At 46.5% G+C, this 71,133-nt stretch overlaps 2 protein-coding genes across 2 annotated transcripts; both read left to right on the top strand.

The window, feature by feature from the left end:
• Positions 1-10,309: 10,309 nt before the first annotated feature.
• LOC308693524 (uncharacterized protein) lies at positions 10,310-11,645 on the top strand. The gene is made up of 5 exons (XM_081370447.1): positions 10,310-10,423; positions 10,589-10,650; positions 10,759-10,850; positions 10,939-11,054; positions 11,159-11,645. Exons 1-5 carry the CDS (start codon positions 10,358-10,360, stop codon positions 11,240-11,242), a joined length of 420 nt encoding a protein of 139 aa, XP_081226573.1. The 5' UTR covers positions 10,310-10,357; the 3' UTR covers positions 11,243-11,645.
• Positions 11,646-36,805: 25,160 nt separating this feature from the next.
• Positions 36,806-38,410, top strand: LOC308693162 (uncharacterized protein). Its single transcript, XM_081369950.1, has 6 exons — positions 36,806-36,824; positions 37,071-37,188; positions 37,354-37,415; positions 37,524-37,615; positions 37,704-37,819; positions 37,924-38,410. Exons 2-6 carry the CDS (start codon positions 37,123-37,125, stop codon positions 38,005-38,007), a joined length of 420 nt encoding a protein of 139 aa, XP_081226076.1. The 5' UTR covers positions 36,806-36,824; positions 37,071-37,122; the 3' UTR covers positions 38,008-38,410.
• Positions 38,411-71,133: the final 32,723 nt, after the last annotated feature.

The following is a 71,133-nucleotide window of genomic DNA, read 5'->3' as shown; positions in this document are numbered from 1 at the left end:
AAACCTTCGTTTATCAGGCTCGTTGGTCTAGGGGTATGATTCTCGCTTCGGGTGCGAGAGGTCCCGGGTTCAAATCCCGGACGAGCCCTCTCACCTTTAGTATGAGTTCAAGGGTTCTCTGACTCTGTTTGCTTCTGCTGCTTTTCTTTATCAACCACTTCATATCTGGCCATTTACTGCAACCCACATAGTACTTGACGTCACATTCTGCAGCATCAGAGGCTGATGCTTCGGCCAAACTGAACTTTTTGCAGGCCTGTAGATGCCGTAGTGCAGGGGTGCCCAACCCTGCTCCTGCCGATCGACTGTCCTGCACAGTTCATCTCCAACCCTAATCAAACACACCTGCCTTTAATTTTCAAGCGATCCTGAAGACGTTAATTGGTTGCTTCAGGTGTGTTTGATTAGGGTTGGAGATAAACTGTGCAGGACAGTCGATCGGCAGGAGCAGGGTTGGGCACCCCTGCCGTAGTGGGATTCAAACCATTTTATATCGCTCTTAATTGAATCACCGTGGCTCTTTTGCAGAAACGCTTAAGCACAGGTATACTTGTTGTTCTGTGGAGTTTCTTTGAACAAATTATCATTGACTTTTTGCAGCATCGGCTTAGAGCTAGCTCAACAAGCACGCCCTAGGTGGGGGGCTGATGTCCTATGGTTCAAAGTCAAGCCTACGACATAGCCTCTATGAGGCTGTTTACATTTAGAGCCCGCCATTTTGGTTCTATGGTCAAAACAAACGTATCAATGATGTTTTTGTATGTCTAGATTCATTTATAGTTCATGACTCTTTCCCACCTGTTTTGTGTGTAATCTGCCTCTCTGCTTTCGTACGCAAAGCCTCCGTCGTAGGTCCGGTGCAAAAGCAAAAAGTGGCCTTTTCCCCTTAAGCCACTGGGCCTCTTGCGCAGGGTGCTTTGTGTAATTTCAGCCTGATAGGGCACATGCACAGGCAGGACAGAATGATGCACACAAACACCCAGCACAGCTATCAGAAGTTTGTGGGTTCTATGCTAATTCAGATCTTGCGCTCATCATGGCTACAGCGTTGCTTTGAACAAACCATCCTTGAATTCGCCCAACGGCCAACTTAAACAAAGCCCATCAAAGACGACCCAGGTGGGACTTGAACCCACAATCTCCAGCTCCGGAGGCTGATGCCTTATCCATTAGGCCACTAGGCCTTGTCTGGCAAGCTCTGCCTTTGATCTGTAATATGACTTCAAGTGGTTTCTGACGCTCAAACAACTACACTTTAGTATCTCGACGCCAGGTCGGGTTCCGTCTTTGAGGTGAACTTCACAGAATTTGTCGCGCCCTCCCGAAAGCCTTCCTTCCGACAGGGCTCGTTGGTCTAGGGGTATGATTCTCGCTTTGGGTGCGAGAGGTCCCGGGTTCAAATCCCGGACGAGCCCAGCAGTTTCAGAACTAGCAGCCAGTTGGCTCCGTCCTTTTGCAGCACTGAGCCAAACTCAAAACTGTCGTGGTTTTGAAATCCTTACTGCTGCTTGTGTTCATTTGTACTATAACTTAGCCAAGATTTTATTTATTTAGAAAAGGGACATTGTATATCAATCGACATTCATGAATGTAAATGTACCCAAATTAGCCCGAAGGCTAGTTTTCATCGGTATTGAAAACTAGCAGCCAGTTGGCTCCATCCTTTTGCAGCACTGAGCCAAACTCAAAACTGTTGTGGTTTTGAAATCCTTACTGCTGCTTGAGTTCATCTGTACTACAACAGAGCCGAGATTCAGCCAGATGACAAGCGATTATTTCCTTGCACAGAACGTACTCAGAATCGCTGTCTGCCAGGGAGTGCGGCTCCCTAACGACAAACGCTTTCTATTAAAACTAGTGCCCGCCCATTCTGCTAGAGGCCAGCGTTCGGTGACTGTACAAGTGTACGCAAGTAACCCGATCCTTCATCAGCCAGGCTCGTTGGTCTAGGGGTATGATTCTCGCTTTGGGTGCGAGAGGTCCCGGGTTCAAATTCCGGACGAGCCCAGCAGTTTCAGAACAAGCAGCCAGTTGGCTCCCTCCTTTGGAGCGCTGAGCCAAACTCAAAACTGCTGTGAAAAGGCTGTTTGTCTTCATCTGTACTAAAATTCAGCCAGATGACAAGTGTTTATTTCCTTCACAGAACATACTCAAAACCGTTGCCCGCCAGGGAGTACGGCTCCCTAACGACAAACGTGTTGTATTAAAACTGGTGCCTGCCCATTCTGTTAAAGGCCAGCGTTCAGTGACTGTACGCAAGTAGCCCAAACCTTCGTTTATCAGGCTCGTTGGTCTAGGGGTATGATTCTCGCTTCGGGTGCGAGAGGTCCCGGGTTCAAATCCCGGACGAGCCCTCTCACCTTTAGTATGAGTTCAAGGGTTCTCTGACTCTGTTTGCTTCTGCTGCTTTTCTTTATCAACCACTTCATATCTGGCCATTTACTGCAACCCACATAGTACTTGACGTCACATTCTGCAGCATCAGAGGCTGATGCTTCGGCCAAACTGAACTTTTTGCAGGCCTGTAGATGCCGTAGTGCAGGGGTGCCCAACCCTGCTCCTGCCGATCGACTGTCCTGCACAGTTCATCTCCAACCCTAATCAAACACACCTGCCTTTAATTTTCAAGCGATCCTGAAGACGTTAATTGGTTGCTTCAGGTGTGTTTGATTAGGGTTGGAGATAAACTGTGCAGGACAGTCGATCGGCAGGAGCAGGGTTGGGCACCCCTGCCGTAGTGGGATTCAAACCATTTTATATCGCTCTTAATTGAATCACCGTGGCTCTTTTGCAGAAACGCTTAAGCACAGGTATACTTGTTGTTCTGTGGAGTTTCTTTGAACAAATTATCATTGACTTTTTGCAGCATCGGCTTAGAGCTAGCTCAACAAGCACGCCCTAGGTGGGGGGCTGATGTCCTATGGTTCAAAGTCAAGCCTACGACATAGCCTCTATGAGGCTGTTAAACATTTAGAGCCCGCCATTTTGGTTCTATGGTCAAAACAAACGTATCAATGATGTTTTTGTATGTCTAGATTCATTTATAGTTCATGACTCTTTCCCACCTGTTTTGTGTGTAATCTGCCTCTCTGCTTTCGTACGCAAAGCCTCCGTCGTAGGTCCGGTGCAAAAGCAAAAAGTGGCCTTTTCCCCTTAAGCCACTGGGCCTCTTGCGCAGGGTGCTTTGTGTAATTTCAGCCTGATAGGGCACATGCACAGGCAGGACAGAATGATGCACACAAACACCCAGCACAGCTATCAGAAGTTTGTGGGTTCTATGCTAATTCAGATCTTGCGCTCATCATGGCTACAGCGTTGCTTTGAACAAACCATCCTTGAATTCGCCCAACGGCCAACTTAAACAAAGCCCATCAAAGACGACCCAGGTGGGACTTGAACCCACAATCTCCAGCTCCGGAGGCTGATGCCTTATCCATTAGGCCACTAGGCCTTGTCTGGCAAGCTCTGCCTTTGATCTGTAATATGACTTCAAGTGGTTTCTGACGCTCAAACAACTACACTTTAGTATCTCGACGCCAGGTCGGGTTCCGTCTTTGAGGTGAACTTCACAGAATTTGTGGCGCCCTCCCGAAAGGCTTCCTTCCGACAGGGCTCGTTGGTCTAGGGGTATGATTCTCGCTTTGGGTGCGAGAGGTCCCGGGTTCAAATCCCGGACGAGCCCAGCAGTTTCAGAACTAGCAGCCAGTTGGCTCCGTCCTTTTGCAGCACTGAGCCAAACTCAAAACTGTCGTGGTTTTGAAATCCTTACTGCTGCTTGTGTTCATTTGTACTATAACTTAGCCAAGATTTTATTTATTTAGAAAAGGGACATTGTATATCAATCGACATTCATGAATGTAAATGTACCCAAATTAGCCCGAAGGCTAGTTTTCATCGGTATTGAAAACTAGCAGCCAGTTGGCTCCATCCTTTTGCAGCACTGAGCCAAACTCAAAACTGTCGTGGTTTTGAAATCCTTACTGCTGCTTGAGTTCATCTGTACTACAACAGAGCCGAGATTCAGCCAGATGACAAGCGATTATTTCCTTGCACAGAACGTACTCAGAATCGCTGTCTGCCAGGGAGTGCGGCTCCCTAACGACAAACGCTTTCTATTAAAACTAGTGCCCGCCCATTCTGCTAGAGGCCAGCGTTCGGTGACTGTACAAGTGTACGCAAGTAACCCGATCCTTCATCAGCCAGGCTCGTTGGTCTAGGGGTATGATTCTCGCTTTGGGTGTGAGAGGTCCCGGGTTCAAATTCCGGACGAGCCCAGCAGTTTCAGAACAAGCAGCCAGTTGGCTCCCTCCTTTGGAGCGCTGAGCCAAACTCAAAACTGCTGTGAAAAGGCTGTTTGTCTTCATCTGTACTAAAATTCAGCCAGATGACAAGTGTTTATTTCCTTCACAGAACATACTCAAAACCGTTGCCCGCCAGGGAGTACGGCTCCCTAACGACAAACGTGTTGTATTAAAACTGGTGCCTGCCCATTCTGTTAAAGGCCAGCGTTCAGTGACTGTACGCAAGTAGCCCAAACCTTCGTTTATCAGGCTCGTTGGTCTAGGGGTATGATTCTCGCTTCGGGTGCGAGAGGTCCCGGGTTCAAATCCCGGACGAGCCCTCTCACCTTTAGTATGAGTTCAAGGGTTCTCTGACTCTGTTTGCTTCTGCTGCTTTTCTTTATCAACCACTTCATATCTGGCCATTTACTGCAACCCACATAGTACTTGACGTCACATTCTGCAGCATCAGAGGCTGATGCTTCGGCCAAACTGAACTTTTTGCAGGCCTGTAGATGCCGTAGTGCAGGGGTGCCCAACCCTGCTCCTGCCGATCGACTGTCCTGCACAGTTCATCTCCAACCCTAATCAAACACACCTGCCTTTAATTTTCAAGCGATCCTGAAGACGTTAATTGGTTGCTTCAGGTGTGTTTGATTAGGGTTGGAGATAAACTGTGCAGGACAGTCGATCGGCAGGAGCAGGGTTGGGCACCCCTGCCGTAGTGGGATTCAAACCATTTTATATCGCTCTTAATTGAATCACCGTGGCTCTTTTGCAGAAACGCTTAAGCACAGGTATACTTGTTGTTCTGTGGAGTTTCTTTGAACAAATTATCATTGACTTTTTGCAGCATCGGCTTAGAGCTAGCTCAACAAGCACGCCCTAGGTGGGGGGCTGATGTCCTATGGTTCAAAGTCAAGCCTACGACATAGCCTCTATGAGGCTGTTTACATTTAGAGCCCGCCATTTTGGTTCTATGGTCAAAACAAACGTTTCAATGATGTTTTTGTATGTCTAGATTCATTTATAGTTCATGACTCTTTCCCACCTGTTTTGTGTGTAATCTGCCTCTCTGCTTTCGTACGCAAAGCCTCCGTCGTAGGTCCGGTGCAAAAGCAAAAAGTGGCCTTTTCCCCTTAAGCCACTGGGCCTCTTGCGCAGGGTGCTTTGTGTAATTTCAGCCTGATAGGGCACATGCACAGGCAGGACAGAATGATGCACACAAACACCCAGCACAGCTATCAGAAGTTTGTGGGTTCTATGCTAATTCAGATCTTGCGCTCATCATGGCTACAGCGTTGCTTTGAACAAACCATCCTTGAATTCGCCCAACGGCCAACTTAAACAAAGCCCATCAAAGACGACCCAGGTGGGACTTGAACCCACAATCTCCAGCTCCGGAGGCTGATGCCTTATCCATTAGGCCACTAGGCCTTGTCTGGCAAGCTCTGCCTTTGATCTGTAATATGACTTCAAGTGGTTTCTGACGCTCAAACAACTACACTTTAGTATCTCGACGCCAGGTCGGGTTCCGTCTTTGAGGTGAACTTCACAGAATTTGTGGCGCCCTCCCGAAAGGCTTCCTTCCGACAGGGCTCGTTGGTCTAGGGGTATGATTCTCGCTTTGGGTGCGAGAGGTCCCGGGTTCAAATCCCGGACGAGCCCAGCAGTTTCAGAACTAGCAGCCAGTTGGCTCCGTCCTTTTGCAGCACTGAGCCAAACTCAAAACTGTCGTGGTTTTGAAATCCTTACTGCTGCTTGTGTTCATTTGTACTATAACTTAGCCAAGATTTTATTTATTTAGAAAAGGGACATTGTATATCAATCGACATTCATGAATGTAAATGTACCCAAATTAGCCCGAAGGCTAGTTTTCATCGGTATTGAAAACTAGCAGCCAGTTGGCTCCATCCTTTTGCAGCACTGAGCCAAACTCAAAACTGTCGTGGTTTTGAAATCCTTACTGCTGCTTGAGTTCATCTGTACTACAACAGAGCCGAGATTCAGCCAGATGACAAGCGATTATTTCCTTGCACAGAACGTACTCAGAATCGCTGTCTGCCAGGGAGTGCGGCTCCCTAACGACAAACGCTTTCTATTAAAACTAGTGCCCGCCCATTCTGCTAGAGGCCAGCGTTCGGTGACTGTACAAGTGTACGCAAGTAACCCGATCCTTCATCAGCCAGGCTCGTTGGTCTAGGGGTATGATTCTCGCTTTGGGTGCGAGAGGTCCCGGGTTCAAATCCCGGACGAGCCCAGCAGTTTCAGAACAAGCAGCCAGTTGGCTCCCTCCTTTGGAGCGCTGAGCCAAACTCAAAACTGCTGTGAAAAGGCTGTTTGTCTTCATCTGTACTAAAATTCAGCCAGATGACAAGTGTTTATTTCCTTCACAGAACATACTCAAAACCGTTGCCCGCCAGGGAGTACGGCTCCCTAACGACAAACGTGTTGTATTAAAACTGGTGCCTGCCCATTCTGTTAAAGGCCAGCGTTCAGTGACTGTACGCAAGTAGCCCAAACCTTCGTTTATCAGGCTCGTTGGTCTAGGGATATGATTCTCGCTTCGGGTGCGAGAGGTCCCGGGTTCAAATCCCGGACGAGCCCTCTCACCTTTAGTATGAGTTCAAGGGTTCTCTGACTCTGTTTGCTTCTGCTGCTTTTCTTTATCAACCACTTCATATCTGGCCATTTACTGCAACCCACATAGTACTTGACGTCACATTCTGCAGCATCAGAGGCTGATGCTTCGGCCAAACTGAACTTTTTGCAGGCCTGTAGATGCCGTAGTGCAGGGGTGCCCAACCCTGCTCCTGCCGATGGACTGTCCTGCACAGTTCATCTCCAACCCTAATCAAACACACCTGCCTTTAATTTTCAAGCGATCCTGAAGACGTTAATTGGTTGCTTCAGGTGTGTTTGATTAGGGTTGGAGATAAACTGTGCAGGACAGTCGATCGGCAGGAGCAGGGTTGGGCACCCCTGCCGTAGTGGGATTCAAACCATTTTATATCGCTCTTAATTGAATCACCGTGGCTCTTTTGCAGAAACGCTTAAGCACAGGTATACTTGTTGTTCTGTGGAGTTTCTTTGAACAAATTATCATTGACTTTTTGCAGCATCGGCTTAGAGCTAGCTCAACAAGCACGCCCTAGGTGGGGGGCTGATGTCCTATGGTTCAAAGTCAAGCCTACGACATAGCCTCTATGAGGCTGTTTACATTTAGAGCCCGCCATTTTGGTTCTATGGTCAAAACAAACGTATCAATCACTGCATGAAAAGACTCAAATCCGGCAAAATACGGGCATGGTAAACTCCTGTGTAATTTGATGTTTGCCGGATGTATGCGGGAAAAAGCGGATCAGAGTAACATGGAACAGTATATTTCAAGATAAACCCGGAAACCTCACATATGCGGACATATACAGGAATCCGTGAAATTTCACGGACATATACAGCTGAAACACTGCTGGGTGTGAGAGGACTGACAACTGTTAGGTGTGAAGACCTTTCATATGTTAATGACTGACACTAAAGGTGCTGGCTGTTCTCAGAGGGAGGGGTGGCCAGGGAGGACTTCAGGGTTGAGAATTATCTCTGGATTACTATAGGCTAAAGCAAACAAGCTTTTTGTACAGAAAAATAAATAAATTCTTAAGGACCTGAAACACAAAACCGACGTCAAAGAACTAGCAATGACTAAAGCCGACTCTAGGGTTGGCTCACGTCGCCTGTGTCAGGGCCTTAAAACCACTGCATGAAAAAAAGTCTCTTAATCAAATATTTTTTATAAAAACAGGACAAAATAAACACCCAGTCTGAACATATACGTTCACAAAAACATCTGAATATTTAATGAAATAAACAAAGGAATTTAATTAGTGCTGGGAAAAAATTAATCGCATCCAAAATAAAAGTTTGTGTTTGCATAATATATGTGTGTGTACTGTGTATAATTATTCTGTAAATACACACATATGCATGTATTTATTTAAGAAATATCTGCATGTATATACTGTATATATATTTATACACAATTTATATTATATATAAATATAAATAATTTAATAAAATAAAAAAAATAAAAATCTTAAATATATACATGCATATGTGTGTATTTATATATACAAAATAATTATATACAGTACACGCACATATATTATGCAAACACAAACTTTTATTTTGGATGTGATTAATTTTTTTCCCAGCAATAAATTTAATGGAACAAATAAAGAAAAATGAACCAAACATTTCAGAATATCTCAAATTTTATTGTGAAGTTTTACAAATTGCAGACAACAACAATTGTCACCTTTTTTACAATTGGCTTTTAGCTTGCTTAGTTGGGGAAATTTAATTTAATATTCAACAATATTATTGATCTGCCTGCGTTGACACTATTATATGAGATCTGAGCTGAGCTGGACGATGACATCACGGTTTTCTCCAAAGTGGCTATATATATCCACAGTTAAATTTATTTATTTATTTATACAACAAAATGAATCACCACTGAACTGACTTAAGCTGGACTGTGAAGCTATTTTCTTCTGGAAACAAACTGTCTTGCATTACTTTCCTGTTATCTCTGTAAAGCTACTTTGAAACAATCTGTAGGCCTATTGTAAAAAGCACTGTATAAATAAAGGTGACTTGATATTTATTAAAAAGGTAGAAGGAACCTGAGCTTTTCTACTCCACTGAATTGAAGACCGAGGTCACTACAGTTAAAATCTCTTGCTGATTTAATCCACCTTTAAACTATTAATGTCTGTGAACAAATAGCCTATGTATTTTTATGTTTGTGTGCCTCAGCGTTTCTGAGTGAACACCGCTGGTTTACTCACTATTGTTTACTGTACTGTCGATCACGTGATATGACGTCATGACGTGCAGCTGACGTTACCTGAAAAATCTGTCCAAGATGGCTACCCTCTTGAGCGACGTGTATCAAGAATGAAACAACTTGTAAGTAAACCAAAACACTTCAAAACTACTTTGCTTGTTGTAATATTGTAAGAATATCATATTACACGTGATATTTGACTTAGACGAGGCTATTTTTAAGTTGCAAGCGCGGTGCCGCGGGCGCGATTGCCGTCAGTCCGCCTGCTAGTTACAGATAATATCCTGTGTACTGTTAATGTCGTGGCAGGGCAATAATGTTAACGTTAGTCAATAACTCTTTTCAGCAAGCGATAGTCCTTCTGTTTTTGAGTGTGTTGCTGCTGTTTGTGTTAAGCGCCCTGCTCTGGCAAGTTCAATGTGATGTTATCTACATGCTGATGCACCCAAATGAGCTAGTGGCTAACGTTAGCAGTTACGTTAACTTTTACTCAAACAAAGTTAAGGTTATGGACATAATAGTTACCGAATGAACTATGCAAGTTTTTATTAAACCCTTTACAAACGTCTTTTCATTATAGGTTTAAGTGGAAGGAGTGCAGTGAGCATCCCCAAAATCAAGGTGACTCAAATGTTAATTTAGTCTGTAACTATTTTTCACCATTTCTTTTATTTGGAGCCTAATTCATTAGCATCAATCAAACGTCTCTTAAAAATTAAATCTCTTGCTGTCTGTTTTTGTGTGCATGTGCAGACCTACATTGTCACCAGAGAGCAACTTTATCGGTAAGTTACATTCACTTGAAATTCTGTATCATTAATTTGTCATTAAAGAGGTTGATTGCATAATTTGACTGGTTTCATATTGATTGTTTTATCTGTGCAGGTGAAGGACTTCTTGGGGAAATGGCCGGCTCTTCGGATTGAATCACAGGTAAAACAGACTCGCTTCTCTTTTCTGCCACTCTTCACACATATTTCACTGCCAAGTTTTTAATATGTATCACATTCAAATGGAACAGCAAATGCCACTATTCACTGTGTGTAAGAACTATCACTTTGCATGTGACCATGTTGCTCAACAATGTATTTTAACGGAACATGTTGCATCACAAATGTGTTTTCGGTTGCAAATCGAGTATTAGTCTTTTTATATAATTATTTTTGTTTGTTTTTGTAGCTTTGTGCTGAGTTCCAACGCATCACAAACGTCAACATACGGAACCAGTTCTATGCTGTGCTTGACCAACACACACCTGCACTGGTGGCCTTGTATAGGCAGAAGGCGGCACGAACCGGTAAGATATCAGAGGCGCTGAGTGACATCTTAAAGACTTATGAACTGATATGTTTTGTCTCTTATGTTTACTGTGATGGCCAACTTATTCAAACTGAAAATTCACTTTTGAGGTTCTTGCAGATTGTGAATCCATTTAAACGCTTTTTAATTTCAAACTTTACAGGAACCCGTAAAGCGCCTCCATAATTCAGAGAACAACCCACACAAATACGATCCACAAACCGGGTAAGACTGCGTATTGTATACTGTAAATGTTAGTTTAATCTACCACTATATGGATTTGAAATACTAAAACTGAATTTCATTGATGATGCCTGCAACTTTTTCCCCCAGAATAAATTCATCACATAACCTGGCTGTGACCACTTATCTCTTCAAAGAATTAAGGACAACTTTTACAGACGTTGACCCTGAATGTGCAAAAGGTAATCTTAAAGATGTTGTAATCATTTTAATGTCCTCTGTTTTACTTAGTTTTATTGGCATTACATTTATTTATGATTTATTTAACAGGTTGCAAGACATATTTTGAGACTTTGCAGAGGAAGTATTCTTTGGCTCAGCCTGAAAAGGCCAAGAAAAGAAACACTATGAAGAACACTGCAAAGAACCGTCAAAGAAAGAGACGGGTAAGTTAAGAAACTGGTTAAGCAGTTGTTGTTTTTTTCTTCTTCAGAATGTAACTGTCCTCCTCTCTGTGTTTTAGTGGTTAAATTACTGTCATGTTTTGCAGTTGCTGGAGACCATGTCCAGTGTTGTACAAACCCAACACATAAAGGGAACTGTGGAAGACTGCAACAATAGAACTGATGTCTGATGAAGATGCTATTGTTGATAGAAGGCCAGTGTGGATGCTGAGGTCTCCACCAAACAGAACCACAGAGTTATCTGCTCTCTGCCAGGTACTACAAACCAGACTAGAGGCTGACCCACGCTACGTCACACCACCAGTGCATCATGGCAGTTTGAAAAAATTAATATTTACATATATACACTTTAATTTCTATATTTATTTATTGATTTTAAATTGTTTTATATTGTATACTTTGTATATTTGTTCCTTTTTGATGTGCATGTTGCTGATCTCCACGTTTTGTATTTTATTCCTTTACACCTTTGTTAACATTTCTTTTTCCCCATTCATTTTAATGTATGTTTATAATGTTCATGTTATATTTGTTTTTGTTCCTTTAAATTTTCATCCCCTCAAATATTTTTGTTCCCCCATTCCTTTTTAATGCTTGTTTATAATGCTCTTTGTAATGTTTTATTTACCTTAATAAAAATGTCAGACTTTCTCATTGTTCTTTGTGTGTGTTTTTAAAATTATATTTGAATGTATTAAAATTGGGGTAAGGGGGGTTTAGTGTATACTGAGCAATATCTGCATAGCTGGCCTATAACCAATCAAATCACTGTGCGAAAAGGCCTAGGGTGGGTTATGTTCTAAAAGTAACCAATCAAATCACTTTCCTGGGTTTTTTAATGTATCCTGTCCTCCAATAGTGGTCTGGGTAATGGGAGTGGTTTTAAAAGAAAAGGACCAATAGGGGGGAAGGCCAAAAGGTGCACAAAGGTGTGAAAATGTTCTCTTGAAAAAAACCTTTGAGGGATTACTTGCCATGGCAACAAATGGCTGTAGCACGGGAGTATACGTCCACAACATACATCCGATTTGGTATCATTTCGGATGTATACGGATATATACAGACCCATGGAATTTGAGCTATCCGGCCAGTATACTCCCGGATTCTTCCGAATTCCAGCAGTGTATACAGGAGTATACTGGTCCGGATACACCTCTTTTCATGCAGTGAATGATGTTTTTGTATGTCTAGATTCATTTATAGTTCATGACTCTTTCCCACCTGTTTTGTGTGTAATCTGCCTCTCTGCTTTCGTACGCAAAGCCTCCGTCGTAGGTCCGGTGCAAAAGCAAAAAGTGGCCTTTTCCCCTTAAGCCACTGGGCCTCTTGCGCAGGGTGCTTTGTGTAATTTCAGCCTGATAGGGCACATGCACAGGCAGGACAGAATGATGCACACAAACACCCAGCACAGCTATCAGAAGTTTGTGGGTTCTATGCTAATTCAGATCTTGCGCTCATCATGGCTACAGCGTTGCTTTGAACAAACCATCCTTGAATTCGCCCAACGGCCAACTTAAACAAAGCCCATCAAAGACGACCCAGGTGGGACTTGAACCCACAATCTCCAGCTCCGGAGGCTGATGCCTTATCCATTAGGCCACTAGGCCTTGTCTGGCAAGCTCTGCCTTTGATCTGTAATATGACTTCAAGTGGTTTCTGACGCTCAAACAACTACACTTTAGTATCTCGACGCCAGGTCGGGTTCCGTCTTTGAGGTGAACTTCACAGAATTTGTGGCGCCCTCCCGAAAGGCTTCCTTCCGACAGGGCTCGTTGGTCTAGGAGTATGATTCTCGCTTTGGGTGCGAGAGGTCCCGGGTTCAAATCCCGGACGAGCCCAGCAGTTTCAGAACTAGCAGCCAGTTGGCTCCGTCCTTTTGCAGCACTGAGCCAAACTCAAAACTGTCGTGGTTTTGAAATCCTTACTGCTGCTTGTGTTCATTTGTACTATAACTTAGCCAAGATTTTATTTATTTAGAAAAGGGACATTGTATATCAATCGACATTCATGAATGTAAATGTACCCAAATTAGCCCGAAGGCTAGTTTTCATCGGTATTGAAAACTAGCAGCCAGTTGGCTCCATCCTTTTGCAGCACTGAGCCAAACTCAAAACTGTCGTGGTTTTGAAATCCTTACTGCTGCTTGAGTTCATCTGTACTACAACAGAGCCGAGATTCAGCCAGATGACAAGCGATTATTTCCTTGCACAGAACGTACTCAGAATCGCTGTCTGCCAGGGAGTGCGGCTCCCTAACGACAAACGCTTTCTATTAAAACTAGTGCCCGCCCATTCTGCTAGAGGCCAGCGTTCGGTGACTGTACAAGTGTACGCAAGTAACCCGATCCTTCATCAGCCAGGCTCGTTGGTCTAGGGGTATGATTCTCGCTTTGGGTGCGAGAGGTCCCGGGTTCAAATCCCGGACGAGCCCAGCAGTTTCAGAACAAGCAGCCAGTTGGCTCCCTCCTTTGGAGCGCTGAGCCAAACTCAAAACTGCTGTGAAAAGGCTGTTTGTCTTCATCTGTACTAAAATTCAGCCAGATGACAAGTGTTTATTTCCTTCACAGAACATACTCAAAACCGTTGCCCGCCAGGGAGTACGGCTCCCTAACGACAAACGTGTTGTATTAAAACTGGTGCCTGCCCATTCTGTTAAAGGCCAGCGTTCAGTGACTGTACGCAAGTAGCCCAAACCTTCGTTTATCAGGCTTGTTGGTCTAGGGGTATGATTCTCGCTTCGGGTGCGAGAGGTCCCGGGTTCAAATCCCGGACGAGCCCGCTCACCTTTAGTATGAGTTCAAGGGTTCTCTGACTCTGTTTGCTTCTGCTGCTTTTCTTTATCAACCACTTCATATCTGGCCATTTACTGCAACCCACATAGTACTTGACGTCACATTCTGCAGCATCAGAGGCTGATGCTTCGGCCAAACTGAACTTTTTGCAGGCCTGTAGATGCCGTAGTGCAGGGGTGCCCAACCCTGCTCCTGCCGATCGACTGTCCTGCACAGTTCATCTCCAACCCTAATCAAACACACCTGCCTTTAATTTTCAAGCGATCCTGAAGACGTTAATTGGTTGCTTCAGGTGTGTTTGATTAGGGTTGGAGATAAACTGTGCAGGACAGTCGATCGGCAGGAGCAGGGTTGGGCACCCCTGCCGTAGTGGGATTCAAACCATTTTATATCGCTCTTAATTGAATCACCGTGGCTCTTTTGCAGAAACGCTTAAGCACAGGTATACTTGTTGTTCTGTGGAGTTTCTTTGAACAAATTATCATTGACTTTTTGCAGCATCGGCTTAGAGCTAGCTCAACAAGCACGCCCTAGGTGGGGGGCTGATGTCCTATGGTTCAAAGTCAAGCCTACGACATAGCCTCTATGAGGCTGTTTACATTTAGAGCCCGCCATTTTGGTTCTATGGTCAAAACAAACGTATCAATGATGTTTTTGTATGTCTAGATTCATTTATAGTTCATGACTCTTTCCCACCTGTTTTGTGTGTAATCTGCCTCTCTGCTTTCGTACGCAAAGCCTCCGTCGTAGGTCCGGTGCAAAAGCAAAAAGTGGCCTTTTCCCCTTAAGCCACTGGGCCTCTTGCGCAGGGTGCTTTGTGTAATTTCAGCCTGATAGGGCACATGCACAGGCAGGACAGAATGATGCACACAAACACCCAGCACAGCTATCAGAAGTTTGTGGGTTCTATGCTAATTCAGATCTTGCGCTCATCATGGCTACAGCGTTGCTTTGAACAAACCATCCTTGAATTCGCCCAACGGCCAACTTAAACAAAGCCCATCAAAGACGACCCAGGTGGGACTTGAACCCACAATCTCCAGCTCCGGAGGCTGATGCCTTATCCATTAGGCCACTAGGCCTTGTCTGGCAAGCTCTGCCTTTGATCTGTAATATGACTTCAAGTGGTTTCTGACGCTCAAACAACTACACTTTAGTATCTCGACGCCAGGTCGGGTTCCGTCTTTGAGGTGAACTTCACAGAATTTGTCGCGCCCTCCCGAAAGCCTTCCTTCCGACAGGGCTCGTTGGTCTAGGGGTATGATTCTCGCTTTGGGTGCGAGAGGTCCCGGGTTCAAATCCCGGACGAGCCCAGCAGTTTCAGAACTAGCAGCCAGTTGGCTCCGTCCTTTTGCAGCACTGAGCCAAACTCAAAACTGTCGTGGTTTTGAAATCCTTACTGCTGCTTGTGTTCATTTGTACTATAACTTAGCCAAGATTTTATTTATTTAGAAAAGGGACATTGTATATCAATCGACATTCATGAATGTAAATGTACCCAAATTAGCCCGAAGGCTAGTTTTCATCGGTATTGAAAACTAGCAGCCAGTTGGCTCCATCCTTTTGCAGCACTGAGCCAAACTCAAAACTGTCGTGGTTTTGAAATCCTTACTGCTGCTTGAGTTCATCTGTACTACAACAGAGCCGAGATTCAGCCAGATGACAAGCGATTATTTCCTTGCACAGAACGTACTCAGAATCGCTGTCTGCCAGGGAGTGCGGCTCCCTAACGACAAACGCTTTCTATTAAAACTAGTGCCCGCCCATTCTGCTAGAGGCCAGCGTTCGGTGACTGTACAAGTGTACGCAAGTAACCCGATCCTTCATCAGCCAGGCTCGTTGGTCTAGGGGTATGATTCTCGCTTTGGGTGCGAGAGGTCCCGGGTTCAAATTCCGGACGAGCCCAGCAGTTTCAGAACAAGCAGCCAGTTGGCTCCCTCCTTTGGAGCGCTGAGCCAAACTCAAAACTGCTGTGAAAAGGCTGTTTGTCTTCATCTGTACTAAAATTCAGCCAGATGACAAGTGTTTATTTCCTTCACAGAACATACTCAAAACCGTTGCCCGCCAGGGAGTACGGCTCCCTAACGACAAACGTGTTGTATTAAAACTGGTGCCTGCCCATTCTGTTAAAGGCCAGCGTTCAGTGACTGTACGCAAGTAGCCCAAACCTTCGTTTATCAGGCTCGTTGGTCTAGGGGTATGATTCTCGCTTCGGGTGCGAGAGGTCCCGGGTTCAAATCCCGGACGAGCCCTCTCACCTTTAGTATGAGTTCAAGGGTTCTCTGACTCTGTTTGCTTCTGCTGCTTTTCTTTATCAACCACTTCATATCTGGCCATTTACTGCAACCCACATAGTACTTGACGTCACATTCTGCAGCATCAGAGGCTGATGCTTCGGCCAAACTGAACTTTTTGCAGGCCTGTAGATGCCGTAGTGCAGGGGTGCCCAACCCTGCTCCTGCCGATCGACTGTCCTGCACAGTTCATCTCCAACCCTAATCAAACACACCTGCCTTTAATTTTCAAGCGATCCTGAAGACGTTAATTGGTTGCTTCAGGTGTGTTTGATTAGGGTTGGAGATAAACTGTGCAGGACAGTCGATCGGCAGGAGCAGGGTTGGGCACCCCTGCCGTAGTGGGATTCAAACCATTTTATATCGCTCTTAATTGAATCACCGTGGCTCTTTTGCAGAAACGCTTAAGCACAGGTATACTTGTTGTTCTGTGGAGTTTCTTTGAACAAATTATCATTGACTTTTTGCAGCATCGGCTTAGAGCTAGCTCAACAAGCACGCCCTAGGTGGGGGGCTGATGTCCTATGGTTCAAAGTCAAGCCTACGACATAGCCTCTATGAGGCTGTTAAACATTTAGAGCCCGCCATTTTGGTTCTATGGTCAAAACAAACGTATCAATGATGTTTTTGTATGTCTAGATTCATTTATAGTTCATGACTCTTTCCCACCTGTTTTGTGTGTAATCTGCCTCTCTGCTTTCGTACGCAAAGCCTCCGTCGTAGGTCCGGTGCAAAAGCAAAAAGTGGCCTTTTCCCCTTAAGCCACTGGGCCTCTTGCGCAGGGTGCTTTGTGTAATTTCAGCCTGATAGGGCACATGCACAGGCAGGACAGAATGATGCACACAAACACCCAGCACAGCTATCAGAAGTTTGTGGGTTCTATGCTAATTCAGATCTTGCGCTCATCATGGCTACAGCGTTGCTTTGAACAAACCATCCTTGAATTCGCCCAACGGCCAACTTAAACAAAGCCCATCAAAGACGACCCAGGTGGGACTTGAACCCACAATCTCCAGCTCCGGAGGCTGATGCCTTATCCATTAGGCCACTAGGCCTTGTCTGGCAAGCTCTGCCTTTGATCTGTAATATGACTTCAAGTGGTTTCTGACGCTCAAACAACTACACTTTAGTATCTCGACGCCAGGTCGGGTTCCGTCTTTGAGGTGAACTTCACAGAATTTGTGGCGCCCTCCCGAAAGGCTTCCTTCCGACAGGGCTCGTTGGTCTAGGGGTATGATTCTCGCTTTGGGTGCGAGAGGTCCCGGGTTCAAATCCCGGACGAGCCCAGCAGTTTCAGAACAAGCAGCCAGTTGGCTCCCTCCTTTGGAGCGCTGAGCCAAACTCAAAACTGCTGTGAAAAGGCTGTTTGTCTTCATCTGTACTAAAATTCAGCCAGATGACAAGTGTTTATTTCCTTCACAGAACATACTCAAAACCGTTGCCCGCCAGGGAGTACGGCTCCCTAACGACAAACGTGTTGTATTAAAACTGGTGCCTGCCCATTCTGTTAAAGGCCAGCGTTCAGTGACTGTACGCAAGTAGCCCAAACCTTCGTTTATCAGGCTCGTTGGTCTAGGGGTATGATTCTCGCTTCGGGTGCGAGAGGTCCCGGGTTCAAATCCCGGACGAGCCCTCTCACCTTTAGTATGAGTTCAAGGGTTCTCTGACTCTGTTTGCTTCTGCTGCTTTTCTTTATCAACCACTTCATATCTGGCCATTTACTGCAACCCACATAGTACTTGACGTCACATTCTGCAGCATCAGAGGCTGATGCTTCGGCCAAACTGAACTTTTTGCAGGCCTGTAGATGCCGTAGTGCAGGGGTGCCCAACCCTGCTCCTGCCGATCGACTGTCCTGCACAGTTCATCTCCAACCCTAATCAAACACACCTGCCTTTAATTTTCAAGCGATCCTGAAGACGTTAATTGGTTGCTTCAGGTGTGTTTGATTAGGGTTGGAGATAAACTGTGCAGGACAGTCGATCGGCAGGAGCAGGGTTGGGCACCCCTGCCGTAGTGGGATTCAAACCATTTTATATCGCTCTTAATTGAATCACCGTGGCTCTTTTGCAGAAACGCTTAAGCACAGGTATACTTGTTGTTCTGTGGAGTTTCTTTGAACAAATTATCATTGACTTTTTGCAGCATCGGCTTAGAGCTAGCTCAACAAGCACGCCCTAGGTGGGGGGCTGATGTCCTATGGTTCAAAGTCAAGCCTACGACATAGCCTCTATGAGGCTGTTTACATTTAGAGCCCGCCATTTTGGGTCTATGGTCAAAACAAACGTATCAATGATGTTTTTGTATGTCTAGATTCATTTATAGTTCATGACTCTTTCCCACCTGTTTTGTGTGTAATCTGCCTCTCTGCTTTCGTACGCAAAGCCTCCGTCGTAGGTCCGGTGCAAAAGCAAAAAGTGGCCTTTTCCCCTTAAGCCACTGGGCCTCTTGCGCAGGGTGCTTTGTGTAATTTCAGCCTGATAGGGCACATGCACAGGCAGGACAGAATGATGCACACAAACACCCAGCACAGCTATCAGAAGTTTGTGGGTTCTATGCTAATTCAGATCTTGCGCTCATCATGGCTACAGCGTTGCTTTGAACAAACCATCCTTGAATTCGCCCAACGGCCAACTTAAACAAAGCCCATCAAAGACGACCCAGGTGGGACTTGAACCCACAATCTCCAGCTCCGGAGGCTGATGCCTTATCCATTAGGCCACTAGGCCTTGTCTGGCAATCTCTGCCTTTGATCTGTAATATGACTTCAAGTGGTTTCTGACGCTCAAACAACTACACTTTAGTATCTCGACGCCAGGTCGGGTTCCGTCTTTGAGGTGAACTTCACAGAATTTGTGGCGCCCTCCCGAAAGGCTTCCTTCCGACAGGGCTCGTTGGTCTAGGGGTATGATTCTCGCTTTGGGTGCGAGAGGTCCCGGGTTCAAATCCCGGACGAGCCCAGCAGTTTCAGAACTAGCAGCCAGTTGGCTCCGTCCTTTTGCAGCACTGAGCCAAACTCAAAACTGTCGTGGTTTTGAAATCCTTACTGCTGCTTGTGTTCATTTGTACTATAACTTAGCCAAGATTTTATTTATTTAGAAAAGGGACATTGTATATCAATCGACATTCATGAATGTAAATGTACCCAAATTAGCCCGAAGGCTAGTTTTCATCGGTATTGAAAACTAGCAGCCAGTTGGCTCCATCCTTTTGCAGCACTGAGCCAAACTCAAAACTGTCGTGGTTTTGAAATCCTTACTGCTGCTTGAGTTCATCTGTACTACAACAGAGCCGAGATTCAGCCAGATGACAAGCGATTATTTCCTTGCACAGAACGTACTCAGAATCGCTGTCTGCCAGGGAGTGCGGCTCCCTAACGACAAACGCTTTCTATTAAAACTAGTGCCCGCCCATTCTGCTAGAGGCCAGCGTTCGGTGACTGTACAAGTGTACGCAAGTAACCCGATCCTTCATCAGCCAGGCTCGTTGGTCTAGGGGTATGATTCTCGCTTTGGGTGCGAGAGGTCCCGGGTTCAAATCCCGGACGAGCCCAGCAGTTTCAGAACAAGCAGCCAGTTGGCTCCCTCCTTTGGAGCGCTGAGCCAAACTCAAAACTGCTGTGAAAAGGCTGTTTGTCTTCATCTGTACTAAAATTCAGCCAGATGACAAGTGTTTATTTCCTTCACAGAACATACTCAAAACCGTTGCCCGCCAGGGAGTACGGCTCCCTAACGACAAACGTGTTGTATTAAAACTGGTGCCTGCCCATTCTGTTAAAGGCCAGCGTTCAGTGACTGTACGCAAGTAGCCCAAACCTTCGTTTATCAGGCTCTTGGTCTAGGGGTATGATTCTCGCTTCGGGTGCGAGAGGTCCCGGGTTCAAATCCCGGACGAGCCCTCTCACCTTTAGTATGAGTTCAAGGGTTCTCTGACTCTGTTTGCTTCTGCTGCTTTTCTTTATCAACCACTTCATATCTGGCCATTTACTGCAACCCACATAGTACTTGACGTCACATTCTGCAGCATCAGAGGCTGATGCTTCGGCCAAACTGAACTTTTTGCAGGCCTGTAGATGCCGTAGTGCAGGGGTGCCCAACCCTGCTCCTGCCGATGGACTGTCCTGCACAGTTCATCTCCAACCCTAATCAAACACACCTGCCTTTAATTTTCAAGCGATCCTGAAGACGTTAATTGGTTGCTTCAGGTGTGTTTGATTAGGGTTGGAGATAAACTGTGCAGGACAGTCGATCGGCAGGAGCAGGGTTGGGCACCCCTGCCGTAGTGGGATTCAAACCATTTTATATCGCTCTTAATTGAATCACCGTGGCTCTTTTGCAGAAACGCTTAAGCACAGGTATACTTGTTGTTCTGTGGAGTTTCTTTGAACAAATTATCATTGACTTTTTGCAGCATCGGCTTAGAGCTAGCTCAACAAGCACGCCCTAGGTGGGGGGCTGATGTCCTATGGTTCAAAGTCAAGCCTACGACATAGCCTCTATGAGGCTGTTTACATTTAGAGCCCGCCATTTTGGTTCTATGGTCAAAACAAACGTATCAATGATGTTTTTGTATGTCTAGATTCATTTATAGTTCATGACTCTTTCCCACCTGTTTTGTGTGTAATCTGCCTCTCTGCTTTCGTACGCAAAGCCTCCGTCGTAGGTCCGGTGCAAAAGCAAAAAGTGGCCTTTTCCCCTTAAGCCACTGGGCCTCTTGCGCAGGGTGCTTTGTGTAATTTCAGCCTGATAGGGCACATGCACAGGCAGGACAGAATGATGCACACAAACACCCAGCACAGCTATCAGAAGTTTGTGGGTTCTATGCTAATTCAGATCTTGCGCTCATCATGGCTACAGCGTTGCTTTGAACAAACCATCCTTGAATTCGCCCAACGGCCAACTTAAACAAAGCCCATCAAAGACGACCCAGATGGGACTTGAACCCACAATCTCCAGCTCCGGAGGCTGATGCCTTATCCATTAGGCCACTAGGCCTTGTCTGGCAAGCTCTGCCTTTGATCTGTAATATGACTTCAAGTGGTTTCTGACGCTCAAACAACTACACTTTAGTATCTCGACGCCAGGTCGGGTTCCGTCTTTGAGGTGAACTTCACAGAATTTGTGGCGCCCTCCCGAAAGGCTTCCTTCCGACAGGGCTCGTTGGTCTAGGGGTATGATTCTCGCTTTGGGTGCGAGAGGTCCCGGGTTCAAATCCCGGACGAGCCCAGCAGTTTCAGAACTAGCAGCCAGTTGGCTCCGTCCTTTTGCAGCACTGAGCCAAACTCAAAACTGTCGTGGTTTTGAAATCCTTACTGCTGCTTGTGTTCATTTGTACTATAACTTAGCCAAGATTTTATTTATTTAGAAAAGGGACATTGTATATCAATCGACATTCATGAATGTAAATGTACCCAAATTAGCCCGAAGGCTAGTTTTCATCGGTATTGAAAACTAGCAGCCAGTTGGCTCCATCCTTTTGCAGCACTGAGCCAAACTCAAAACTGTCGTGGTTTTGAAATCCTTACTGCTGCTTGAGTTCATCTGTACTACAACAGAGCCGAGATTCAGCCAGATGACAAGCGATTATTTCCTTGCACAGAACGTACTCAGAATCGCTGTCTGCCAGGGAGTGCGGCTCCCTAACGACAAACGCTTTCTATTAAAACTAGTGCCCGCCCATTCTGCTAGAGGCCAGCGTTCGGTGACTGTACAAGTGTACGCAAGTAACCCGATCCTTCATCAGCCAGGCTCGTTGGTCTAGGGGTATGATTCTCGCTTTGGGTGTGAGAGGTCCCGGGTTCAAATTCCGGACGAGCCCAGCAGTTTCAGAACAAGCAGCCAGTTGGCTCCCTCCTTTGGAGCGCTGAGCCAAACTCAAAACTGCTGTGAAAAGGCTGTTTGTCTTCATCTGTACTAAAATTCAGCCAGATGACAAGTGTTTATTTCCTTCACAGAACATACTCAAAACCGTTGCCCGCCAGGGAGTACGGCTCCCTAACGACAAACGTGTTGTATTAAAACTGGTGCCTGCCCATTCTGTTAAAGGCCAGCGTTCAGTGACTGTACGCAAGTAGCCCAAACCTTCGTTTATCAGGCTCGTTGGTCTAGGGGTATGATTCTCGCTTCGGGTGCGAGAGGTCCCGGGTTCAAATCCCGGACGAGCCCTCTCACCTTTAGTATGAGTTCAAGGGTTCTCTGACTCTGTTTGCTTCTGCTGCTTTTCTTTATCAACCACTTCATATCTGGCCATTTACTGCAACCCACATAGTACTTGACGTCACATTCTGCAGCATCAGAGGCTGATGCTTCGGCCAAACTGAACTTTTTGCAGGCCTGTAGATGCCGTAGTGCAGGGGTGCCCAACCCTGCTCCTGCCGATCGACTGTCCTGCACAGTTCATCTCCAACCCTAATCAAACACACCTGCCTTTAATTTTCAAGCGATCCTGAAGACGTTAATTGGTTGCTTCAGGTGTGTTTGATTAGGGTTGGAGATAAACTGTGCAGGACAGTCGATCGGCAGGAGCAGGGTTGGGCACCCCTGCCGTAGTGGGATTCAAACCATTTTATATCGCTCTTAATTGAATCACCGTGGCTCTTTTGCAGAAACGCTTAAGCACAGGTATACTTGTTGTTCTGTGGAGTTTCTTTGAACAAATTATCATTGACTTTTTGCAGCATCGGCTTAGAGCTAGCTCAACAAGCACGCCCTAGGTGGGGGGCTGATGTCCTATGGTTCAAAGTCAAGCCTACGACATAGCCTCTATGAGGCTGTTTACATTTAGAGCCCGCCATTTTGGTTCTATGGTCAAAACAAACGTTTCAATGATGTTTTTGTATGTCTAGATTCATTTATAGTTCATGACTCTTTCCCACCTGTTTTGTGTGTAATCTGCCTCTCTGCTTTCGTACGCAAAGCCTCCGTCGTAGGTCCGGTGCAAAAGCAAAAAGTGGCCTTTTCCCCTTAAGCCACTGGGCCTCTTGCGCAGGGTGCTTTGTGTAATTTCAGCCTGATAGGGCACATGCACAGGCAGGACAGAATGATGCACACAAACACCCAGCACAGCTATCAGAAGTTTGTGGGTTCTATGCTAATTCAGATCTTGCGCTCATCATGGCTACAGCGTTGCTTTGAACAAACCATCCTTGAATTCGCCCAACGGCCAACTTAAACAAAGCCCATCAAAGACGACCCAGGTGGGACTTGAACCCACAATCTCCAGCTCCGGAGGCTGATGCCTTATCCATTAGGCCACTAGGCCTTGTCTGGCAAGCTCTGCCTTTGATCTGTAATATGACTTCAAGTGGTTTCTGACGCTCAAACAACTACACTTTAGTATCTCGACGCCAGGTCGGGTTCCGTCTTTGAGGTGAACTTCACAGAATTTGTGGCGCCCTCCCGAAAGGCTTCCTTCCGACAGGGCTCGTTGGTCTAGGGGTATGATTCTCGCTTTGGGTGCGAGAGGTCCCGGGTTCAAATCCCGGACGAGCCCAGCAGTTTCAGAACTAGCAGCCAGTTGGCTCCGTCCTTTTGCAGCACTGAGCCAAACTCAAAACTGTCGTGGTTTTGAAATCCTTACTGCTGCTTGTGTTCATTTGTACTATAACTTAGCCAAGATTTTATTTATTTAGAAAAGGGACATTGTATATCAATCGACATTCATGAATGTAAATGTACCCAAATTAGCCCGAAGGCTAGTTTTCATCGGTATTGAAAACTAGCAGCCAGTTGGCTCCATCCTTTTGCAGCACTGAGCCAAACTCAAAACTGTCGTGGTTTTGAAATCCTTACTGCTGCTTGAGTTCATCTGTACTACAACAGAGCCGAGATTCAGCCAGATGACAAGCGATTATTTCCTTGCACAGAACGTACTCAGAATCGCTGTCTGCCAGGGAGTGCGGCTCCCTAACGACAAACGCTTTCTATTAAAACTAGTGCCCGCCCATTCTGCTAGAGGCCAGCGTTCGGTGACTGTACAAGTGTACGCAAGTAACCCGATCCTTCATCAGCCAGGCTCGTTGGTCTAGGGGTATGATTCTCGCTTTGGGTGCGAGAGGTCCCGGGTTCAAATCCCGGACGAGCCCAGCAGTTTCAGAACAAGCAGCCAGTTGGCTCCCTCCTTTGGAGCGCTGAGCCAAACTCAAAACTGCTGTGAAAAGGCTGTTTGTCTTCATCTGTACTAAAATTCAGCCAGATGACAAGTGTTTATTTCCTTCACAGAACATACTCAAAACCGTTGCCCGCCAGGGAGTACGGCTCCCTAACGACAAACGTGTTGTATTAAAACTGGTGCCTGCCCATTCTGTTAAAGGCCAGCGTTCAGTGACTGTACGCAAGTAGCCCAAACCTTCGTTTATCAGGCTCGTTGGTCTAGGGGTATGATTCTCGCTTCGGGTGCGAGAGGTCCCGGGTTCAAATCCCGGACGAGCCCTCTCACCTTTAGTATGAGTTCAAGGGTTCTCTGACTCTGTTTGCTTCTGCTGCTTTTCTTTATCAACCACTTCATATCTGGCCATTTACTGCAACCCACATAGTACTTGACGTCACATTCTGCAGCATCAGAGGCTGATGCTTCGGCCAAACTGAACTTTTTGCAGGCCTGTAGATGCCGTAGTGCAGGGGTGCCCAACCCTGCTCCTGCCGATCGACTGTCCTGCACAGTTCATCTCCAACCCTAATCAAACACACCTGCCTTTAATTTTCAAGCGATCCTGAAGACGTTAATTGGTTGCTTCAGGTGTGTTTGATTAGGGTTGGAGATAAACTGTGCAGGACAGTCGATCGGCAGGAGCAGGGTTGGGCACCCCTGCCGTAGTGGGATTCAAACCATTTTATATCGCTCTTAATTGAATCACCGTGGCTCTTTTGCAGAAACGCTTAAGCACAGGTATACTTGTTGTTCTGTGGAGTTTCTTTGAACAAATTATCATTGACTTTTTGCAGCATCGGCTTAGAGCTAGCTCAACAAGCACGCCCTAGGTGGGGGGCTGATGTCCTATGGTTCAAAGTCAAGCCTACGACATAGCCTCTATGAGGCTGTTTACATTTAGAGCCCGCCATTTTGGTTCTATGGTCAAAACAAACGTTTCAATGATGTTTTTGTATGTCTAGATTCATTTATAGTTCATGACTCTTTCCCACCTGTTTTGTGTGTAATCTGCCTCTCTGCTTTCGTACGCAAAGCCTCCGTCGTAGGTCCGGTGCAAAAGCAAAAAGTGGCCTTTTCCCCTTAAGCCACTGGGCCTCTTGCGCAGGGTGCTTTGTGTAATTTCAGCCTGATAGGGCACATGCACAGGCAGGACAGAATGATGCACACAAACACCCAGCACAGCTATCAGAAGTTTGTGGGTTCTATGCTAATTCAGATCTTGCGCTCATCATGGCTACAGCGTTGCTTTGAACAAACCATCCTTGAATTCGCCCAACGGCCAACTTAAACAAAGCCCATCAAAGACGACCCAGGTGGGACTTGAACCCACAATCTCCAGCTCCGGAGGCTGATGCCTTATCCATTAGGCCACTAGGCCTTGTCTGGCAAGCTCTGCCTTTGATCTGTAATATGACTTCAAGTGGTTTCTGACGCTCAAACAACTACACTTTAGTATCTCGACGCCAGGTCGGGTTCCGTCTTTGAGGTGAACTTCACAGAATTTGTGGCGCCCTCCCGAAAGGCTTCCTTCCGACAGGGCTCGTTGGTCTAGGGGTATGATTCTCGCTTTGGGTGCGAGAGGTCCCGGGTTCAAATCCCGGACGAGCCCAGCAGTTTCAGAACTAGCAGCCAGTTGGCTCCGTCCTTTTGCAGCACTGAGCCAAACTCAAAACTGTCGTGGTTTTGAAATCCTTACTGCTGCTTGTGTTCATTTGTACTATAACTTAGCCAAGATTTTATTTATTTAGAAAAGGGACATTGTATATCAATCGACATTCATGAATGTAAATGTACCCAAATTAGCCCGAAGGCTAGTTTTCATCGGTATTGAAAACTAGCAGCCAGTTGGCTCCATCCTTTTGCAGCACTGAGCCAAACTCAAAACTGTCGTGGTTTTGAAATCCTTACTGCTGCTTGAGTTCATCTGTACTACAACAGAGCCGAGATTCAGCCAGATGACAAGCGATTATTTCCTTGCACAGAACGTACTCAGAATCGCTGTCTGCCAGGGAGTGCGGCTCCCTAACGACAAACGCTTTCTATTAAAACTAGTGCCCGCCCATTCTGCTAGAGGCCAGCGTTCGGTGACTGTACAAGTGTACGCAAGTAACCCGATCCTTCATCAGCCAGGCTCGTTGGTCTAGGGGTATGATTCTCGCTTTGGGTGCGAGAGGTCCCGGGTTCAAATTCCGGACGAACCCAGCAGTTTCAGAACAAGCAGCCAGTTGGCTCCCTCCTTTGGAGCGCTGAGCCAAACTCAAAACTGCTGTGAAAAGGCTGTTTGTCTTCATCTGTACTAAAATTCAGCCAGATGACAAGTGTTTATTTCCTTCACAGAACATACTCAAAACCGTTGCCCGCCAGGGAGTACGGCTCCCTAACGACAAACGTGTTGTATTAAAACTGGTGCCTGCCCATTCTGTTAAAGGCCAGCGTTCAGTGACTGTACGCAAGTAGCCCAAACCTTCGTTTATCAGGCTCGTTGGTCTAGGGGTATGATTCTCGCTTCGGGTGCGAGAGGTCCCGGGTTCAAATCCCGGACGAGCCCTCTCACCTTTAGTATGAGTTCAAGGGTTCTCTGACTCTGTTTGCTTCTGCTGCTTTTCTTTATCAACCACTTCATATCTGGCCATTTACTGCAACCCACATAGTACTTGACGTCACATTCTGCAGCATCAGAGGCTGATGCTTCGGCCAAACTGAACTTTTTGCAGGCCTGTAGATGCCGTAGTGCAGGGGTGCCCAACCCTGCTCCTGCCGATCGACTGTCCTGCACAGTTCATCTCCAACCCTAATCAAACACACCTGCCTTTAATTTTCAAGCGATCCTGAAGACGTTAATTGGTTGCTTCAGGTGTGTTTGATTAGGGTTGGAGATAAACTGTGCAGGACAGTCGATCGGCAGGAGCAGGGTTGGGCACCCCTGCCGTAGTGGGATTCAAACCATTTTATATCGCTCTTAATTGAATCACCGTGGCTCTTTTGCAGAAACGCTTAAGCACAGGTATACTTGTTGTTCTGTGGAGTTTCTTTGAACAAATTATCATTGACTTTTTGCAGCATCGGCTTAGAGCTAGCTCAACAAGCACGCCCTAGGTGGGGGGCTGATGTCCTATGGTTCAAAGTCAAGCCTACGACATAGCCTCTATGAGGCTGTTTACATTTAGAGCCCGCCATTTTGGTTCTATGGTCAAAACAAACGTATCAATGATGTTTTTGTATGTCTAGATTCATTTATAGTTCATGACTCTTTCCCACCTGTTTTGTGTGTAATCTGCCTCTCTGCTTTCGTACGCAAAGCCTCCGTCGTAGGTCCGGTGCAAAAGCAAAAAGTGGCCTTTTCCCCTTAAGCCACTGGGCCTCTTGCGCAGGGTGCTTTGTGTAATTTCAGCCTGATAGGGCACATGCACAGGCAGGACAGAATGATGCACACAAACACCCAGCACAGCTATCAGAAGTTTGTGGGTTCTATGCTAATTCAGATCTTGCGCTCATCATGGCTACAGCGTTGCTTTGAACAAACCATCCTTGAATTCGCCCAACGGCCAACTTAAACAAAGCCCATCAAAGACGACCCAGGTGGGACTTGAACCCACAATCTCCAGCTCCGGAGGCTGATGCCTTATCCATTAGGCCACTAGGCCTTGTCTGGCAAGCTCTGCCTTTGATCTGTAATATGACTTCAAGTGGTTTCTGACGCTCAAACAACTACACTTTAGTATCTCGACGCCAGGTCGGGTTCCGTCTTTGAGGTGAACTTCACAGAATTTGTCGCGCCCTCCCGAAAGCCTTCCTTCCGACAGGGCTCGTTGGTCTAGGGGTATGATTCTCGCTTTGGGTGCGAGAGGTCCCGGGTTCAAATCCCGGACGAGCCCAGCAGTTTCAGAACTAGCAGCCAGTTGGCTCCGTCCTTTTGCAGCACTGAGCCAAACTCAAAACTGTCGTGGTTTTGAAATCCTTACTGCTGCTTGTGTTCATTTGTACTATAACTTAGCCAAGATTTTATTTATTTAGAAAAGGGACATTGTATATCAATCGACATTCATGAATGTAAATGTACCCAAATTAGCCCGAAGGCTAGTTTTCATCGGTATTGAAAACTAGCAGCCAGTTGGCTCCATCCTTTTGCAGCACTGAGCCAAACTCAAAACTGTTGTGGTTTTGAAATCCTTACTGCTGCTTGAGTTCATCTGTACTACAACAGAGCCGAGATTCAGCCAGATGACAAGCGATTATTTCCTTGCACAGAACGTACTCAGAATCGCTGTCTGCCAGGGAGTGCGGCTCCCTAACGACAAACGCTTTCTATTAAAACTAGTGCCCGCCCATTCTGCTAGAGGCCAGCGTTCGGTGACTGTACAAGTGTACGCAAGTAACCCGATCCTTCATCAGCCAGGCTCGTTGGTCTAGGGGTATGATTCTCGCTTTGGGTGCGAGAGGTCCCGGGTTCAAATTCCGGACGAGCCCAGCAGTTTCAGAACAAGCAGCCAGTTGGCTCCCTCCTTTGGAGCGCTGAGCCAAACTCAAAACTGCTGTGAAAAGGCTGTTTGTCTTCATCTGTACTAAAATTCAGCCAGATGACAAGTGTTTATTTCCTTCACAGAACATACTCAAAACCGTTGCCCGCCAGGGAGTACGGCTCCCTAACGACAAACGTGTTGTATTAAAACTGGTGCCTGCCCATTCTGTTAAAGGCCAGCGTTCAGTGACTGTACGCAAGTAGCCCAAACCTTCGTTTATCAGGCTCGTTGGTCTAGGGGTATGATTCTCGCTTCGGGTGCGAGAGGTCCCGGGTTCAAATCCCGGACGAGCCCTCTCACCTTTAGTATGAGTTCAAGGGTTCTCTGACTCTGTTTGCTTCTGCTGCTTTTCTTTATCAACCACTTCATATCTGGCCATTTACTGCAACCCACATAGTACTTGACGTCACATTCTGCAGCATCAGAGGCTGATGCTTCGGCCAAACTGAACTTTTTGCAGGCCTGTAGATGCCGTAGTGCAGGGGTGCCCAACCCTGCTCCTGCCGATCGACTGTCCTGCACAGTTCATCTCCAACCCTAATCAAACACACCTGCCTTTAATTTTCAAGCGATCCTGAAGACGTTAATTGGTTGCTTCAGGTGTGTTTGATTAGGGTTGGAGATAAACTGTGCAGGACAGTCGATCGGCAGGAGCAGGGTTGGGCACCCCTGCCGTAGTGGGATTCAAACCATTTTATATCGCTCTTAATTGAATCACCGTGGCTCTTTTGCAGAAACGCTTAAGCACAGGTATACTTGTTGTTCTGTGGAGTTTCTTTGAACAAATTATCATTGACTTTTTGCAGCATCGGCTTAGAGCTAGCTCAACAAGCACGCCCTAGGTGGGGGGCTGATGTCCTATGGTTCAAAGTCAAGCCTACGACATAGCCTCTATGAGGCTGTTAAACATTTAGAGCCCGCCATTTTGGTTCTATGGTCAAAACAAACGTATCAATGATGTTTTTGTATGTCTAGATTCATTTATAGTTCATGACTCTTTCCCACCTGTTTTGTGTGTAATCTGCCTCTCTGCTTTCGTACGCAAAGCCTCCGTCGTAGGTCCGGTGCAAAAGCAAAAAGTGGCCTTTTCCCCTTAAGCCACTGGGCCTCTTGCGCAGGGTGCTTTGTGTAATTTCAGCCTGATAGGGCACATGCACAGGCAGGACAGAATGATGCACACAAACACCCAGCACAGCTATCAGAAGTTTGTGGGTTCTATGCTAATTCAGATCTTGCGCTCATCATGGCTACAGCGTTGCTTTGAACAAACCATCCTTGAATTCGCCCAACGGCCAACTTAAACAAAGCCCATCAAAGACGACCCAGGTGGGACTTGAACCCACAATCTCCAGCTCCGGAGGCTGATGCCTTATCCATTAGGCCACTAGGCCTTGTCTGGCAAGCTCTGCCTTTGATCTGTAATATGACTTCAAGTGGTTTCTGACGCTCAAACAACTACACTTTAGTATCTCGACGCCAGGTCGGGTTCCGTCTTTGAGGTGAACTTCACAGAATTTGTGGCGCCCTCCCGAAAGGCTTCCTTCCGACAGGGCTCGTTGGTCTAGGGGTATGATTCTCGCTTTGGGTGCGAGAGGTCCCGGGTTCAAATCCCGGACGAGCCCAGCAGTTTCAGAACTAGCAGCCAGTTGGCTCCGTCCTTTTGCAGCACTGAGCCAAACTCAAAACTGTCGTGGTTTTGAAATCCTTACTGCTGCTTGTGTTCATTTGTACTATAACTTAGCCAAGATTTTATTTATTTAGAAAAGGGACATTGTATATCAATCGACATTCATGAATGTAAATGTACCCAAATTAGCCCGAAGGCTAGTTTTCATCGGTATTGAAAACTAGCAGCCAGTTGGCTCCATCCTTTTGCAGCACTGAGCCAAACTCAAAACTGTCGTGGTTTTGAAATCCTTACTGCTGCTTGAGTTCATCTGTACTACAACAGAGCCGAGATTCAGCCAGATGACAAGCGATTATTTCCTTGCACAGAACGTACTCAGAATCGCTGTCTGCCAGGGAGTGCGGCTCCCTAACGACAAACGCTTTCTATTAAAACTAGTGCCCGCCCATTCTGCTAGAGGCCAGCGTTCGGTGACTGTACAAGTGTACGCAAGTAACCCGATCCTTCATCAGCCAGGCTCGTTGGTCTAGGGGTATGATTCTCGCTTTGGGTGTGAGAGGTCCCGGGTTCAAATTCCGGACGAGCCCAGCAGTTTCAGAACAAGCAGCCAGTTGGCTCCCTCCTTTGGAGCGCTGAGCCAAACTCAAAACTGCTGTGAAAAGGCTGTTTGTCTTCATCTGTACTAAAATTCAGCCAGATGACAAGTGTTTATTTCCTTCACAGAACATACTCAAAACCGTTGCCCGCCAGGGAGTACGGCTCCCTAACGACAAACGTGTTGTATTAAAACTGGTGCCTGCCCATTCTGTTAAAGGCCAGCGTTCAGTGACTGTACGCAAGTAGCCCAAACCTTCGTTTATCAGGCTCGTTGGTCTAGGGGTATGATTCTCGCTTCGGGTGCGAGAGGTCCCGGGTTCAAATCCCGGACGAGCCCTCTCACCTTTAGTATGAGTTCAAGGGTTCTCTGACTCTGTTTGCTTCTGCTGCTTTTCTTTATCAACCACTTCATATCTGGCCATTTACTGCAACCCACATAGTACTTGACGTCACATTCTGCAGCATCAGAGGCTGATGCTTCGGCCAAACTGAACTTTTTGCAGGCCTGTAGATGCCGTAGTGCAGGGGTGCCCAACCCTGCTCCTGCCGATCGACTGTCCTGCACAGTTCATCTCCAACCCTAATCAAACACACCTGCCTTTAATTTTCAAGCGATCCTGAAGACGTTAATTGGTTGCTTCAGGTGTGTTTGATTAGGGTTGGAGATAAACTGTGCAGGACAGTCGATCGGCAGGAGCAGGGTTGGGCACCCCTGCCGTAGTGGGATTCAAACCATTTTATATCGCTCTTAATTGAATCACCGTGGCTCTTTTGCAGAAACGCTTAAGCACAGGTATACTTGTTGTTCTGTGGAGTTTCTTTGAACAAATTATCATTGACTTTTTGCAGCATCGGCTTAGAGCTAGCTCAACAAGCACGCCCTAGGTGGGGGGCTGATGTCCTATGGTTCAAAGTCAAGCCTACGACATAGCCTCTATGAGGCTGTTTACATTTAGAGCCCGCCATTTTGGTTCTATGGTCAAAACAAACGTTTCAATGATGTTTTTGTATGTCTAGATTCATTTATAGTTCATGACTCTTTCCCACCTGTTTTGTGTGTAATCTGCCTCTCTGCTTTCGTACGCAAAGCCTCCGTCGTAGGTCCGGTGCAAAAGCAAAAAGTGGCCTTTTCCCCTTAAGCCACTGGGCCTCTTGCGCAGGGTGCTTTGTGTAATTTCAGCCTGATAGGGCACATGCACAGGCAGGACAGAATGATGCACACAAACACCCAGCACAGCTATCAGAAGTTTGTGGGTTCTATGCTAATTCAGATCTTGCGCTCATCATGGCTACAGCGTTGCTTTGAACAAACCATCCTTGAATTCGCCCAACGGCCAACTTAAACAAAGCCCATCAAAGACGACCCAGGTGGGACTTGAACCCACAATCTCCAGCTCCGGAGGCTGATGCCTTATCCATTAGGCCACTAGGCCTTGTCTGGCAAGCTCTGCCTTTGATCTGTAATATGACTTCAAGTGGTTTCTGACGCTCAAACAACTACACTTTAGTATCTCGACGCCAGGTCGGGTTCCGTCTTTGAGGTGAACTTCACAGAATTTGTGGCGCCCTCCCGAAAGGCTTCCTTCCGACAGGGCTCGTTGGTCTAGGGGTATGATTCTCGCTTTGGGTGCGAGAGGTCCCGGGTTCAAATCCCGGACGAGCCCAGCAGTTTCAGAACTAGCAGCCAGTTGGCTCCGTCCTTTTGCAGCACTGAGCCAAACTCAAAACTGTCGTGGTTTTGAAATCCTTACTGCTGCTTGTGTTCATTTGTACTATAACTTAGCCAAGATTTTATTTATTTAGAAAAGGGACATTGTATATCAATCGACATTCATGAATGTAAATGTACCCAAATTAGCCCGAAGGCTAGTTTTCATCGGTATTGAAAACTAGCAGCCAGTTGGCTCCATCCTTTTGCAGCACTGAGCCAAACTCAAAACTGTCGTGGTTTTGAAATCCTTACTGCTGCTTGAGTTCATCTGTACTACAACAGAGCCGAGATTCAGCCAGATGACAAGCGATTATTTCCTTGCACAGAACGTACTCAGAATCGCTGTCTGCCAGGGAGTGCGGCTCCCTAACGACAAACGCTTTCTATTAAAACTAGTGCCCGCCCATTCTGCTAGAGGCCAGCGTTCGGTGACTGTACAAGTGTACGCAAGTAACCCGATCCTTCATCAGCCAGGCTCGTTGGTCTAGGGGTATGATTCTCGCTTTGGGTGCGAGAGGTCCCGGGTTCAAATCCCGGACGAGCCCAGCAGTTTCAGAACAAGCAGCCAGTTGGCTCCCTCCTTTGGAGCGCTGAGCCAAACTCAAAACTGCTGTGAAAAGGCTGTTTGTCTTCATCTGTACTAAAATTCAGCCAGATGACAAGTGTTTATTTCCTTCACAGAACATACTCAAAACCGTTGCCCGCCAGGGAGTACGGCTCCCTAACGACAAACGTGTTGTATTAAAACTGGTGCCTGCCCATTCTGTTAAAGGCCAGCGTTCAGTGACTGTACGCAAGTAGCCCAAACCTTCGTTTATCAGGCTCGTTGGTCTAGGGATATGATTCTCGCTTCGGGTGCGAGAGGTCCCGGGTTCAAATCCCGGACGAGCCCTCTCACCTTTAGTATGAGTTCAAGGGTTCTCTGACTCTGTTTGCTTCTGCTGCTTTTCTTTATCAACCACTTCATATCTGGCCATTTACTGCAACCCACATAGTACTTGACGTCACATTCTGCAGCATCAGAGGCTGATGCTTCGGCCAAACTGAACTTTTTGCAGGCCTGTAGATGCCGTAGTGCAGGGGTGCCCAACCCTGCTCCTGCCGATCGACTGTCCTGCACAGTTCATCTCCAACCCTAATCAAACACACCTGCCTTTAATTTTCAAGCGATCCTGAAGACGTTAATTGGTTGCTTCAGGTGTGTTTGATTAGGGTTGGAGATAAACTGTGCAGGACAGTCGATCGGCAGGAGCAGGGTTGGGCACCCCTGCCGTAGTGGGATTCAAACCATTTTATATCGCTCTTAATTGAATCACCGTGGCTCTTTTGCAGAAACGCTTAAGCACAGGTATACTTGTTGTTCTGTGGAGTTTCTTTGAACAAATTATCATTGACTTTTTGCAGCATCGGCTTAGAGCTAGCTCAACAAGCACGCCCTAGGTGGGGGGCTGATGTCCTATGGTTCAAAGTCAAGCCTACGACATAGCCTCTATGAGGCTGTTTACATTTAGAGCCCGCCATTTTGGTTCTATGGTCAAAACAAACGTATCAATCACTGCATGAAAAGACTCAAATCCGGCAAAATACGGGCATGGTAAACTCCTGTGTAATTTGATGTTTGCCGGATGTATGCGGGAAAAAGCGGATCAGAGTAACATGGAACAGTATATTTCAAGATAAACCCGGAAACCTCACATATGCGGACATATACAGGAATCCGTGAAATTTCACGGACATATACAGCTGAAACACTGCTGGGTGTGAGAGGACTGACAACTGTTAGGTGTGAAGACCTTTCATATGTTAATGACTGACACTAAAGGTGCTGGCTGTTCTCAGAGGGAGGGGTGGCCAGGGAGGACTTCAGGGTTGAGAATTATCTCTGGATTACTATAGGCTAAAGCAAACAAGCTTTTTGTACAGAAAAATAAATAAATTCTTAAGGACCTGAAACACAAAACCGACGTCAAAGAACTAGCAATGACTAAAGCCGACTCTAGGGTTGGCTCACGTCGCCTGTGTCAGGGCCTTAAAACCACTGCATGAAAAAAAGTCTCTTAATCAAATATTTTTTATAAAAACAGGACAAAATAAACACCCAGTCTGAACATATACGTTCACAAAAACATCTGAATATTTAATGAAATAAACAAAGGAATTTAATTAGTGCTGGGAAAAAATTAATCGCATCCAAAATAAAAGTTTGTGTTTGCATAATATATGTGTGTGTACTGTGTATAATTATTCTGTAAATACACACATATGCATGTATTTATTTAAGAAATATCTGCATGTATATACTGTATATATATTTATACACAATTTATATTATATATAAATATAAATAATTTAATAAAATAAAAAAAATAAAAATCTTAAATATATACATGCATATGTGTGTATTTATATATACAAAATAATTATATACAGTACACGCACATATATTATGCAAACACAAACTTTTATTTTGGATGCGATTAATTTTTTTCCCAGCAATAAATTTAATGGAACAAATAAAGAAAAATGAACCAAACATTTCAGAATATCTCAAATTTTATTGTGAAGTTTTACAAATTGCAGACAACAACAATTGTCACCTTTTTTACAATTGGCTTTTAGCTTGCTTAGTTGGGGAAATTTAATTTAATATTCAACAATATTATTGATCTGCCTGCGTTGACACTATTATATGAGATCTGAGCTGAGCTGGACGATGACATCACGGTTTTCTCCAAAGTGGCTATATATATCCACAGTTAAATTTATTTATTTATTTATACAACAAAATGAATCACCACTGAACTGACTTAAGCTGGACTGTGAAGCTATTTTCTTCTGGAAACAAACTGTCTTGCATTACTTTCCTGTTATCTCTGTAAAGCTACTTTGAAACAATCTGTAGGCCTATTGTAAAAAGCACTGTATAAATAAAGGTGACTTGATATTTATTAAAAAGGTAGAAGGAACCTGAGCTTTTCTACTCCACTGAATTGAAGACCGAGGTCACTACAGTTAAAATCTCTTGCTGATTTAATCCACCTTTAAACTATTAATGTCTGTGAACAAATAGCCTATGTATTTTTATGTTTGTGTGCCTCAGCGTTTCTGAGTGAACACCGCTGGTTTACTCACTATTGTTTACTGTACTGTCGATCACGTGATATGACGTCATGACGTGCAGCTGACGTTACCTGAAAAATCTGTCCAAGATGGCTACCCTCTTGAGCGACGTGTATCAAGAATGAAACAACTTGTAAGTAAACCAAAACACTTCAAAACTACTTTGCTTGTTGTAATATTGTAAGAATATCATATTACACGTGATATTTGACTTAGACGAGGCTATTTTTAAGTTGCAAGCGCGGTGCCGCGGGCGCGATTGCCGTCAGTCCGCCTGCTAGTTACAGATAATATCCTGTGTACTGTTAATGTCGTGGCAGGGCAATAATGTTAACGTTAGTCAATAACTCTTTTCAGCAAGCGATAGTCCTTCTGTTTTTGAGTGTGTTGCTGCTGTTTGTGTTAAGCGCCCTGCTCTGGCAAGTTCAATGTGATGTTATCTACATGCTGATGCACCCAAATGAGCTAGTGGCTAACGTTAGCAGTTATGTTAACTTTTACTCAAACAAAGTTAAGGTTATGGACATAATAGTTACCGAATGAACTATGCAAGTTTTTATTAAACCCTTTACAAACGTCTTTTCATTATAGGTTTAAGTGGAAGGAGTGCAGTGAGCATCCCCAAAATCAAGGTGACTCAAATGTTAATTTAGTCTGTAACTATTTTTCACCATTTCTTTTATTTGGAGCCTAATTCATTAGCATCAATCAAACGTCTCTTAAAAATTAAATCTCTTGCTGTCTGTTTTTGTGTGCATGTGCAGACCTACATTGTCACCAGAGAGCAACTTTATCGGTAAGTTACATTCACTTGAAATTCTGTATCATTAATTTGTCATTAAAGAGGTTGATTGCATAATTTGACTGGTTTCATATTGATTGTTTTATCTGTGCAGGTGAAGGACTTCTTGGGGAAATGGCCGGCTCTTCGGATTGAATCACAGGTAAAACAGACTCGCTTCTCTTTTCTGCCACTCTTCACACATATTTCACTGCCAAGTTTTTAATATGTATCACATTCAAATGGAACAGCAAATGCCACTATTCACTGTGTGTAAGAACTATCACTTTGCATGTGACCATGTTGCTCAACAATGTATTTTAACGGAACATGTTGCATCACAAATGTGTTTTCGGTTGCAAATCGAGTATTAGTCTTTTTATATAATTATTTTTGTTTGTTTTTGTAGCTTTGTGCTGAGTTCCAACGCATCACAAACGTCAACATACGGAACCAGTTCTATGCTGTGCTTGACCAACACACACCTGCACTGGTGGCCTTGTATAGGCAGAAGGCGGCACGAACCGGTAAGATATCAGAGGCGCTGAGTGACATCTTAAAGACTTATGAACTGATATGTTTTGTCTCTTATGTTTACTGTGATGGCCAACTTATTCAAACTGAAAATTCACTTTTGAGGTTCTTGCAGATTGTGAATCCATTTAAACGCTTTTTAATTTCAAACTTTACAGGAACCCGTAAAGCGCCTCCATAATTCAGAGAACAACCCACACAAATACGATCCACAAACCGGGTAAGACTGCGTATTGTATACTGTAAATGTTAGTTTAATCTACCACTATATGGATTTGAAATACTAAAACTGAATTTCATTGATGATGCCTGCAACTTTTTCCCCCAGAATAAATTCATCACATAACCTGGCTGTGACCACTTATCTCTTCAAAGAATTAAGGACAACTTTTACAGACGTTGACCCTGAATGTGCAAAAGGTAATCTTAAAGATGTTGTAATCATTTTAATGTCCTCTGTTTTACTTAGTTTTATTGGCATTACATTTATTTATGATTTATTTAACAGGTTGCAAGACATATTTTGAGACTTTGCAGAGGAAGTATTCTTTGGCTCAGCCTGAAAAGGCCAAGAAAAGAAACACTATGAAGAACACTGCAAAGAACCGTCAAAGAAAGAGACGGGTAAGTTAAGAAACTGGTTAAGCAGTTGTTGTTTTTTTCTTCTTCAGAATGTAACTGTCCTCCTCTCTGTGTTTTAGTGGTTAAATTACTGTCATGTTTTGCAGTTGCTGGAGACCATGTCCAGTGTTGTACAAACCCAACACATAAAGGGAACTGTGGAAGACTGCAACAATAGAACTAATGTCTGATGAAGATGCTATTGTTGATAGAAGGCCAGTGTGGATGCTGAGGTCTCCACCAAACAGAACCACAGAGTTATCTGCTCTCTGCCAGGTACTACAAACCAGACTAGAGGCTGACCCACGCTACGTCACACCACCAGTGCATCATGGCAGTTTGAAAAAATTAATATTTACATATATACACTTTAATTTCTATATTTATTTATTGATTTTAAATTGTTTTATATTGTATACTTTGTATATTTGTTCCTTTTTGATGTGCATGTTGCTGATCTCCACGTTTTGTATTTTATTCCTTTACACCTTTGTTAACATTTCTTTTTCCCCATTCATTTTAATGTATGTTTATAATGTTCATGTTATATTTGTTTTTGTTCCTTTAAATTTTCATCCCCTCAAATATTTTTGTTCCCCCATTCCTTTTTAATGCTTGTTTATAATGCTCTTTGTAATGTTTTATTTACCTTAATAAAAATGTCAGACTTTCTCATTGTTCTTTGTGTGTGTTTTTAAAATTATATTTGAATGTATTAAAATTGGGGTAAGGGGGGTTTAGTGTATACTGAGCAATATCTGCATAGCTGGCCTATAACCAATCAAATCACTGTGCGAAAAGGCCTAGGGTGGGTTATGTTCTAAAAGTAACCAATCAAATCACTTTCCTGGGTTTTTTAATGTATCCTGTCCTCCAATAGTGGTCTGGGTAATGGGAGTGGTTTTAAAAGAAAAGGACCAATAGGGGGGAAGGCCAAAAGGTGCACAAAGGTGTGAAAATGTTCTCTTGAAAAAAACCTTTGAGGGATTACTTGCCATGGCAACAAATGGCTGTAGCACGGGAGTATACGTCCACAACATACATCCGATTTGGTATCATTTCGGATGTATACGGATATATACAGACCCATGGAATTTGAGCTATCCGGCCAGTATACTCCCGGATTCTTCCGAATTCCAGCAGTGTATACAGGAGTATACTGGTCCGGATACACCTCTTTTCATGCAGTGAATGATGTTTTTGTATGTCTAGATTCATTTATAGTTCATGACTCTTTCCCACCTGTTTTGTGTGTAATCTGCCTCTCTGCTTTCGTACGCAAAGCCTCCGTCGTAGGTCCGGTGCAAAAGCAAAAAGTGGCCTTTTCCCCTTAAGCCACTGGGCCTCTTGCGCAGGGTGCTTTGTGTAATTTCAGCCTGATAGGGCACATGCACAGGCAGGACAGAATGATGCACACAAACACCCAGCACAGCTATCAGAAGTTTGTGGGTTCTATGCTAATTCAGATCTTGCGCTCATCATGGCTACAGCGTTGCTTTGAACAAACCATCCTTGAATTCGCCCAACGGCCAACTTAAACAAAGCCCATCAAAGACGACCCAGGTGGGACTTGAACCCACAATCTCCAGCTCCGGAGGCTGATGCCTTATCCATTAGGCCACTAGGCCTTGTCTGGCAAGCTCTGCCTTTGATCTGTAATATGACTTCAAGTGGTTTCTGACGCTCAAACAACTACACTTTAGTATCTCGACGCCAGGTCGGGTTCCGTCTTTGAGGTGAACTTCACAGAATTTGTGGCGCCCTCCCGAAAGGCTTCCTTCCGACAGGGCTCGTTGGTCTAGGGGTATGATTCTCGCTTTGGGTGCGAGAGGTCCCGGGTTCAAATCCCGGACGAGCCCAGCAGTTTCAGAACTAGCAGCCAGTTGGCTCCGTCCTTTTGCAGCACTGAGCCAAACTCAAAACTGTCGTGGTTTTGAAATCCTTACTGCTGCTTGTGTTCATTTGTACTATAACTTAGCCAAGATTTTATTTATTTAGAAAAGGGACATTGTATATCAATCGACATTCATGAATGTAAATGTACCCAAATTAGCCCGAAGGCTAGTTTTCATCGGTATTGAAAACTAGCAGCCAGTTGGCTCCATCCTTTTGCAGCACTGAGCCAAACTCAAAACTGTCGTGGTTTTGAAATCCTTACTGCTGCTTGAGTTCATCTGTACTACAACAGAGCCGAGATTCAGCCAGATGACAAGCGATTATTTCCTTGCACAGAACGTACTCAGAATCGCTGTCTGCCAGGGAGTGCGGCTCCCTAACGACAAACGCTTTCTATTAAAACTAGTGCCCGCCCATTCTGCTAGAGGCCAGCGTTCGGTGACTGTACAAGTGTACGCAAGTAACCCGATCCTTCATCAGCCAGGCTCGTTGGTCTAGGGGTATGATTCTCGCTTTGGGTGCGAGAGGTCCCGGGTTCAAATCCCGGACGAGCCCAGCAGTTTCAGAACAAGCAGCCAGTTGGCTCCCTCCTTTGGAGCGCTGAGCCAAACTCAAAACTGCTGTGAAAAGGCTGTTTGTCTTCATCTGTACTAAAATTCAGCCAGATGACAAGTGTTTATTTCCTTCACAGAACATACTCAAAACCGTTGCCCGCCAGGGAGTACGGCTCCCTAACGACAAACGTGTTGTATTAAAACTGGTGCCTGCCCATTCTGTTAAAGGCCAGCGTTCAGTGACTGTACGCAAGTAGCCCAAACCTTCGTTTATCAGGCTCGTTGGTCTAGGGGTATGATTCTCGCTTCGGGTGCGAGAGGTCCCGGGTTCAAATCCCGGACGAGCCCGCTCACCTTTAGTATGAGTTCAAGGGTTCTCTGACTCTGTTTGCTTCTGCTGCTTTTCTTTATCAACCACTTCATATCTGGCCATTTACTGCAACCCACATAGTACTTGACGTCACATTCTGCAGCATCAGAGGCTGATGCTTCAGCCAAACTGAACTTTTTGCAGGCCTGTAGATGCCGTAGTGCAGGGGTGCCCAACCCTGCTCCTGCCGATCGACTGTCCTGCACAGTTCATCTCCAACCCTAATCAAACACACCTGCCTTTAATTTTCAAGCGATCCTGAAGACGTTAATTGGTTGCTTCAGGTGTGTTTGATTAGGGTTGGAGATAAACTGTGCAGGACAGTCGATCGGCAGGAGCAGGGTTGGGCACCCCTGCCGTAGTGGGATTCAAACCATTTTATATCGCTCTTAATTGAATCACCGTGGCTCTTTTGCAGAAACGCTTAAGCACAGGTATACTTGTTGTTCTGTGGAGTTTCTTTGAACAAATTATCATTGACTTTTTGCAGCATCGGCTTAGAGCTAGCTCAACAAGCACGCCCTAGGTGGGGGGCTGATGTCCTATGGTTCAAAGTCAAGCCTACGACATAGCCTCTATGAGGCTGTTTACATTTAGAGCCCGCCATTTTGGTTCTATGGTCAAAACAAACGTATCAATGATGTTTTTGTATGTCTAGATTCATTTATAGTTCATGACTCTTTCCCACCTGTTTTGTGTGTAATCTGCCTCTCTGCTTTCGTACGCAAAGCCTCCGTCGTAGGTCCGGTGCAAAAGCAAAAAGTGGCCTTTTCCCCTTAAGCCACTGGGCCTCTTGCGCAGGGTGCTTTGTGTAATTTCAGCCTGATAGGGCACATGCACAGGCAGGACAGAATGATGCACACAAACACCCAGCACAGCTATCAGAAGTTTGTGGGTTCTATGCTAATTCAGATCTTGCGCTCATCATGGCTACAGCGTTGCTTTGAACAAACCATCCTTGAATTCGCCCAACGGCCAACTTAAACAAAGCCCATCAAAGACGACCCAGGTGGGACTTGAACCCACAATCTCCAGCTCCGGAGGCTGATGCCTTATCCATTAGGCCACTAGGCCTTGTCTGGCAAGCTCTGCCTTTGATCTGTAATATGACTTCAAGTGGTTTCTGACGCTCAAACAACTACACTTTAGTATCTCGACGCCAGGTCGGGTTCCGTCTTTGAGGTGAACTTCACAGAATTTGTCGCGCCCTCCCGAAAGCCTTCCTTCCGACAGGGCTCGTTGGTCTAGGGGTATGATTCTCGCTTTGGGTGCGAGAGGTCCCGGGTTCAAATCCCGGACGAGCCCAGCAGTTTCAGAACTAGCAGCCAGTTGGCTCCGTCCTTTTGCAGCACTGAGCCAAACTCAAAACTGTCGTGGTTTTGAAATCCTTACTGCTGCTTGTGTTCATTTGTACTATAACTTAGCCAAGATTTTATTTATTTAGAAAAGGGACATTGTATATCAATCGACATTCATGAATGTAAATGTACCCAAATTAGCCCGAAGGCTAGTTTTCATCGGTATTGAAAACTAGCAGCCAGTTGGCTCCATCCTTTTGCAGCACTGAGCCAAACTCAAAACTGTCGTGGTTTTGAAATCCTTACTGCTGCTTGAGTTCATCTGTACTACAACAGAGCCGAGATTCAGCCAGATGACAAGCGATTATTTCCTTGCACAGAACGTACTCAGAATCGCTGTCTGCCAGGGAGTGCGGCTCCCTAACGACAAACGCTTTCTATTAAAACTAGTGCCCGCCCATTCTGCTAGAGGCCAGCGTTCGGTGACTGTACAAGTGTACGCAAGTAACCCGATCCTTCATCAGCCAGGCTCGTTGGTCTAGGGGTATGATTCTCGCTTTGGGTGCGAGAGGTCCCGGGTTCAAATTCCGGACGAGCCCAGCAGTTTCAGAACAAGCAGCCAGTTGGCTCCCTCCTTTGGAGCGCTGAGCCAAACTCAAAACTGCTGTGAAAAGGCTGTTTGTCTTCATCTGTACTAAAATTCAGCCAGATGACAAGTGTTTATTTCCTTCACAGAACATACTCAAAACCGTTGCCCGCCAGGGAGTACGGCTCCCTAACGACAAACGTGTTGTATTAAAACTGGTGCCTGCCCATTCTGTTAAAGGCCAGCGTTCAGTGACTGTACGCAAGTAGCCCAAACCTTCGTTTATCAGGCTCGTTGGTCTAGGGGTATGATTCTCGCTTCGGGTGCGAGAGATCCCGGACGAGCCCTCTCACCTTTAGTATGAGTTCAAGGGTTCTCTGACTCTGTTTGCTTCTGCTGCTTTTCTTTATCAACCACTTCATATCTGGCCATTTACTGCAACCCACATAGTACTTGACGTCACATTCTGCAGCATCAGAGGCTGATGCTTCGGCCAAACTGAACTTTTTGCAGGCCTGTAGATGCCGTAGTGCAGGGGTGCCCAACCCTGCTCCTGCCGATCGACTGTCCTGCACAGTTCATCTCCAACCCTAATCAAACACACCTGCCTTTAATTTTCAAGCGATCCTGAAGACGTTAATTGGTTGCTTCAGGTGTGTTTGATTAGGGTTGGAGATAAACTGTGCAGGACAGTCGATCGGCAGGAGCAGGGTTGGGCACCCCTGCCGTAGTGGGATTCAAACCATTTTATATCGCTCTTAATTGAATCACCGTGGCTCTTTTGCAGAAACGCTTAAGCACAGGTATACTTGTTGTTCTGTGGAGTTTCTTTGAACAAATTATCATTGACTTTTTGCAGCATCGGCTTAGAGCTAGCTCAACAAGCACGCCCTAGGTGGGGGGCTGATGTCCTATGGTTCAAAGTCAAGCCTACGACATAGCCTCTATGAGGCTGTTAAACATTTAGAGCCCGCCATTTTGGTTCTATGGTCAAAACAAACGTATCAATGATGTTTTTGTATGTCTAGATTCATTTATAGTTCATGACTCTTTCCCACCTGTTTTGTGTGTAATCTGCCTCTCTGCTTTCGTACGCAAAGCCTCCGTCGTAGGTCCGGTGCAAAAGCAAAAAGTGGCCTTTTCCCCTTAAGCCACTGGGCCTCTTGCGCAGGGTGCTTTGTGTAATTTCAGCCTGATAGGGCACATGCACAGGCAGGACAGAATGATGCACACAAACACCCAGCACAGCTATCAGAAGTTTGTGGGTTCTATGCTAATTCAGATCTTGCGCTCATCATGGCTACAGCGTTGCTTTGAACAAACCATCCTTGAATTCGCCCAACGGCCAACTTAAACAAAGCCCATCAAAGACGACCCAGGTGGGACTTGAACCCACAATCTCCAGCTCCGGAGGCTGATGCCTTATCCATTAGGCCACTAGGCCTTGTCTGGCAAGCTCTGCCTTTGATCTGTAATATGACTTCAAGTGGTTTCTGACGCTCAAACAACTACACTTTAGTATCTCGACGCCAGGTCGGGTTCCGTCTTTGAGGTGAACTTCACAGAATTTGTGGCGCCCTCCCGAAAGGCTTCCTTCCGACAGGGCTCGTTGGTCTAGGGGTATGATTCTCGCTTTGGGTGCGAGAGGTCCCGGGTTCAAATCCCGGACGAGCCCAGCAGTTTCAGAACAAGCAGCCAGTTGGCTCCCTCCTTTGGAGCGCTGAGCCAAACTCAAAACTGCTGTGAAAAGGCTGTTTGTCTTCATCTGTACTAAAATTCAGCCAGATGACAAGTGTTTATTTCCTTCACAGAACATACTCAAAACCGTTGCCCGCCAGGGAGTACGGCTCCCTAACGACAAACGTGTTGTATTAAAACTGGTGCCTGCCCATTCTGTTAAAGGCCAGCGTTCAGTGACTGTACGCAAGTAGCCCAAACCTTCGTTTATCAGGCTCGTTGGTCTAGGGGTATGATTCTCGCTTCGGGTGTGAGAGGTCCCGGGTTCAAATCCCGGACGAGCCCTCTCACCTTTAGTATGAGTTCAAGGGTTCTCTGACTCTGTTTGCTTCTGCTGCTTTTCTTTATCAACCACTTCATATCTGGCCATTTACTGCAACCCACATAGTACTTGACGTCACATTCTGCAGCATCAGAGGCTGATGCTTCGGCCAAACTGAACTTTTTGCAGGCCTGTAGATGCCGTAGTGCAGGGGTGCCCAACCCTGCTCCTGCCGATCGACTGTCCTGCACAGTTCATCTCCAACCCTAATCAAACACACCTGCCTTTAATTTTCAAGCGATCCTGAAGACGTTAATTGGTTGCTTCAGGTGTGTTTGATTAGGGTTGGAGATAAACTGTGCAGGACAGTCGATCGGCAGGAGCAGGGTTGGGCACCCCTGCCGTAGTGGGATTCAAACCATTTTATATCGCTCTTAATTGAATCACCGTGGCTCTTTTGCAGAAACGCTTAAGCACAGGTATACTTGTTGTTCTGTGGAGTTTCTTTGAACAAATTATCATTGACTTTTTGCAGCATCGGCTTAGAGCTAGCTCAACAAGCACGCCCTAGGTGGGGGGCTGATGTCCTATGGTTCAAAGTCAAGCCTACGACATAGCCTCTATGAGGCTGTTTACATTTAGAGCCCGCCATTTTGGGTCTATGGTCAAAACAAACGTATCAATGATGTTTTTGTATGTCTAGATTCATTTATAGTTCATGACTCTTTCCCACCTGTTTTGTGTGTAATCTGCCTCTCTGCTTTCGTACGCAAAGCCTCCGTCGTAGGTCCGGTGCAAAAGCAAAAAGTGGCCTTTTCCCCTTAAGCCACTGGGCCTCTTGCGCAGGGTGCTTTGTGTAATTTCAGCCTGATAGGGCACATGCACAGGCAGGACAGAATGATGCACACAAACACCCAGCACAGCTATCAGAAGTTTGTGGGTTCTATGCTAATTCAGATCTTGCGCTCATCATGGCTACAGCGTTGCTTTGAACAAACCATCCTTGAATTCGCCCAACGGCCAACTTAAACAAAGCCCATCAAAGACGACCCAGGTGGGACTTGAACCCACAATCTCCAGCTCCGGAGGCTGATGCCTTATCCATTAGGCCACTAGGCCTTGTCTGGCAATCTCTGCCTTTGATCTGTAATATGACTTCAAGTGGTTTCTGACGCTCAAACAACTACACTTTAGTATCTCGACGCCAGGTCGGGTTCCGTCTTTGAGGTGAACTTCACAGAATTTGTGGCGCCCTCCCGAAAGGCTTCCTTCCGACAGGGCTCGTTGGTCTAGGGGTATGATTCTCGCTTTGGGTGCGAGAGGTCCCGGGTTCAAATCCCGGACGAGCCCAGCAGTTTCAGAACTAGCAGCCAGTTGGCTCCGTCCTTTTGCAGCACTGAGCCAAACTCAAAACTGTCGTGGTTTTGAAATCCTTACTGCTGCTTGTGTTCATTTGTACTATAACTTAGCCAAGATTTTATTTATTTAGAAAAGGGACATTGTATATCAATCGACATTCATGAATGTAAATGTACCCAAATTAGCCCGAAGGCTAGTTTTCATCGGTATTGAAAACTAGCAGCCAGTTGGCTCCATCCTTTTGCAGCACTGAGCCAAACTCAAAACTGTCGTGGTTTTGAAATCCTTACTGCTGCTTGAGTTCATCTGTACTACAACAGAGCCGAGATTCAGCCAGATGACAAGCGATTATTTCCTTGCACAGAACGTACTCAGAATCGCTGTCTGCCAGGGAGTGCGGCTCCCTAACGACAAACGCTTTCTATTAAAACTAGTGCCCGCCCATTCTGCTAGAGGCCAGCGTTCGGTGACTGTACAAGTGTACGCAAGTAACCCGATCCTTCATCAGCCAGGCTCGTTGGTCTAGGGGTATGATTCTCGCTTTGGGTGCGAGAGGTCCCGGGTTCAAATCCCGGACGAGCCCAGCAGTTTCAGAACAAGCAGCCAGTTGGCTCCCTCCTTTGGAGCGCTGAGCCAAACTCAAAACTGCTGTGAAAAGGCTGTTTGTCTTCATCTGTACTAAAATTCAGCCAGATGACAAGTGTTTATTTCCTTCACAGAACATACTCAAAACCGTTGCCCGCCAGGGAGTACGGCTCCCTAACGACAAACGTGTTGTATTAAAACTGGTGCCTGCCCATTCTGTTAAAGGCCAGCGTTCAGTGACTGTACGCAAGTAGCCCAAACCTTCGTTTATCAGGCTCTTGGTCTAGGGGTATGATTCTCGCTTCGGGTGCGAGAGGTCCCGGGTTCAAATCCCGGACGAGCCCTCTCACCTTTAGTATGAGTTCAAGGGTTCTCTGACTCTGTTTGCTTCTGCTGCTTTTCTTTATCAACCACTTCATATCTGGCCATTTACTGCAACCCACATAGTACTTGACGTCACATTCTGCAGCATCAGAGGCTGATGCTTCGGCCAAACTGAACTTTTTGCAGGCCTGTAGATGCCGTAGTGCAGGGGTGCCCAACCCTGCTCCTGCCGATGGACTGTCCTGCACAGTTCATCTCCAACCCTAATCAAACACACCTGCCTTTAATTTTCAAGCGATCCTGAAGACGTTAATTGGTTGCTTCAGGTGTGTTTGATTAGGGTTGGAGATAAACTGTGCAGGACAGTCGATCGGCAGGAGCAGGGTTGGGCACCCCTGCCGTAGTGGGATTCAAACCATTTTATATCGCTCTTAATTGAATCACCGTGGCTCTTTTGCAGAAACGCTTAAGCACAGGTATACTTGTTGTTCTGTGGAGTTTCTTTGAACAAATTATCATTGACTTTTTGCAGCATCGGCTTAGAGCTAGCTCAACAAGCACGCCCTAGGTGGGGGGCTGATGTCCTATGGTTCAAAGTCAAGCCTACGACATAGCCTCTATGAGGCTGTTTACATTTAGAGCCCGCCATTTTGGTTCTATGGTCAAAACAAACGTATCAATGATGTTTTTGTATGTCTAGATTCATTTATAGTTCATGACTCTTTCCCACCTGTTTTGTGTGTAATCTGCCTCTCTGCTTTCGTACGCAAAGCCTCCGTCGTAGGTCCGGTGCAAAAGCAAAAAGTGGCCTTTTCCCCTTAAGCCACTGGGCCTCTTGCGCAGGGTGCTTTGTGTAATTTCAGCCTGATAGGGCACATGCACAGGCAGGACAGAATGATGCACACAAACACCCAGCACAGCTATCAGAAGTTTGTGGGTTCTATGCTAATTCAGATCTTGCGCTCATCATGGCTACAGCGTTGCTTTGAACAAACCATCCTTGAATTCGCCCAACGGCCAACTTAAACAAAGCCCATCAAAGACGACCCAGATGGGACTTGAACCCACAATCTCCAGCTCCGGAGGCTGATGCCTTATCCATTAGGCCACTAGGCCTTGTCTGGCAAGCTCTGCCTTTGATCTGTAATATGACTTCAAGTGGTTTCTGACGCTCAAACAACTACACTTTAGTATCTCGACGCCAGGTCGGGTTCCGTCTTTGAGGTGAACTTCACAGAATTTGTGGCGCCCTCCCGAAAGGCTTCCTTCCGACAGGGCTCGTTGGTCTAGGGGTATGATTCTCGCTTTGGGTGCGAGAGGTCCCGGGTTCAAATCCCGGACGAGCCCAGCAGTTTCAGAACTAGCAGCCAGTTGGCTCCGTCCTTTTGCAGCACTGAGCCAAACTCAAAACTGTCGTGGTTTTGAAATCCTTACTGCTGCTTGTGTTCATTTGTACTATAACTTAGCCAAGATTTTATTTATTTAGAAAAGGGACATTGTATATCAATCGACATTCATGAATGTAAATGTACCCAAATTAGCCCGAAGGCTAGTTTTCATCGGTATTGAAAACTAGCAGCCAGTTGGCTCCATCCTTTTGCAGCACTGAGCCAAACTCAAAACTGTCGTGGTTTTGAAATCCTTACTGCTGCTTGAGTTCATCTGTACTACAACAGAGCCGAGATTCAGCCAGATGACAAGCGATTATTTCCTTGCACAGAACGTACTCAGAATCGCTGTCTGCCAGGGAGTGCGGCTCCCTAACGACAAACGCTTTCTATTAAAACTAGTGCCCGCCCATTCTGCTAGAGGCCAGCGTTCGGTGACTGTACAAGTGTACGCAAGTAACCCGATCCTTCATCAGCCAGGCTCGTTGGTCTAGGGGTATGATTCTCGCTTTGGGTGTGAGAGGTCCCGGGTTCAAATTCCGGACGAGCCCAGCAGTTTCAGAACAAGCAGCCAGTTGGCTCCCTCCTTTGGAGCGCTGAGCCAAACTCAAAACTGCTGTGAAAAGGCTGTTTGTCTTCATCTGTACTAAAATTCAGCCAGATGACAAGTGTTTATTTCCTTCACAGAACATACTCAAAACCGTTGCCCGCCAGGGAGTACGGCTCCCTAACGACAAACGTGTTGTATTAAAACTGGTGCCTGCCCATTCTGTTAAAGGCCAGCGTTCAGTGACTGTACGCAAGTAGCCCAAACCTTCGTTTATCAGGCTCGTTGGTCTAGGGGTATGATTCTCGCTTCGGGTGCGAGAGGTCCCGGGTTCAAATCCCGGACGAGCCCTCTCACCTTTAGTATGAGTTCAAGGGTTCTCTGACTCTGTTTGCTTCTGCTGCTTTTCTTTATCAACCACTTCATATCTGGCCATTTACTGCAACCCACATAGTACTTGACGTCACATTCTGCAGCATCAGAGGCTGATGCTTCGGCCAAACTGAACTTTTTGCAGGCCTGTAGATGCCGTAGTGCAGGGGTGCCCAACCCTGCTCCTGCCGATCGACTGTCCTGCACAGTTCATCTCCAACCCTAATCAAACACACCTGCCTTTAATTTTCAAGCGATCCTGAAGACGTTAATTGGTTGCTTCAGGTGTGTTTGATTAGGGTTGGAGATAAACTGTGCAGGACAGTCGATCGGCAGGAGCAGGGTTGGGCACCCCTGCCGTAGTGGGATTCAAACCATTTTATATCGCTCTTAATTGAATCACCGTGGCTCTTTTGCAGAAACGCTTAAGCACAGGTATACTTGTTGTTCTGTGGAGTTTCTTTGAACAAATTATCATTGACTTTTTGCAGCATCGGCTTAGAGCTAGCTCAACAAGCACGCCCTAGGTGGGGGGCTGATGTCCTATGGTTCAAAGTCAAGCCTACGACATAGCCTCTATGAGGCTGTTTACATTTAGAGCCCGCCATTTTGGTTCTATGGTCAAAACAAACGTTTCAATGATGTTTTTGTATGTCTAGATTCATTTATAGTTCATGACTCTTTCCCACCTGTTTTGTGTGTAATCTGCCTCTCTGCTTTCGTACGCAAAGCCTCCGTCGTAGGTCCGGTGCAAAAGCAAAAAGTGGCCTTTTCCCCTTAAGCCACTGGGCCTCTTGCGCAGGGTGCTTTGTGTAATTTCAGCCTGATAGGGCACATGCACAGGCAGGACAGAATGATGCACACAAACACCCAGCACAGCTATCAGAAGTTTGTGGGTTCTATGCTAATTCAGATCTTGCGCTCATCATGGCTACAGCGTTGCTTTGAACAAACCATCCTTGAATTCGCCCAACGGCCAACTTAAACAAAGCCCATCAAAGACGACCCAGGTGGGACTTGAACCCACAATCTCCAGCTCCGGAGGCTGATGCCTTATCCATTAGGCCACTAGGCCTTGTCTGGCAAGCTCTGCCTTTGATCTGTAATATGACTTCAAGTGGTTTCTGACGCTCAAACAACTACACTTTAGTATCTCGACGCCAGGTCGGGTTCCGTCTTTGAGGTGAACTTCACAGAATTTGTGGCGCCCTCCCGAAAGGCTTCCTTCCGACAGGGCTCGTTGGTCTAGGGGTATGATTCTCGCTTTGGGTGCGAGAGGTCCCGGGTTCAAATCCCGGACGAGCCCAGCAGTTTCAGAACTAGCAGCCAGTTGGCTCCGTCCTTTTGCAGCACTGAGCCAAACTCAAAACTGTCGTGGTTTTGAAATCCTTACTGCTGCTTGTGTTCATTTGTACTATAACTTAGCCAAGATTTTATTTATTTAGAAAAGGGACATTGTATATCAATCGACATTCATGAATGTAAATGTACCCAAATTAGCCCGAAGGCTAGTTTTCATCGGTATTGAAAACTAGCAGCCAGTTGGCTCCATCCTTTTGCAGCACTGAGCCAAACTCAAAACTGTCGTGGTTTTGAAATCCTTACTGCTGCTTGAGTTCATCTGTACTACAACAGAGCCGAGATTCAGCCAGATGACAAGCGATTATTTCCTTGCACAGAACGTACTCAGAATCGCTGTCTGCCAGGGAGTGCGGCTCCCTAACGACAAACGCTTTCTATTAAAACTAGTGCCCGCCCATTCTGCTAGAGGCCAGCGTTCGGTGACTGTACAAGTGTACGCAAGTAACCCGATCCTTCATCAGCCAGGCTCGTTGGTCTAGGGGTATGATTCTCGCTTTGGGTGCGAGAGGTCCCGGGTTCAAATCCCGGACGAGCCCAGCAGTTTCAGAACAAGCAGCCAGTTGGCTCCCTCCTTTGGAGCGCTGAGCCAAACTCAAAACTGCTGTGAAAAGGCTGTTTGTCTTCATCTGTACTAAAATTCAGCCAGATGACAAGTGTTTATTTCCTTCACAGAACATACTCAAAACCGTTGCCCGCCAGGGAGTACGGCTCCCTAACGACAAACGTGTTGTATTAAAACTGGTGCCTGCCCATTCTGTTAAAGGCCAGCGTTCATTGACTGTACGCAAGTAGCCCAAACCTTCGTTTATCAGGCTCGTTGGTCTAGGGGTATGATTCTCGCTTCGGGTGCGAGAGGTCCCGGGTTCAAATCCCGGACGAGCCCTCTCACCTTTAGTATGAGTTCAAGGGTTCTCTGACTCTGTTTGCTTCTGCTGCTTTTCTTTATCAACCACTTCATATCTGGCCATTTACTGCAACCCACATAGTACTTGACGTCACATTCTGCAGCATCAGAGGCTGATGCTTCGGCCAAACTGAACTTTTTGCAGGCCTGTAGATGCCGTAGTGCAGGGGTGCCCAACCCTGCTCCTGCCGATCGACTGTCCTGCACAGTTCATCTCCAACCCTAATCAAACACACCTGCCTTTAATTTTCAAGCGATCCTGAAGACGTTAATTGGTTGCTTCAGGTGTGTTTGATTAGGGTTGGAGATAAACTGTGCAGGACAGTCGATCGGCAGGAGCAGGGTTGGGCACCCCTGCCGTAGTGGGATTCAAACCATTTTATATCGCTCTTAATTGAATCACCGTGGCTCTTTTGCAGAAACGCTTAAGCACAGGTATACTTGTTGTTCTGTGGAGTTTCTTTGAACAAATTATCATTGACTTTTTGCAGCATCGGCTTAGAGCTAGCTCAACAAGCACGCCCTAGGTGGGGGGCTGATGTCCTATGGTTCAAAGTCAAGCCTACGACATAGCCTCTATGAGGCTGTTTACATTTAGAGCCCGCCATTTTGGTTCTATGGTCAAAACAAACGTTTCAATGATGTTTTTGTATGTCTAGATTCATTTATAGTTCATGACTCTTTCCCACCTGTTTTGTGTGTAATCTGCCTCTCTGCTTTCGTACGCAAAGCCTCCGTCGTAGGTCCGGTGCAAAAGCAAAAAGTGGCCTTTTCCCCTTAAGCCACTGGGCCTCTTGCGCAGGGTGCTTTGTGTAATTTCAGCCTGATAGGGCACATGCACAGGCAGGACAGAATGATGCACACAAACACCCAGCACAGCTATCAGAAGTTTGTGGGTTCTATGCTAATTCAGATCTTGCGCTCATCATGGCTACAGCGTTGCTTTGAACAAACCATCCTTGAATTCGCCCAACGGCCAACTTAAACAAAGCCCATCAAAGACGACCCAGGTGGGACTTGAACCCACAATCTCCAGCTCCGGAGGCTGATGCCTTATCCATTAGGCCACTAGGCCTTGTCTGGCAAGCTCTGCCTTTGATCTGTAATATGACTTCAAGTGGTTTCTGACGCTCAAACAACTACACTTTAGTATCTCGACGCCAGGTCGGGTTCCGTCTTTGAGGTGAACTTCACAGAATTTGTGGCGCCCTCCCGAAAGGCTTCCTTCCGACAGGGCTCGTTGGTCTAGGGGTATGATTCTCGCTTTGGGTGCGAGAGGTCCCGGGTTCAAATCCCGGACGAGCCCAGCAGTTTCAGAACTAGCAGCCAGTTGGCTCCGTCCTTTTGCAGCACTGAGCCAAACTCAAAACTGTCGTGGTTTTGAAATCCTTACTGCTGCTTGTGTTCATTTGTACTATAACTTAGCCAAGATTTTATTTATTTAGAAAAGGGACATTGTATATCAATCGACATTCATGAATGTAAATGTACCCAAATTAGCCCGAAGGCTAGTTTTCATCGGTATTGAAAACTAGCAGCCAGTTGGCTCCATCCTTTTGCAGCACTGAGCCAAACTCAAAACTGTCGTGGTTTTGAAATCCTTACTGCTGCTTGAGTTCATCTGTACTACAACAGAGCCGAGATTCAGCCAGATGACAAGCGATTATTTCCTTGCACAGAACGTACTCAGAATCGCTGTCTGCCAGGGAGTGCGGCTCCCTAACGACAAACGCTTTCTATTAAAACTAGTGCCCGCCCATTCTGCTAGAGGCCAGCGTTCGGTGACTGTACAAGTGTACGCAAGTAACCCGATCCTTCATCAGCCAGGCTCGTTGGTCTAGGGGTATGATTCTCGCTTTGGGTGCGAGAGGTCCCGGGTTCAAATCCCGGACGAGCCCAGCAGTTTCAGAACAAGCAGCCAGTTGGCTCCCTCCTTTGGAGCGCTGAGCCAAACTCAAAACTGCTGTGAAAAGGCTGTTTGTCTTCATCTGTACTAAAATTCAGCCAGATGACAAGTGTTTATTTCCTTCACAGAACATACTCAAAACCGTTGCCCGCCAGGGAGTACGGCTCCCTAACGACAAACGTGTTGTATTAAAACTGGTGCCTGCCCATTCTGTTAAAGGCCAGCGTTCAGTGACTGTACGCAAGTAGCCCAAACCTTCGTTTATCAGGCTCGTTGGTCTAGGGGTATGATTCTCGCTTCGGGTGCGAGAGGTCCCGGGTTCAAATCCCGGACGAGCCCTCTCACCTTTAGTATGAGTTCAAGGGTTCTCTGACTCTGTTTGCTTCTGCTGCTTTTCTTTATCAACCACTTCATATCTGGCCATTTACTGCAACCCACATAGTACTTGACGTCACATTCTGCAGCATCAGAGGCTGATGCTTCGGCCAAACTGAACTTTTTGCAGGCCTGTAGATGCCGTAGTGCAGGGGTGCCCAACCCTGCTCCTGCCGATCGACTGTCCTGCACAGTTCATCTCCAACCCTAATCAAACACACCTGCCTTTAATTTTCAAGCGATCCTGAAGACGTTAATTGGTTGCTTCAGGTGTGTTTGATTAGGGTTGGAGATAAACTGTGCAGGACAGTCGATCGGCAGGAGCAGGGTTGGGCACCCCTGCCGTAGTGGGATTCAAACCATTTTATATCGCTCTTAATTGAATCACCGTGGCTCTTTTGCAGAAACGCTTAAGCACAGGTATACTTGTTGTTCTGTGGAGTTTCTTTGAACAAATTATCATTGACTTTTTGCAGCATCGGCTTAGAGCTAGCTCAACAAGCACGCCCTAGGTGGGAGGCTGATGTCCTATGGTTCAAAGTCAAGCCTACGACATAGCCTCTATGAGGCTGTTTACATTTAGAGCCCGCCATTTTGGTTCTATGGTCAAAACAAACGTTTCAATGATGTTTTTGTATGTCTAGATTCATTTATAGTTCATGACTCTTTCCCACCTGTTTTGTGTGTAATCTGCCTCTCTGCTTTCGTACGCAAAGCCTCCGTCGTAGGTCCGGTGCAAAAGCAAAAAGTGGCCTTTTCCCCTTAAGCCACTGGGCCTCTTGCGCAGGGTGCTTTGTGTAATTTCAGCCTGATAGGGCACATGCACAGGCAGGACAGAATGATGCACACAAACACCCAGCACAGCTATCAGAAGTTTGTGGGTTCTATGCTAATTCAGATCTTGCGCTCATCATGGCTACAGCGTTGCTTTGAACAAACCATCCTTGAATTCGCCCAACGGCCAACATAAACAAAGCCCATCAAAGACGACCCAGGTGGGACTTGAACCCACAATCTCCAGCTCCGGAGGCTGATGCCTTATCCATTAGGCCACTAGGCCTTGTCTGGCAATCTCTGCCTTTGATCTGTAATATGACTTCAAGTGGTTTCTGACGCTCAAACAACTACACTTTAGTATCTCGACGCCAGGTCGGGTTCCGTCTTTGAGGTGAACTTCACAGAATTTGTGGCGCCCTCCCGAAAGGCTTCCTTTCGACAGGGCTCGTTGGTCTAGGGGTATGATTCTCGCTTTGGGTGCGAGAGGTCCCGGGTTCAAATCCCGGACGAGCCCAGCAGTTTCAGAACTAGCAGCCAGTTAGCTCCGTCCTTTTGCAGCACTGAGCCAAACTCAAAACTGTCGTGGTTTTGAAATCCTTACTGCTGCTTGTGTTCATTTGTACTATAACTTAGCCAAGATTTTATTTATTTAGAAAAGGGACATTGTATATCAATCGACATTCATGAATGTAAATGTACCCAAATTAGCCCGAAGGCTAGTTTTCATCGGTATTGAAAACTAGCAGCCAGTTGGCTCCATCCTTTTGCAGCACTGAGCCAAACTCAAAACTGTCGTGGTTTTGAAATCCTTACTGCTGCTTGAGTTCATCTGTACTACAACAGAGCCGAGATTCAGCCAGATGACAAGCGATTATTTCCTTGCACAGAACGTACTCAGAATCGCTGTCTGCCAGGGAGTGCGGCTCCCTAATGACAAACGCTTTCTATTAAAACTAGTGCCCGCCCATTCTGCTAGAGGCCAGCGTTCGGTGACTGTACAAGTGTACGCAAGTAACCCGATCCTTCATCAGCCAGGCTCGTTGGTCTAGGGGTATGATTCTCGCTTTGGGTGCGAGAGGTCCCGGGTTCAAATCCCGGACGAGCCCAGCAGTTTCAGAACAAGCAGCCAGTTGGCTCCCTCCTTTGGAGCGCTGAGCCAAACTCAAAACTGCTGTGAAAAGGCTGTTTGTCTTCATCTGTACTAAAATTCAGCCAGATGACAAGTGTTTATTTCCTTCACAGAACATACTCAAAACCGTTGCCCGCCAGGGAGTACGGCTCCCTAACGACAAACGTGTTGTATTAAAACTGGTGCCTGCCCATTCTGTTAAAGGCCAGCGTTCAGTGACTGTACGCAAGTAGCCCAAACCTTCGTTTATCAGGCTCTTGGTCTAGGGGTATGATTCTCGCTTCGGGTGCGAGAGGTCCCGGGTTCAAATCCCGGACGAGCCCTCTCACCTTTAGTATGAGTTCAAGGGTTCTCTGACTCTGTTTGCTTCTGCTGCTTTTCTTTATCAACCACTTCATATCTGGCCATTTACTGCAACCCACATAGTACTTGACGTCACATTCTGCAGCATCAGAGGCTGATGCTTCGGCCAAACTGAACTTTTTGCAGGCCTGTAGATGCCGTAGTGCAGGGGTGCCCAACCCTGCTCCTGCCGATGGACTGTCCTGCACAGTTCATCTCCAACCCTAATCAAACACACCTGCCTTTAATTTTCAAGCGATCCTGAAGACGTTAATTGGTTGCTTCAGGTGTGTTTGATTAGGGTTGGAGATAAACTGTGCAGGACAGTCGATCGGCAGGAGCAGGGTTGGGCACCCCTGCCGTAGTGGGATTCAAACCATTTTATATCGCTCTTAATTGAATCACCGTGGCTCTTTTGCAGAAACGCTTAAGCACAGGTATACTTGTTGTTCTGTGGAGTTTCTTTGAACAAATTATCATTGACTTTTTGCAGCATCGGCTTAGAGCTAGCTCAACAAGCACGCCCTAGGTGGGGGGCTGATGTCCTATGGTTCAAAGTCAAGCCTACGACATAGCCTCTATGAGGCTGTTTACATTTAGAGCCCGCCATTTTGGTTCTATGGTCAAAACAAACGTATCAATGATGTTTTTGTATGTCTAGATTCATTTATAGTTCATGACTCTTTCCCACCTGTTTTGTGTGTAATCTGCCTCTCTGCTTTCGTACGCAAAGCCTCCGTCGTAGGTCCGGTGCAAAAGCAAAAAGTGGCCTTTTCCCCTTAAGCCACTGGGCCTCTTGCGCAGGGTGCTTTGTGTAATTTCAGCCTGATAGGGCACATGCACAGGCAGGACAGAATGATGCACACAAACACCCAGCACAGCTATCAGAAGTTTGTGGGTTCTATGCTAATTCAGATCTTGCGCTCATCATGGCTACAGCGTTGCTTTGAACAAACCATCCTTGAATTCGCCCAACGGCCAACATAAACAAAGCCCATCAAAGACGACCCAGGTGGGACTTGAACCCACAATCTCCAGCTCCGGAGGCTGATGCCTTATCCATTAGGCCACTAGGCCTTGTCTGGCAATCTCTGCCTTTGATCTGTAATATGACTTCAAGTGGTTTCTGACGCTCAAACAACTACACTTTAGTATCTCGACGCCAGGTCGGGTTCCGTCTTTGAGGTGAACTTCACAGAATTTGTGGCGCCCTCCCGAAAGGCTTCCTTTCGACAGGGCTCGTTGGTCTAGGGGTATGATTCTCGCTTTGGGTGCGAGAGGTCCCGGGTTCAAATCCCGGACGAGCCCAGCAGTTTCAGAACTAGCAGCCAGTTAGCTCCGTCCTTTTGCAGCACTGAGCCAAACTCAAAACTGTCGTGGTTTTGAAATCCTTACTGCTGCTTGTGTTCATTTGTACTATAACTTAGCCAAGATTTTATTTATTTAGAAAAGGGACATTGTATATCAATCGACATTCATGAATGTAAATGTACCCAAATTAGCCCGAAGGCTAGTTTTCATCGGTATTGAAAACTAGCAGCCAGTTGGCTCCATCCTTTTGCAGCACTGAGCCAAACTCAAAACTGTCGTGGTTTTGAAATCCTTACTGCTGCTTGAGTTCATCTGTACTACAACAGAGCCGAGATTCAGCCAGATGACAAGCGATTATTTCCTTGCACAGAACGTACTCAGAATCGCTGTCTGCCAGGGAGTGCGGCTCCCTAATGACAAACGCTTTCTATTAAAACTAGTGCCCGCCCATTCTGCTAGAGGCCAGCGTTCGGTGACTGTACAAGTGTACGCAAGTAACCCGATCCTTCATCAGCCAGGCTCGTTGGTCTAGGGGTATGATTCTCGCTTTGGGTGCGAGAGGTCCCGGGTTCAAATCCCGGACGAGCCCAGCAGTTTCAGAACAAGCAGCCAGTTGGCTCCCTCCTTTGGAGCGCTGAGCCAAACTCAAAACTGCTGTGAAAAGGCTGTTTGTCTTCATCTGTACTAAAATTCAGCCAGATGACAAGTGTTTATTTCCTTCACAGAACATACTCAAAACCGTTGCCCGCCAGGGAGTACGGCTCCCTAACGACAAACGTGTTGTATTAAAACTGGTGCCTGCCCATTCTGTTAAAGGCCAGCGTTCAGTGACTGTACGCAAGTAGCCCAAACCTTCGTTTATCAGGCTCTTGGTCTAGGGGTATGATTCTCGCTTCGGGTGCGAGAGGTCCCGGGTTCAAATCCCGGACGAGCCCTCTCACCTTTAGTATGAGTTCAAGGGTTCTCTGACTCTGTTTGCTTCTGCTGCTTTTCTTTATCAACCACTTCATATCTGGCCATTTACTGCAACCCACATAGTACTTGACGTCACATTCTGCAGCATCAGAGGCTGATGCTTCGGCCAAACTGAACTTTTTGCAGGCCTGTAGATGCCGTAGTGCAGGGGTGCCCAACCCTGCTCCTGCCGATGGACTGTCCTGCACAGTTCATCTCCAACCCTAATCAAACACACCTGCCTTTAATTTTCAAGCGATCCTGAAGACGTTAATTGGTTGCTTCAGGTGTGTTTGATTAGGGTTGGAGATAAACTGTGCAGGACAGTCGATCGGCAGGAGCAGGGTTGGGCACCCCTGCCGTAGTGGGATTCAAACCATTTTATATCGCTCTTAATTGAATCACCGTGGCTCTTTTGCAGAAACGCTTAAGCACAGGTATACTTGTTGTTCTGTGGAGTTTCTTTGAACAAATTATCATTGACTTTTTGCAGCATCGGCTTAGAGCTAGCTCAACAAGCACGCCCTAGGTGGGGGGCTGATGTCCTATGGTTCAAAGTCAAGCCTACGACATAGCCTCTATGAGGCTGTTTACATTTAGAGCCCGCCATTTTGGTTCTATGGTCAAAACAAACGTATCAATGATGTTTTTGTATGTCTAGATTCATTTATAGTTCATGACTCTTTCCCACCTGTTTTGTGTGTAATCTGCCTCTCTGCTTTCGTACGCAAAGCCTCCGTCGTAGGTCCGGTGCAAAAGCAAAAAGTGGCCTTTTCCCCTTAAGCCACTGGGCCTCTTGCGCAGGGTGCTTTGTGTAATTTCAGCCTGATAGGGCACATGCACAGGCAGGACAGAATGATGCACACAAACACCCAGCACAGCTATCAGAAGTTTGTGGGTTCTATGCTAATTCAGATCTTGCGCTCATCATGGCTACAGCGTTGCTTTGAACAAACCATCCTTGAATTCGCCCAACGGCCAACTTAAACAAAGCCCATCAAAGACGACCCAGATGGGACTTGAACCCACAATCTCCAGCTCCGGAGGCTGATGCCTTATCCATTAGGCCACTAGGCCTTGTCTGGCAAGCTCTGCCTTTGATCTGTAATATGACTTCAAGTGGTTTCTGACGCTCAAACAACTACACTTTAGTATCTCGACGCCAGGTCGGGTTCCGTCTTTGAGGTGAACTTCACAGAATTTGTGGCGCCCTCCCGAAAGGCTTCCTTCCGACAGGGCTCGTTGGTCTAGGGGTATGATTCTCGCTTTGGGTGCGAGAGGTCCCGGGTTCAAATCCCGGACGAGCCCAGCAGTTTCAGAACTAGCAGCCAGTTGGCTCCGTCCTTTTGCAGCACTGAGCCAAACTCAAAACTGTCGTGGTTTTGAAATCCTTACTGCTGCTTGTGTTCATTTGTACTATAACTTAGCCAAGATTTTATTTATTTAGAAAAGGGACATTGTATATCAATCGACATTCATGAATGTAAATGTACCCAAATTAGCCCGAAGGCTAGTTTTCATCGGTATTGAAAACTAGCAGCCAGTTGGCTCCATCCTTTTGCAGCACTGAGCCAAACTCAAAACTGTCGTGGTTTTGAAATCCTTACTGCTGCTTGAGTTCATCTGTACTACAACAGAGCCGAGATTCAGCCAGATGACAAGCGATTATTTCCTTGCACAGAACGTACTCAGAATCGCTGTCTGCCAGGGAGTGCGGCTCCCTAACGACAAACGCTTTCTATTAAAACTAGTGCCCGCCCATTCTGCTAGAGGCCAGCGTTCGGTGACTGTACAAGTGTACGCAAGTAACCCGATCCTTCATCAGCCAGGCTCGTTGGTCTAGGGGTATGATTCTCGCTTTGGGTGTGAGAGGTCCCGGGTTCAAATTCCGGACGAGCCCAGCAGTTTCAGAACAAGCAGCCAGTTGGCTCCCTCCTTTGGAGCGCTGAGCCAAACTCAAAACTGCTGTGAAAAGGCTGTTTGTCTTCATCTGTACTAAAATTCAGCCAGATGACAAGTGTTTATTTCCTTCACAGAACATACTCAAAACCGTTGCCCGCCAGGGAGTACGGCTCCCTAACGACAAACGTGTTGTATTAAAACTGGTGCCTGCCCATTCTGTTAAAGGCCAGCGTTCAGTGACTGTACGCAAGTAGCCCAAACCTTCGTTTATCAGGCTCGTTGGTCTAGGGGTATGATTCTCGCTTCGGGTGCGAGAGGTCCCGGGTTCAAATCCCGGACGAGCCCTCTCACCTTTAGTATGAGTTCAAGGGTTCTCTGACTCTGTTTGCTTCTGCTGCTTTTCTTTATCAACCACTTCATATCTGGCCATTTACTGCAACCCACATAGTACTTGACGTCACATTCTGCAGCATCAGAGGCTGATGCTTCGGCCAAACTGAACTTTTTGCAGGCCTGTAGATGCCGTAGTGCAGGGGTGCCCAACCCTGCTCCTGCCGATCGACTGTCCTGCACAGTTCATCTCCAACCCTAATCAAACACACCTGCCTTTAATTTTCAAGCGATCCTGAAGACGTTAATTGGTTGCTTCAGGTGTGTTTGATTAGGGTTGGAGATAAACTGTGCAGGACAGTCGATCGGCAGGAGCAGGGTTGGGCACCCCTGCCGTAGTGGGATTCAAACCATTTTATATCGCTCTTAATTGAATCACCGTGGCTCTTTTGCAGAAACGCTTAAGCACAGGTATACTTGTTGTTCTGTGGAGTTTCTTTGAACAAATTATCATTGACTTTTTGCAGCATCGGCTTAGAGCTAGCTCAACAAGCACGCCCTAGGTGGGGGGCTGATGTCCTATGGTTCAAAGTCAAGCCTACGACATAGCCTCTATGAGGCTGTTTACATTTAGAGCCCGCCATTTTGGTTCTATGGTCAAAACAAACGTATCAATGATGTTTTTGTATGTCTAGATTCATTTATAGTTCATGACTCTTTCCCACCTGTTTTGTGTGTAATCTGCCTCTCTGCTTTCGTACGCAAAGCCTCCGTCGTAGGTCCGGTGCAAAAGCAAAAAGTGTCCTTTTCCCCTTAAGCCACTGGGCCTCTTGCGCAGGGTGCTTTGTGTAATTTCAGCCTGATAGGGCACATGCACAGGCAGGACAGAATGATGCACACAAACACCCAGCACAGCTATCAGAAGTTTGTGGGTTCTATGCTAATTCAGATCTTGCGCTCATCATGGCTACAGCGTTGCTTTGAACAAACCATCCTTGAATTCGCCCAACGGCCAACTTAAACAAAGCCCATCAAAGACGACCCAGGTTGGACTTGAACCCACAATCTCCAGCTCCGGAGGCTGATGCCTTATCCATTAGGCCACTAGGCCTTGTCTGGCAAGCTCTGCCTTTGATCTGTAATATGACTTCAAGTGGTTTCTGCCGCTCAAACACCTACACTTTAGTATCTCGACGCCAGGTCGGGTTCCGTCTTTGAGGTGAACTTCACAGAATTTGTGGCGCCCTCCCGAAAGGCTTCCTTCCGACAGGGCTCGTTGGTCTAGGGGTATGATTCTCGCTTTGGGTGCGAGAGGTCCCGGGTTCAAATCCCGGACGAGCCCAGCAGTTTCAGAACTAGCAGCCAGTTGGCTCCGTCCTTTTGCAGCACTGAGCCAAACTCAAAACTGTCGTGGTTTTGAAATCCTTACTGCTGCTTGTGTTCATTTGTACTATAACTTAGCCAAGATTTTATTTATTTAGAAAAGGGACATTGTATATCAATCGACATTCATGAATGTAAATGTACCCAAATTAGCCCGAAGGCTAGTTTTCATCGGTAGTGAAAACTAGCAGCCAGTTGGCTCCATCCTTTTGCAGCACTGAGCCAAACTCAAAACTGTCGTGGTTTTGAAATCCTTACTGCTGCTTGAGTTCATCTGTACTACAACAGAGCCGAGATTCAGCCAGATGACAAGCGATTATTTCCTTGCACAGAACGTACTCAGAATCGCTGTCTGCCAGGGAGTGCGGCTCCCTAACGACAAACGCTTTCTATTAAAACTAGTGCCCGCCCATTCTGCTAGAGGCCAGCGTTCGGTGACTGTACAAGTGTACGCAAGTAACCCGATCCTTCATCGGCCAGGCTCGTTGGTCTAGGGGTATGATTCTCGCTTTGGGTGCGAGAGGTCCCGGGTTCAAATCCCGGACGAGCCCAGCAGTTTCAGAACAAGCAGCCAGTTGGCTCCCTCCTTTGGAGCGCTGAGCCAAACTCAAAACTGCTGTGAAAAGGCTGTTTGTCTTCATCTGTACTAAAATTCAGCCAGATGACAAGTGTTTATTTCCTTCACAGAACATACTCAAAACCGTTGCCCGCCAGGGAGTACGGCTCCCTAACGACAAACGTGTTGTATTAAAACTGGTGCCTGCCCATTCTGTTAAAGGCCAGCGTTCAGTGACTGTACGCAAGTAGCCCAAACCTTCGTTTATCAGGCTCGTTGGTCTAGGGGTATGATTCTCGCTTCGGGTGCGAGAGGTCCCGGGTTCAAATCCCGGACGAGCCCAGCAGTTTCAGAACAAGCAGCCAGTTGGCTCCCTCCTTTGGAGCGCTGAGCCAAACTCAAAACTGCTGTGAAAAGGCTGTTTGTCTTCATCTGTACTAAAATTCAGCCAGATGACAAGTGTTTATTTCCTTCACAGAACACACTCAAAACCGTTGCCCGCCAGGGAGTACGGCTCCCTAACGACAAACGTGTTGTATTAAAACTGGTGCCTGCCCATTCTGTTAAAGGCCAGCGTTCAGTGACTGTACGCAAGTAGCCCAAACCTTCGTTTATCAGGCTCGTTGGTCTAGGGGTATGATTCTCGCTTCGGGTGCGAGAGGTCCCGGGTTCAAATCCCGGACGAGCCCTCTCACCTTTAGTATGAGTTCAAGGGTTCTCTGACTCTGTTTGCTTCTGCTGCTTTTCTTTATCAACCACTTCATATCTGGTCATTTACTGCAACCCACATAGTACTTGACGTCACATTCTGCAGCATCAGAGGCTGATGCTTCGGCCAAACTGAACTTTTTGCAGGCCTGTAAATGCCGTAGTGCAGGGGTGCCCAACCCTGCTCCTGCCGATCGACTGTCCTGCACAGTTCATCTCCAACCCTAATCAAACACACCTGCCTTTAATTTTCAAGCTATCCTGAAGACGTTAATTGGTTGCTTCAGGTGTGTTTGATTAGGGTTGGAGATAAACTGTGCAGGACAGTCGATCGGCAGGAGCAGGGTTGGGCACCCCTGCCGTAGTGGGATTCAAACCATTTTATATCGCTCTTAATTGAATCACCGTGGCTCTTTTGCAGAAACGCTTAAGCACAGGTATACTTGTTGTTCTGTGGAGTTTCTTTGAACAAATTATCATTGACGTTTTGCAGCATCGGCTTAGAGCTAGCTCAACAAGCACGCCCTAGGTGGGGGGCTGATGTCCTATGGTTCAAAGTCAAGCCTACGACATAGCCTCTATGAGGCTGTTTACATTTAGAGCCCGCCATTTTGGGTCTATGGTCAAAACAAACGTATCAATGATGTTTTTGTATGTCTAGATTCATTTATAGTTCATGACTCTTTCCCACCTGTTTTGTGTGTAATCTGCCTCTCTGCTTTCGTACGCAAAGCCTCCGTCGTAGGTCCGGTGCAAAAGCAAAAAGTGGCCTTTTCCCCTTAAGCCACTGGGCCTCTTGCGCAGGGTGCTTTGTGTAATTTCAGCCTGATAGGGCACATGCACAGGCAGGACAGAATGATGCACACAAACACCCAGCACAGCTATCAGAAGTTTGTGGGTTCTATGCTAATTCAGATCTTGCGCTCATCATGGCTACAGCGTTGCTTTGAACAAACCATCCTTGAATTCGCCCAACGGCCAACTTAAACAAAGCCCATCAAAGACGACCCAGGTGGGACTTGAACCCACAATCTCCAGCTCCGGAGGCTGATGCCTTATCCATTAGGCCACTAGGCCTTGTCTGGCAAGCTCTGCCTTTGATCTGTAATATGACTTCAAGTGGTTTCTGACGCTCAAACAACTACACTTTAGTATCTCGACGCCAGGTCGGGTTCCGTCTTTGAGGTGAACTTCACAGAATTTGTGGCGCCCTCCCGAAAGGCTTCCTTCCGACAGGGCTCGTTGGTCTAGGGGTATGATTCTCGCTTTGGGTGCGAGAGGTCCCGGGTTCAAATCCCGGACGAGCCCAGCAGTTTCAGAACTAGCAGCCAGTTGGCTCCGTCCTTTTGCAGCACTGAGCCAAACTCAAAACTGTCGTGGTTTTGAAATCCTTACTGCTGCTTGTGTTCATTTGTACTATAACTTAGCCAAGATTTTATTTATTTAGAAAAGGGACATTGTATATCAATCGACATTCATGAATGTAAATGTACCCAAATTAGCCCGAAGGCTAGTTTTCATCGGTATTGAAAACTAGCAGCCAGTTGGCTCCATCCTTTTGCAGCACTGAGCCAAACTCAAAACTGTCGTGGTTTTGAAATCCTTACTGCTGCTTGAGTTCATCTGTACTACAACAGAGCCGAGATTCAGCCAGATGACAAGCGATTATTTCCTTGCACAGAACGTACTCAGAATCGCTGTCTGCCAGGGAGTGCGGCTCCCTAACGACAAACGCTTTCTATTAAAACTAGTGCCCGCCCATTCTGCTAGAGGCCAGCGTTCGGTGACTGTACAAGTGTACGCAAGTAACCCGATCCTTCATCAGCCAGGCTCGTTGGTCTAGGGGTATGATTCTCGCTTTGGGTGCGAGAGGTCCCGGGTTCAAATCCCGGACGAGCCCAGCAGTTTCAGAACAAGCAGCCAGTTGGCTCCCTCCTTTGGAGCGCTGAGCCAAACTCTAAACTGCTGTGAAAAGGCTGTTTGTCTTCATCTGTACTAAAATTCAGCCAGATGACAAGTGTTTATTTCCTTCACAGAACATACTCAAAACCGTTGCCCGCCAGGGAGTACGGCTCCCTAACGACAAACGTGTTGTATTAAAACTGGTGCCTGCCCATTCTGTTAAAGGCCAGCGTTCAGTGACTGTACGCAAGTAGCCCAAACCTTCGTTTATCAGGCTCGTTGGTCTAGGGGTATGATTCTCGCTTCGGGTGCGAGAGGTCCCGGGTTCAAATCCCGGACGAGCCCTCTCACCTTTAGTATGAGTTCAAGGGTTCTCTGACTCTGTTTGCTTCTGCTGCTTTTCTTTATCAACCACTTCATATCTGGCCATTTACTGCAACCCACATAGTACTTGACGTCACATTCTGCAGCATCAGAGGCTGATGCTTCGGCCAAACTGAACTTTTTGCAGGCCTGTAGATGCCGTAGTGCAGGGGTGCCCAACCCTGCTCCTGCCGATCGACTGTCCTGCACAGTTCATCTCCAACCCTAATCAAACACACCTGCCTTTAATTTTCAAGCGATCCTGAAGACGTTAATTGGTTGCTTCAGGTGTGTTTGATTAGGGTTGGAGATAAACTGTGCAGGACAGTCGATCGGCAGGAGCAGGGTTGGGCACCCCTGCCGTAGTGGGATTCAAACCATTTTATATCGCTCTTAATTGAATCACCGTGGCTCTTTTGCAGAAACGCTTAAGCACAGGTATACTTGTTGTTCTGTGGAGTTTCTTTGAACAAATTATCATTGACTTTTTGCAGCATCGGCTTAGAGCTAGCTCAACAAGCACGCCCTAGGTGGGGGGCTGATGTCCTATGGTTCAAAGTCAAGCCTACGACATAGCCTCTATGAGGCTGTTTACATTTAGAGCCCGCCATTTTGGTTCTATGGTCAAAACAAACGTTTCAATGATGTTTTTGTATGTCTAGATTCATTTATAGTTCATGACTCTTTCCCACCTGTTTTGTGTGTAATCTGCCTCTCTGCTTTCGTACGCAAAGCCTCCGTCGTAGGTCCGGTGCAAAAGCAAAAAGTGGCCTTTTCCCCTTAAGCCACTGGGCCTCTTGCGCAGGGTGCTTTGTGTAATTTCAGCCTGATAGGGCACATGCACAGGCAGGACAGAATGATGCACACAAACACCCAGCACAGCTATCAGAAGTTTGTGGGTTCTATGCTAATTCAGATCTTGCGCTCATCATGGCTACAGCGTTGCTTTGAACAAACCATCCTTGAATTCGCCCAACGGCCAACTTAAACAAAGCCCATCAAAGACGACCCAGATGGGACTTGAACCCACAATCTCCAGCTCCGGAGGCTGATGCCTTATCCATTAGGCCACTAGGCCTTGTCTGGCAAGCTCTGCCTTTGATCTGTAATATGACTTCAAGTGGTTTCTGACGCTCAAACAACTACACTTTAGTATCTCGACGCCAGGTCGGGTTCCGTCTTTGAGGTGAACTTCACAGAATTTGTGGCGCCCTCCCGAAAGGCTTCCTTCCGACAGGGCTCGTTGGTCTAGGGGTATGATTCTCGCTTTGGGTGCGAGAGGTCCCGGGTTCAAATCCCGGACGAGCCCAGCAGTTTCAGAACTAGCAGCCAGTTGGCTCCGTCCTTTTGCAGCACTGAGCCAAACTCAAAACTGTCGTGGTTTTGAAATCCTTACTGCTGCTTGTGTTCATTTGTACTATAACTTAGCCAAGATTTTATTTATTTAGAAAAGGGACATTGTATATCAATCGACATTCATGAATGTAAATGTACCCAAATTAGCCCGAAGGCTAGTTTTCATCGGTATTGAAAACTAGCAGCCAGTTGGCTCCATCCTTTTGCAGCACTGAGCCAAACTCAAAACTGTCGTGGTTTTGAAATCCTTACTGCTGCTTGAGTTCATCTGTACTACAACAGAGCCGAGATTCAGCCAGATGACAAGCGATTATTTCCTTGCACAGAACGTACTCAGAATCGCTGTCTGCCAGGGAGTGCGGCTCCCTAACGACAAACGCTTTCTATTAAAACTAGTGCCCGCCCATTCTGCTAGAGGCCAGCGTTCGGTGACTGTACAAGTGTACGCAAGTAACCCGATCCTTCATCAGCCAGGCTCGTTGGTCTAGGGGTATGATTCTCGCTTTGGGTGTGAGAGGTCCCGGGTTCAAATTCCGGACGAGCCCAGCAGTTTCAGAACAAGCAGCCAGTTGGCTCCCTCCTTTGGAGCGCTGAGCCAAACTCAAAACTGCTGTGAAAAGGCTGTTTGTCTTCATCTGTACTAAAATTCAGCCAGATGACAAGTGTTTATTTCCTTCACAGAACATACTCAAAACCGTTGCCCGCCAGGGAGTACGGCTCCCTAACGACAAACGTGTTGTATTAAAACTGGTGCCTGCCCATTCTGTTAAAGGCCAGCGTTCAGTGACTGTACGCAAGTAGCCCAAACCTTCGTTTATCAGGCTCGTTGGTCTAGGGGTATGATTCTCGCTTCGGGTGCGAGAGGTCTCGGGTTCAAATCCCGGACGAGCCCTCTCACCTTTAGTATGAGTTCAAGGGTTCTCTGACTCTGTTTGCTTCTGCTGCTTTTCTTTATCAACCACTTCATATCTGGCCATTTACTGCAACCCACATAGTACTTGACGTCACATTCTGCAGCATCAGAGGCTGATGCTTCGGCCAAACTGAACTTTTTGCAGGCCTGTAGATGCCGTAGTGCAGGGGTGCCCAACCCTGCTCCTGCCGATCGACTGTCCTGCACAGTTCATCTCCAACCCTAATCAAACACACCTGCCTTTAATTTTCAAGCGATCCTGAAGACGTTAATTGGTTGCTTCAGGTGTGTTTGATTAGGGTTGGAGATAAACTGTGCAGGACAGTCGATCGGCAGGAGCAGGGTTGGGCACCCCTGCCGTAGTGGGATTCAAACCATTTTATATCGCTCTTAATTGAATCACCGTGGCTCTTTTGCAGAAACGCTTAAGCACAGGTATACTTGTTGTTCTGTGGAGTTTCTTTGAACAAATTATCATTGACTTTTTGCAGCATCGGCTTAGAGCTAGCTCAACAAGCACGCCCTAGGTGGGGGGCTGATGTCCTATGGTTCAAAGTCAAGCCTACGACATAGCCTCTATGAGGCTGTTTACATTTAGAGCCCGCCATTTTGGTTCTATGGTCAAAACAAACGTATCAATGATGTTTTTGTATGTCTAGATTCATTTATAGTTCATGACTCTTTCCCACCTGTTTTGTGTGTAATCTGCCTCTCTGCTTTCGTACGCAAAGCCTCCGTCGTAGGTCCGGTGCAAAAGCAAAAAGTGTCCTTTTCCCCTTAAGCCACTGGGCCTCTTGCGCAGGGTGCTTTGTGTAATTTCAGCCTGATAGGGCACATGCACAGGCAGGACAGAATGATGCACACAAACACCCAGCACAGCTATCAGAAGTTTGTGGGTTCTATGCTAATTCAGATCTTGCGCTCATCATGGCTACAGCGTTGCTTTGAACAAACCATCCTTGAATTCGCCCAACGGCCAACTTAAACAAAGCCCATCAAAGACGACCCAGGTGGGACTTGAACCCACAATCTCCAGCTCCGGAGGCTGATGCCTTATCCATTAGGCCACTAGGCCTTGTCTGGCAAGCTCTGCCTTTGATCTGTAATATGACTTCAAGTGGTTTCTGCCGCTCAAACACCTACACTTTAGTATCTCGACGCCAGGTCGGGTTCCGTCTTTGAGGTGAACTTCACAGAATTTGTGGCGCCCTCCCGAAAGGCTTCCTTCCGACAGGGCTCGTTGGTCTAGGGGTATGATTCTCGCTTTGGGTGCGAGAGGTCCCGGGTTCAAATCCCGGACGAGCCCAGCAGTTTCAGAACTAGCAGCCAGTTGGCTCCGTCCTTTTGCAGCACTGAGCCAAACTCAAAACTGTCGTGGTTTTGAAATCCTTACTGCTGCTTGTGTTCATTTGTACTATAACTTAGCCAAGATTTTATTTATTTAGAAAAGGGACATTGTATATCAATCGACATTCATGAATGTAAATGTACCCAAATTAGCCCGAAGGCTAGTTTTCATCGGTAGTGAAAACTAGCAGCCAGTTGGCTCCATCCTTTTGCAGCACTGAGCCAAACTCAAAACTGTCGTGGTTTTGAAATCCTTACTGCTGCTTGAGTTCATCTGTACTACAACAGAGCCGAGATTCAGCCAGATGACAAGCGATTATTTCCTTGCACAGAACGTACTCAGAATCGCTGTCTGCCAGGGAGTGCGGCTCCCTAACGACAAACGCTTTCTATTAAAACTAGTGCCCGCCCATTCTGCTAGAGGCCAGCGTTCGGTGACTGTACAAGTGTACGCAAGTAACCCGATCCTTCATCGGCCAGGCTCGTTGGTCTAGGGGTATGATTCTCGCTTTGGGTGCGAGAGGTCCCGGGTTCAAATCCCGGACGAGCCCAGCAGTTTCAGAACAAGCAGCCAGTTGGCTCCCTCCTTTGGAGCGCTGAGCCAAACTCAAAACTGCTGTGAAAAGGCTGTTTGTCTTCATCTGTACTAAAATTCAGCCAGATGACAAGTGTTTATTTCCTTCACAGAACATACTCAAAACCGTTGCCCGCCAGGGAGTACGGCTCCCTAACGACAAACGTGTTGTATTAAAACTGGTGCCTGCCCATTCTGTTAAAGGCCAGCGTTCAGTGACTGTACGCAAGTAGCCCAAACCTTCGTTTATCAGGCTCGTTGGTCTAGGGGTATGATTCTCGCTTCGGGTGCGAGAGGTCCCGGGTTCAAATCCCGGACGAGCCCAGCAGTTTCAGAACAAGCAGCCAGTTGGCTCCCTCCTTTGGAGCGCTGAGCCAAACTCAAAACTGCTGTGAAAAGGCTGTTTGTCTTCATCTGTACTAAAATTCAGCCAGATGACAAGTGTTTATTTCCTTCACAGAACACACTCAAAACCGTTGCCCGCCAGGGAGTACGGCTCCCTAACGACAAACGTGTTGTATTAAAACTGGTGCCTGCCCATTCTGTTAAAGGCCAGCGTTCAGTGACTGTACGCAAGTAGCCCAAACCTTCGTTTATCAGGCTCGTTGGTCTAGGGGTATGATTCTCGCTTCGGGTGCGAGAGGTCTCGGGTTCTAATCCCGGAGGAGCCCTCTCACCTTTAGTATGAGTTCAAGGGTTCTCTGACTCTGTTTGCTTCTGCTGCTTTTCTTTATCAACCACTTCATATCTGGCCATTTACTGCAATCCACATAGTACTTGACGTCACATTCTGCAGCATCAGAGGCTGATGCTTCGGCCAAACTGAACTTTTTGCAGGCCTGTAGATGCCGTAGTGCAGGGGTGCCCAACCCTGCTCCTGCCGATCGACTGTCCTGCACAGTTCATCTCCAACCCTAATCAAACACACCTGCCTTTAATTTTCAAGCTATCCTGAAGACGTTAATTGGTTGCTTCAGGTGTGTTTGATTAGGGTTGGAGATAAACTGTGCAGGACAGTCGATCGGCAGGAGCAGGGTTGGGCACCCCTGCCGTAGTGGGATTCAAACCATTTTATATCGCTCTTAATTGAATCACCGTGGCTCTTTTGCAGAAACGCTTAAGCACAGGTATACTTGTTGTTCTGTGGAGTTTCTTTGAACAAATTATCATTGACGTTTTGCAGCATCGGCTTAGAGCTAGCTCAACAAGCACGCCCTAGGTGGGGGGCTGATGTCCTATGGTTCAAAGTCAAGCCTACGACATAGCCTCTATGAGGCTGTTTACATTTAGAGCCCGCCATTTTGGGTCTATGGTCAAAACAAACGTATCAATGATGTTTTTGTATGTCTAGATTCATTTATAGTTCATGACTCTTTCCCACCTGTTTTGTGTGTAATCTGCCTCTCTGCTTTCGTACGCAAAGCCTCCGTCGTAGGTCCGGTGCAAAAGCAAAAAGTGGCCTTTTCCCCTTAAGCCACTGGGCCTCTTGCGCAGGGTGCTTTGTGTAATTTCAGCCTGATAGGGCACATGCACAGGCAGGACAGAATGATGCACACAAACACCCAGCACAGCTATCAGAAGTTTGTGGGTTCTATGCTAATTCAGATCTTGCGCTCATCATGGCTACAGCGTTGCTTTGAACAAA

This window comes from Scardinius erythrophthalmus (assembly GCF_964197995.2).
Source record: "Scardinius erythrophthalmus genome assembly, chromosome: 7".
In the NCBI taxonomy this organism is placed as follows: domain Eukaryota; kingdom Metazoa; phylum Chordata; class Actinopteri; order Cypriniformes; family Leuciscidae; genus Scardinius; species Scardinius erythrophthalmus.
This window is presented reverse-complemented; position numbering and strand designations above follow the sequence as displayed.

Bases quoted from the DNA above. Each gene is read 5' to 3' on its own strand.
- LOC308693524 (XM_081370447.1), top strand. From the start codon at position 10,358: ATGCTGTGCTTGACCAACACACACCTGCACTGGTGGCCTTGTATAGGC. The intron at 10,851-10,938 runs GTAATCTTAAAG...TTTATTTAACAG, and splicing joins TGACCCTGAATGTGCAAAAG to GTTGCAAGACATATTTTGAG. The intron at 11,055-11,158 runs GTAAGTTAAGAA...CATGTTTTGCAG, and splicing joins ACCGTCAAAGAAAGAGACGG to TTGCTGGAGACCATGTCCAG.
- LOC308693162 (XM_081369950.1), top strand. From the start codon at position 37,123: ATGCTGTGCTTGACCAACACACACCTGCACTGGTGGCCTTGTATAGGC. The intron at 37,189-37,353 runs GTAAGATATCAG...CAAACTTTACAG, and splicing joins GCAGAAGGCGGCACGAACCG to GAACCCGTAAAGCGCCTCCA. The intron at 37,616-37,703 runs GTAATCTTAAAG...TTTATTTAACAG, and splicing joins TGACCCTGAATGTGCAAAAG to GTTGCAAGACATATTTTGAG.